Below are 72,089 nucleotides of genomic sequence, written 5' to 3' on the forward strand. Positions count from 1 at the left end.
TTTTTTTAAATTAAATGGCCTTCCCAGGGTAGTTTTAATTATGGGTTTTCTAGTTATCCCTTACAGACAATTCAGTTTTTCTCTTTGTCAGTTTTAAAACTAGTTGTGGAGAGATGTAATTAAGGACTATATTATCCAACATTTATAGGACCATTTAGATCTTCTATTTATTCTTTTACCAATTTTTGTAAATTTTATTTATCTAGGAATATGTAGTTTGAATATACGTTTTGATATTTATTGGTTAAAAGTTTTTCACTAAGTATCTTTATAATTTTTCAATGTCTGCAGTAGTCGCACGGTATCTGCTTTTCTTGTTACTCATGTTGTTTTGATATGCATTTTCTCCTTTATACTACTAGTGTCACAGTAGATTGACAGTTTCATTGGTCTTTCAAACAGTCAACTTCAGCGGTTAGGTTCTCCAGAAGCAAATACAAAGGGAGAGTTTGAGATGCAAAAGACTTGTTAGGAATTAAGTGTTAATTCAGCTTCCCTGAACTTAACTTTGGTTAAGTGATTTAACCAAAGTTTCATAGCTAATAACTAGATAAGCTACTAAACCAACTGGTCTCAATAACTGGCATATTAAATAGAGCATAGAAAATAACATTCCTTAAACTCTACCTGTGTAGTAAAAGGCAAAGGTCTATTCCTAACCTTATGCTTTCTTTTCTTGCAGTCCCATGGCCATCTCTGCCAGAGTTCTCCACTGTTGTAGAGAACGCCACACTTCTTTCTTGCTCTGATCACAGTGGTTGAACATAGCAAATGCCGAGATGTATCAAATTGTGAGGACAAAATGTTATTCTTTTAAAAATCTTTATTGTGACTCAGTAGTGTTTTGAATGTTGGTTCAGCTAACCTGACTGGGTTGCATTCTTTAGTGCTTCATCCTAGCAGTCGCCAAGGCTGCTGTAGTGACTGGAGTTTTTGGTCCTCCAATAAATTCCCTGAAAGGACAGGTTGAATAAGTCCTCTGTGCCAGCATTAAGGCATGTCTGATGAACATTTTTCTCCTATGGAAACAGAAAAAAAAAAAAAAAAAAAACAGTAAATTTCAGGTGGAATTTTCCTGCCCAGATCTCCCTTCTCTTCCTTGAACAGCACAGACCATACAAATGCTGGATCCTTCGGATATCATCGGCACTGAGCTGGAAGGTTCCAGGGTCGTGATACCAGTAAGTGGGGTACATTATGGAGCTCTGATTCCCAGAGTGCTGCAGGCCCAAAGAATGCCCAATCTCATGAGTTGCAACCAGGAACAGATTATATCCTGAAAAATTGTAGAAAAAAATATAAAATTAACTATGCATAGGGAATGCAGAAAGTGTGTGAAAAAGAACAAAGAAAAAGGAGAGAACAGAACAAGAGGAAAGGGCTAATGTTAGAGAGTAAAGGAAAAGGTAGGCAAGGAGGGAAAGAAGGTAAGTAGAAAACAGAAGGGCAAGATATTTGGACAGATAAACTTGAAGCAAAAAAGACACATGGAAAGAATTGAGGGACTGATAAATAGAAGCAAAGAAATAAGGAGAAAAAATACCCACAATCTGACAATGTGTTTATTATGGGATCTTCTCTGTTCAGAAATGATCCCACAACTCCTCACTTATAAAGAAAAACTGATTCCTCAGCCAAATCTTCCACATCACCCTAACCACTCTGGATCCCTAAATGGAGACCATCAACACTGAAACCCAGGTTCCCAGAGAGTTCTAGCACTCCCACCAAACAAGGCATTTACCAGTGTTTGAAGTTGACCAACGTTCATTCTTGTCAAAATGGACAACTCCAGGATTTCCAGAATTTGGTAAAAAGGCGTGACCTAGGATACCACCTGGCCCATCAAAGGGCCAGCCATCTTCATGGGCTGTGGATAACAGAAGCTATGATCACGATGAGGGTGGAGGGAGAAACAAGGTCCAGAATAGTCTTAAGTAAACCTCAGAGACTTAGGATACTGTGCAACAGTCTACCACTGGGGATGTGAAAGGGCTAAGGCATTATCTATGCAGAGAAATAAGGTGGGGCCAAAAATCTTCCTGCTCTCTTATCTAGGATAAAAAGAAAGACAGATGGCAGACACTGAGTAAAGCTTATAAGTTAGACAATAATAACAATGATAACCTCTTTTCAAAATGGTAGGGGAACAGGGAAAGAGAATTTAAATTCTGAAAGTTTTTATAAGTAGGTTGGATCAACTTTGAAAAGCATTTCAATATATTTGGGAGCTATGCATCATCATTTTTGGAAGGAAAATGTGCAATACCCCCATCATATTCACACTGCAGCCAACACCACTTCTTTTTTTATTGCTTTATTTTATTAAAAGTGTCTTCCCTGTGTTACAGGATTTGCTTTGCATTAGGGTTTTTTCAGACTTTTTTTTCTCAGAAACTTTAATAGAGGAGCTGGGTTTTTGTTTAAGGATGGAAACCCTTTGTCCTTTACACAGGGCATATACATATCCTTCTTCCCACGTCAATTTCTTACCCCACTGCCAGAAAGAAATCTTGATGTCTGCATCTTCATTCTGCGCTTGCTGGAATATCAAAGGGGTCACATTGCTCCAAATGGAAACTGCATTATATATAATATCTTTCACTGTGGATGGCTTCATATCATGTGGGTAATTGATAATCCTGAGGAAAGTAATCTCTAAATGAAAAAGTTCAGAGGTATGGGAATTATCCTAGCTCTAAACATGAATAATTCTACTTTAGGGAGAATCGTTTAATAGTTTTAGGATTCATTTTGGTCATTTATAAAGTTGAGCTAATTTCAGACTAACTAAATCAGAAACTTAAGGAATTAAACATGCAAATATAGATTTCTAAGAATTTTAACAATATCTCACATTATTCTTAGGTCAGCTAAAGTCTAAGAGCAATAGCCCTATCTGGTGGTTGCGAAGAATAAGTAAATAAAACCATGTGAACTAAATTAAATTAGATATACAGTATTCTACATAGATTAAAATGTATAGCATTCTACATTATTTAGTACTGTTTGCTTTAGATATCTCAAATATATTTAGAATCCCCAAAAGAAAGAGTAACCTAGGCAGAAATTAAGTTTTCAAAATTGTGCCTTAGAACCATCCACACACTCACACATTAAAATTAAAAAGAAAAGATTCAACAAAGGGAAAGGATAGTGGTTATGCTCTCTACTTTCTAAAGAGATGGTTAGAGGAAGTTAGAAAAGGATCTGGTAGTATTGTCTTCTCTGAGGCAGATTTTGGGCTTTAAGTGAGCTGCCAGCGAAAGCAGAAGACAATAGAGGTGCCTCCAGGAGAGACCTGGTAGAAAGCCCTTTGAGGTCATCACCCAACACATTATCCTCTAGACCTTAATAACAAGCACCTGTAAGTTAGAGTGTACTTATTCCACTTGCATCTTCCTAGTGAGATGGAGGTGTTGGACCCATCAGGCACCCCACAGCGGGGCTGGTGCAGCAGGGCATGCATTTGCATATCCAGTCGGGCTGTCCCATTCCGATGGAATTGTTGCAGGAGCTGTATTTGTGTCTCCTGGGTAAGGAGTGGCGGCTCCTTCTTGGTCAGGAAAAATTGATGGAAATAGTCCTGAATCAGATCAAGAAGGATGAGTACTAAGAGTCAATACAGAAGACCTATATATTAATTACCCTGGGCATATCCTTCTTCGAGGGTCTCAGATGGGTGGTACTTAGTCTGGCCTTCCTAAGTCTCCTGTTCTCAGTGAGATGATGGCAGCCATCCTGATTCTTTATGCCACAGTGAAATGATATTAAGGACAGGTGACAGAATAAAAATAACCTAGATAAGCTGTAACATTTTTTAAAAAAGAAAAAGCTTCCAAGTTGTAGGATGGAGAAACCCAAGTATAAACCACATGAAGGTATTACCTGGGAATTGCCCAGGGAAGATGGCCTCTGGTCTTTCTGACTGAGGGAGGTTTTCTTAATCAGGACAGAATCAATCACTCCAGGACATAAAATTGACTGGTTCTGCATTCCCCATTTCATTAGCATTTACTTCCATTTAATTTAGCTACTTTTGAAGAGCCCACTGTTTACCTATTCCTTGTCTCCACTGATTTTTCTGCCAGTCTGGTGTATTAAATGTAAACTTCTAAAAACAAAAAAAAGCACATTTTATTGTAATTAGGCTTTCTCTGTCTATATTTGAACCCTAGCTGTACTCAAAATACTTTAAGGGCAATGCTCCTATCTGGTACAGCTTGATCTATCCACAGTTCTTATGAGTACTTGATGTAAACCTATTGACTGTTTTTTTTTCTAAATTATATGACTGCATTTTTATGTCTTTGTTTTATTATGAGCTGAGCTGGGCACTAAGAAGCAAATGACTTATTGTATTGTTCTGGGCTAAACATTAGCGGGAAATTTGACTAGGTTCCTATACAATTACAAAATACATGACTGCAACCGGTCATAACATTTTTTAGATATTTTGGATGCTTAAAAGGTTTGGAACAAATTCATAATTTTTTAGAAATTGAAAGTGTCTGGTAGACCCACTGAGAGATTACTCAGTCAATGTGAAGGTCACATGAATTCATTTGAATTATTTCCCCTGATCTCTCACTACTTAGCAGGCTCAGAGGCCTATAAACTGGAGTGTTCACTATGCCATATAGAAGACTAAGAGAGTGAGAGATGAGCAATGGGGCTGTATTAGGCACAGAAGGCACAGTGACTAGGGCCCAAAAACACTTTTAGGGGCTACAAAAAATTGTTTTTTTTCTTAAAATTAGAAGAGAAAAATGAACACACAGATTGAATAAAATGTTTTCATATATAATATTAATGTATGTATTTATCATTATACCACGCAGTCACACATACACACACACATGAAATAAGAGCCCACAATGGTTACCACATAAAAATGTGGTCCTGAGTCGTTCACCTACCTTAACAAAGTCCCATCCTTTATGGACTGTAGCAGGGGGCACTGGAAGGGCGAAACACCAGGGCAAGAAGATAGTAACTCTTAAGATGACGAGCTGCATGCCAAACACTCATTTGTCCCACTGCTTGAATTCAGGTTCCCAACTTGGGCCACCGGACCTTTATAGCTGTGCCAGCAACATCCAATGACTCACTGTGCCAGTTTGCCCTTTCTTTGAATCTGTAAGTGGCGTCATCATCCATACCTGTTGAGGGCAGAGTGACCAGCATGCAAGGGTGACAAAAGCAGCCATGGGATTTATTTTTATGCTCAATTCACACCTGATGGTCCTCAGCATCCCAGGCCACAGGTTTGGTTAAGGAAATACAGGTCAGTCTCAGAATATAGGGGGCATCATTTTTAAAAATGGAGAAAAAAAGCAAACAAACAAACAAGAAACAGGAGGTGTGTCTAAACTCATTACCACTTTAGCTATAGAATAATTACTTTACCAGTCAGAGACATTCAATCTTGCTCCAGAAGCTAAAAAGAGAAAAAAGAATAAAATCAAGGGAAATAAATAATGTCCCCTGTAATAAAGATCCAGATCAGAGTATGAAAATCTCCAAGACCTATATAAAAGAGATCTAGAAAAACACAGAAAGAGGTAGTTAATAGCTGTATGTTGAAGAAAACAAAGCACTGATAATAAGTTGACACACACACACATCTATAGATGTACAAGTATACATATATGTACAGATACATATACATATATATCTCATAGCAAACCATTTCAGCTCATTGCCTTAGAAATCACACAGCTTGGCTGGGTTCTGTGGCTCGCACCTGTAATCCCAGAACTTTGGGATGCTGAGGCTGGTGGATCACCTGGGGTCAGGAGTTTGAGACCAGCCTGACCAATGTGGTGAAACTCCATCTCTACTAAAAATACAAAAAATTAGCCAGGCATGGTGGCATGTGCCTATAATCCCAGCTACTTCGGAGGCTTAGGCAAGAGAATTGCTTGAACTCGGAAATGGAGGTTGCAGCGAGCCAAGATTGCACCATTGTACTCCAGCCTGGGCAACAAGAGCAAAACTCCAAGAAAGAAAGAAAGAAAGAGAGAAAGAGAGGAAGGAAGGAAGGAAGGAAGGAAGGAAGGAAGGAAGGAAGGAAAGAAGAAAGGAAGGAAGGAAGGAAGGAAGGAAGGAGAGAGAGAAGGAAAGAAGGAAGGAAGGAGAGAAAGAGAGGGAGAGAGAGAGAAGAAAGAAAGGAAGGAAGGAAGGAAGGAAGGAAGGAAGGAAGAAAGGAAGGAAGGAAGGAAGGAAGGAAGGAAGGAAGGAAGGAAAGAAAGAGAAAGAAAGAAAGAAAGGAAATAAAGACAGAAAGAAAGTCGCACAACTCTAGAAATTGATCTTAACTCTGCTACTTAAAAGCTGTTCAACTAGACCAGGTGCAGTGGCTCACGCCTGTAATCCCAGCACTTTGGGAGGCTGAGGCTGGCGAATGACCTGAGGTCAGGAGTTCAAGACCAGCCCAACCAACATAGTAAAACCCGTCTGTACCCCAGCATGGTGGCATCGTAACCCCAGCCACTTGGGAGGCTGAGGCAGGAGAATCACTTTAACCTCAGAAGGTTGAGGTTGCAGTGAGCCAAGATCGCACCACTGCACTGCAGCCTGGGCAACAGAGTGAGACTCAGTCTCAAAAAAAAATCAACTGGGCATGGTGGTGCTCACTTGTTCCAGCTACTCAGGAGGCTGAGGTGGGAGGATTATTTGAGCCTGGGAGGTTGAGGCTGCAGTGATCCATGATCATGCCACTGCATTCTAGCCTTGACAACAGTGAGATCCTATCGCCAAGAAAAAAAAAAAAAAGAATTAAAATGGAAGATAATGAAAGAATTTGTTAAAAATATACAATTATTGAGGGCTTATTACAAGGCAATTCTGTGTTTTAAACCTTTGGTATAGATTAAAATACAGTATAAAAATTTTATAGGTTAAAAAAATGAGACTCAAAGAGATGAAAGAACATGCCAAAGTCACACTATTAATGAATAGAGAAAATTCACTTCAAATCTATTAACAAAATATTTCATCAACAGGAGTAAACAACATGATATATATGTGGAGGCAGGTCAACAGGTAGGTGAGAGATAGACAGACAGATAGACGGCTACTACCCAACAGCAGCAGGCAGCAAACTACTGACACATGCAACAAAATAGACAACATTAAAAACATGTTGAATTAAAGACATGGGAAACCAAATGGTAATCCTATTTGAGGCTCAAGAACAAGGAAACCTAATTTGTAGAAAGCAATGGGTATAGTGGTTGCCTCGGTCATGGAGGGGATTGTTTGTAAAGGAGCACAATAGAAATTTATCCAGGAATGAAATGTCTATTTTTTGACTGATATCTGGGTAATACAAATATATTCACTTTTTGAAACTCACTAAGCTGTACACTTAAGATTCATACATCATACCATTAAACCTCTACGAAAATAAATACAATTTCCGTGAATAAAGAAAATAAAAATATAGATTAATAAGGTACTAAAAGCGGCACCCATTTCACCATGAGTAATATAGAACTGTAATATAAATGGTAATGTATGTGATCAAATGAGCATATAAATAATCATTTTGTTGATGTTATTGTAATGTGAGTGCTGTATCCCAGTTAATGTTCTAAAAGAAGAAACTTATATGCTAAAGACACGGGTAACTAATGGAATGTCAATCAGAAGAATTAATAAAATAAGACATATGTGATATACTTTGAAAAGATAATATGGTTAATCTGAAAAAGGCAAGATGGATTTAAGATTGCCTATGGAAACAACGATGTTTGTTGTTAGACAAATATGGTATAGAGACAGTTATTCCTGATAAGCTCTATCGACTTCGTAAAATATGAGTTTGTTCACTAAAGTCTCACGGTGATATAGGCCTTGTTATATTCTCATTGCAAAGATTAATAAACTAGGGTTTAGGGAATATAAAACTCTTTCCATGGAAATGATACAAATATTAATATTTATATCTGTATCTGACTAACTTTTAAGTCAAATTATGTATTAAATGAGGCATGCTGCTTCTCTTTACTGGCAGATCTCCATCAATAACATCATCAACATATCTTTGATGTTTCTATAGCCTGAATATATTCAAAAACCTAAGCTCATGGAGTTACAGTGAAAGAAACAAGGTGAAAATTACTAAAACTTATTCAAAATCTATAGCAGTTTTGAAAGAAGAGAAAATAAAATTAAAAAAAAAATCCTCTAAGTCTCTCATATTTTCTCCGATGTTCTGAACATAGACTTCTCTAGGATGGTTAAAAATCAGGTTAAATCTCCCTATCCCATTGAAGGAAGGTGACCAGAGAACCCCCATAGAGCATGGTTCCTCAGTCACTCTGACGTGTTCTTGAAATTCTGTTGCAATCATTAAGAAGTCAGGAAACAACAGGTGTTGGAGAGGATGTGGAGAAATAGGAACACTTTTACACTGTTGGTGGGATTGTAAACTAGTTCAACCATTATGGAAAACAGTATGGCAATTCCTCAAGGATCTAGAACTAGATGTACCATATGACCCAGCCATCCCACTACTGGGTATATACCCAAAGGATTATAAATTACTCTACTACAAAGACACATGCACACGTATGTTTATTGCAGCACTATTCACAATAGCAAAGACTTGGAATCAACCCAAATGTCCATCTGTGACAGACTGGATTAAGAAAATGTGGCACATATACACCATGGAATACTATGCAGCCATCAAAAAGGATGAGTTTGCGTCCTTTGTAGGGACATGGATGCAGCTGGAAACCATCATTCTTAGCAAACTATCACAAGAAGAGAAAACCAAACACCGCATGTTCTCACTCATAGGTGGGAACTGAACAATGAGATCACTTGGACTCGGGAAGGGGAACATCACACACTGGGGCCTATCATGGGGAGGGGGGAGGAGGGAGGGATTGCATTGGGGAGTTATACATGATATAAACATCATGCACATGTACCCTAGAACTTAAAGTATAATAAAAATAAAAATAAAAAAAAAAGAAATTCTGTTGCAGAAATGTTAATAAACGAAACCTTCCTGAAATTTCAAAATATTCTGTTTTACACGATAACTGTATACAGTCCTTATTAGTCAATTGACAAATTTACTAAAAAATTGAAAAAAATGAAATATAAAGAAGCCCTCATATTTTACAGCCCATAAATGACACTGTAGGCTCATTAATGACAGCAACTTCACTTCACATTGCATTAATATCTGTAGTACAGACTTTGGAACTTGGAAGGAACCCATTATTCATTAAATGAATAAAAGTGTTCAGTAAAAAACAATCTCATAGCTGGTAAGGAAATCAGAAGTGAGTGAATACTTAACAAACTAGCGATACATAGGTGCATATAATTCAGATCGCTCAACACAGGACGAGTGATCATTATAACAACTTATTGAGCATATACACTGTGTCAACAATGCACTTTCTTCATCAGCCCAACTACTTGTGAAGTAGGTGTTTTATGGTATTCATCCTGTAGTTAAGGAAATGAGGTTCTGAGGTCATTTAATTGTCATTGGGGTCACAATGCTCGAAGTTATATACAGAAGTTATAAACAAAGAGTATTTTATTCTGAAGGCAGAATCTTTGATCACTGGCCTGGATTGCCACTTTTGATGAGACTGCCCTGTCTCTCGTCTTGAAACACATCTCTCTATTGCTGCTCCTGGAACTCCCAGTATGTCCCATGCGATCTGATAGGGCCGGCACAGATGAGCAGCCACCTGTAAGCCTGACCCAGCACTCAAATACGTGAGTGCTGAGTGCTAGGAGACGGCTTGACTAAGAAAGCAAATGAATGACTTATTAATGATTCAGCTGCAGATAAGGTAAATAATGTATTGAAAGTACAACAGTGTTTCTCAAAATGTAATATGCATGGAATCGCCTGTGGATATTAATAAGAATGCAGATTCTAATTCAGCAGGTCTTGGATAAGCCTAATGTTCTAAATTTCTAACAAGATCCTAAGTGATGGCAATGCTGCTGATCCAAAATCATACTTTTTAAATAGTTATGAGGCAGAACATATTGGCAATGTAAGGAACAAAAGACCTGTGAATTTAACCAGAAAGTTTTAATAATGGATACCAGATTTTATATATATTTTTAAATCAGAACTATGGAAACAGACCCCTCTCTCTCCTCTCACCTGCATCTATGTTTTCATCTTTCTCATCTTGCCTGTAGTATTTGATCTCCTGGATATAAACATCTGGCCTGTGCCTAAGAGCTCTCCCAGAAGATTTTGAATGGTTTCCCATCTCCTTCCGGATGAAAGGAGAAAAAATAATTTTGAAGATATCAGAATGCATGGCCACCTTTTCTGTCACTCAGGTAAAGAGTGGGTGCAGGGAGAATTTGTGTGGCATTGGAAAATTGGTGTCTCTGTATATGTATTTATATATGTACATATACATACATATATATGTAAAGTTAACTTTAAAACATCCTCAGGCATGTCAGTCAGGAGGTATTTCAGAAGAAAGAATTATTGTTATAGGAGATGACAACTTCATGCACCCTGAATACCTTGCAGTGGGGCAAGATATGGAGGTGTAAGACGATATTGATGATCCTGAGCCTGTACAGGCCTAGACAATGTAGTGTTTATGTATTCGTTTCTAACAAAAAGTTCAAAAAAATAAAAAAAGAAAACAATTTAAAAATACAAAAAGGTTATAGAATAAGGATATAAAGAAAATAGTTTTTACAGTTATACAATGTGGTTGTGTTTAAGCTAAGTGCTATTACAAAAGATTCAAAAGTTTAAAAAATTAAAGTTTGTAAATAAAAAAGTTATAAGAAGATAAGGTTAATTTATTATTAAATAAGAAAGTTTTAAGCTAAATTTAGGGTAGCCTAAGTGTACAGTAGTGTACATTCACTCACCAATCACAACCTGACTCACCCAGAGCAACCTCGAGGCCCACACGCTCCTTTTATAGAAAGTGCCCTACCAAAGCATAGCATTTTTAATCTTTTATGTTGTATTTTTACCGTACATTATTTATGTTTGGATATACAAATATTTACTATTGGGTTACAATAGTCTATACTATTTAGTACAATAGCTTGCTGCATGGTTTTTTTATTTTTTTATTTTTTTAATTTTTTTATTTTTTATTATACTTTAAGTTCTAGGGTACATGAGCATAATGTTTATATCATGTATAACTCCCCAGTGTAATCCCTCCCTCCTCTCCCCTCCCCATGATAGGCCCCAGTGTGTGATGTTCCCCTTCCCGAGTCCAAGTGATCTCATTGTTCAGTTCCCACCTATGAGTGAGAACATGCGGTGTTTGGTTTTCTCTTCTTGTGATAGTTTGCTAAGAATGATGGTTTCCAGCTGCATCCATGTCCCTACAAAGGATGCAAAGTCATCCTTTTTGATGGCTGCATAGTATTCCATGGTGTATATGTGCCACATTTTCTTAATCCAGTCTGTCACAGATGGACATTTGGGTTGATTCCAAGTCTTTGCTATTGTGAATAGTGCCGCAATAAACATACGTGTGCATGTGTCTTTGTAGTAGAGTAATTTATAATCCTTTGGGTATTACCCAGTAGTGGGATGGCTGGGTCATATGGTACATCTAGTTCTAGATCCTTGAGGAATCGCCATACTGTTTTCCATAATGGTTGAACTAGTTTACAATCCCACCAACAGTGTAAAAGTGTTCCTATTTATCCACATCCTCTCCAACATCTGTTGTTTCCTGACTTCTTAATGATTGCCATTCTAACTGGTGTGAGATGGTATCTCATTGTGGTTTTGATTTGCATTTCTCTGATGGCGAGTGATGATGAGCATTTTTTCATGTGTCTGTTGGCTGTATGGATGTCTTCTTTTGAGAAATGTCTGTTCATATCCTTTCCCCACTTTTTGATGGGGTTGTTTGTTTTTTTCTTGTGTATTTGTTTGAGTTCTTTGTAGATTCTGGATATTAGCCCTTTGTCAGATGAGAAGGTTGCAAAAATTTTCTCCCATTCTGTAGGTTGCCTGTTCACTCTGATGGTAGTTTCTTTAGCTGTGCAAAAGCTCTTTAGTTTAATGAGATCCCATTTGTCAATTTTGGCTTTTGCTGCCGTTGCTTTTGGTGTTTTAGACATGAAGTCCTTGCCCATGCCTATGTCCTGAATGATATTACCTAGATTTTCTTCTAGGGTTTTTATGGTATTAGGTCTAACATTAAGTCTCTAATCCATCTTGAATTAATTTTCATATAAGGGGTAAGGAAAGGATCCAGTTTCAGCTTTCTACTTATGGCTAGCCAATTTTCCCAGCACCATTTATTAAATAGGGAATCCTTTCCCCATTTCTTGTTTCTCTCAGGTTTGTCAAAGATCAGATGGCTGTAGATGTGTGGTATTATTTCTGAGGACTCTGTTCTGTTCCATTGGTCTATTTCTCTGTTGTGGTACCAGTACCATGCTGTTTTGGTTACTGTAGACTTGTAGTATAGTTTGAAGTCAGGTAGCGTGACGCCTCCAGCTTTGTCCTTTTGACTTAGGATTGTCTTGGCAATGCGGGCTCTTTTTTGGTTCCATATGAACTTTAAAGCAGTTTTTTCCAATTCTGTGAAGAAAGTCATTGGTAGCTTGATGGGAATGGCATTGAATCTATAAATAACCTTGGGCAGTATGGCCATTTTCATGATATTGATTCTTCTTATCCATGAGCATGGTATGTTCTTCCATTTGTTTGTGTCCTCTTTGATTTCACTGAGCAGTGGTTTGTAGTTCTCCTTGAAGAGGTCCTTTACATCCCTTGTAAGCTGGATTCCTAGGTATTTTATTCTCTTTGAAGCAATTGTGAATGGAAGTTCATTCCTCATTTGGCTCTCTGCTTGTCTGTTACTGGTGTATAAGAATGCTTGTCATTTTTGCACATTAATTTTGTATCCTGAGACTTTGCTGAAGTTGCTTATCAGCTTAAGGAGATTTTGGGCTGAGACAATGGGGTTTTCTAAATATACAATCATGTCATCTGCAAACAGGGACAATTTGACTTCTTCTTTTCCTAACTGGATACCCTTGATTTCTTTCTCTTGCCTCATTGCCCTAGCCAGAACTTCCAACACTATGTTGAATAGGAGTGATGAGAGAGGGCATCCCTGTCTTGTGCCAGTTTTCAAAGGGAATTTTTCCAGTTTTTGCCCATTCAGTATGATATTAGCTGTGGGTTTGTCATAAATAACTCTTATTATTTTGAAGTACGTTCCATCAATACCGAATTTATTGAGCGTTTTTAGCATGAAGGGCTGTTGAATTTTGTCAAAAGCCTTTTCTGCATCTATTGAGATAATCATGTGGTTCTTGTCTTTGGTTCTGTTTATATGCTGGATTACATTTATTGATTTGTGAATGTTGAACCAGCCTTGCATCCCAGGGATGAAGCCCACTTGATCATGGTGGATAAGCTTTTTGATGTGCTGCTGAATCCGGTTTGCCAGTATTTTATTGAGAATTTTTGCATCAATGTTCATCAGGGATATTGATCTAAAATTCTCTTTTTTTGTTGTGTCTCTGCCAGGCTTTGGTATCAGGATGATGTTGGCCTCATAAAATGAGTTAGGGAGGATTCCCTCTTTTTCTATTGATTGGAATAGTTTCAGAAGGACTGGTACCAGCTCCTCCTTGTACCTCTGGTAGAATTCAGCTGTGAATCCATCTGGTCCTGGACTTTTTTTCGTGGGGAGGCTATTAATTGTTGCCTCGATTTCAGAGCCTGCTATTGGTCTATTCAGGGATTCAACTTCTTCCTGGTTTAGTCTTGGGAGAGTGTAAGTGTCCAGGAAATTATCCATTTCTTCTAGATTTTCTAGTTGATTTGCGTAGAGGCATTTATAGTATTCTCTGATGGTTGTTTGTATTTCTGTGGGTTTGGTGGTGATATCCCCTTTATCATTTTTTATTGCGTCTATTTGATTCCTCTCTCTTTTCTTCTTTATTAGTCTTGCTAGCGGTCTGTCAATTTTGTTGATCTTTTCAAAAAACCAACTCCTGGATTCATTGATTTTTTGGAGGGTTTTTTGTGTCTCTATCTCCTTCAGTTCTGCTCTGATCTTAGTTATTTCTTGCCTTCTGCTAGCTTTTGAATGTGTTTGCTCTTGCCTCTCTAGTTCTTTTAATTGTGATGCTAGAGTGTCAATTTTAGATCTCTCCTGCTTTCTCTTGTGGGCATTTAGTGCTATAAATTTCCCTCTACACACTGCTTTAAATGTGTCCCAGAGATTCTGGTATGTTGTATCTTTGTTCTCATTGGTTTCAAAGAACATCTTTATTTCTGCTTTCATTTCGTTATGTACCCAGTAGTCATTCAGGAGCAGGTTGTTCAGTTTCCATGTAGTTGAGCAGTTTTGATTGAGTTTCTTAGTCCTGAGTTCTAGTTTGATTGCACTGTGGTCTGAGAGACAGTTTGTTATAATTTCTGTTCTTTTACATTTGCTCAGGAGTGCCTTACTTCCAATTATGTGGTCAATTTTGGAATAAGTGTGATGTGGTGCTGAGAAGAATGTATATTCTGTTCATTTGGGGTGGAGAGTTCTATAGATGTCTATTAGGTCCGCTTGGTGCGGAGATGAGTTCAATTCCTGGATATCCTTGTTAACTTTCTGTCTCGTTGATCTGTCTAATGTTGACAGTGGAGTGTTGAAGTCTCCCATTATTATTGTATGGGAGTCTAAGTCTCTTTGTAGGTCTCTAAGGACTTGCTTTATGAATCTGGGTGCTCCTGTATTGGGTGCATCTATATTTAGGAGAGTTAGCTCTTCCTGTTGAATTGATCCCTTTACCATTATGTAATGGCCTTCTTTGTCTCTTTTGATCTTTGATGGTTTAAAGTCTGTTTTATCAGAGACTAGGATTGCAACCCCTGCTTTTTTTGTTCTCCATTTGCTTGGTAGATCTTCCTCCATCCCTTTATTTTGAGCCTATGTATGTCCCGGCATGTGAGATGGGTCTCCTGAATACAGCAGACTGATGGGTCTTGACTCTTTATCCAGTTTGCCGGTCTGTGTCTTTTAATTGGAGCATTTAGTCCATTTACATTTAAGGTTAATATTGTTATGTGTGAACTTGATCCTGTCATTATGATATTAACTGGTTATTTTGCTCGTTAGTTGATGCAGTTTCTTCCTATCCTTGATGGTCTTTACATTTTGGCATGTTTTTGCAATGGCTGGTACCAGTTGTTCCTTTCCATGTTTAGGGCTTCCTTCAGGGTCTCTTGTAAGGCAGGCCTGGTGGTGACAAAATCTCTAAGCATTTGCTTATCTGTAAAGGATTTTATTTCTCCTTCACTGATGAAACTTAGTTTGGCTGGATATGAAATTCTCGGTTGAAAATTCTTTCCTTTAAGAACGTTGAATATTCGCCCCCACTCTCTTCTGGCTTGTAGAGTTTCTGCCGAGAGATCTGCTGTTAGTCTGATGGGCTTCCCTTTGTGGGTAATCCGACCTTTCTCTCTGGCTGCCCTTAAGATTTTTTCCTTCATTTCAACTTTGGTGAATCTGGCAATTATGTGTCTTGGAGTTGCTCTTCTCGAGGAGTATCTTTGTGGCATTCTCTGTATTTCCTGAATTTGAATGTTGGCCTGCCCTACTAGGTTGGGGAAGTTCTCCTGGATGATATCCTGAAGAGTGTTTTCCAAGTTGGTTCCATTTTCCCCCTCACTTTCAGGCACCCCAATCAGACGTAGATTTGGTCTTTTTACATAATCCCATACTTCTTGCAGACTTTGTTCATTTCTTTTTCTTCTTTTTTCTTTTGGTTTCTCTTCTCACTTCATTTCATTCATTTGATCCTCAATCGCTGATACTCTTTCTTCCAGTTGATCGAGTTGGTTACTGAAGCTTGTGCATTTGTCACGTATTTCTCGTGTCATGGTTTTCATCTCTGTCATTTCGTTTATGATCTTCTCTGCATTAATTAGTCTAGCTGTCAATTCTTCTACTCTTTTTTCAAGATTTTTAGCTTCTTTGCACTGGGTACGTAATTCCTCCTTTAGCTCTGAGAAGTTTGATGGACTGAAGCCTTCTTCTCTCATCTCGTCAAAGTCATTCTCTGACCAGCTTTGATCCGTTGCTGGCGATGAGCTGCGCTCCTTTGCAGGGGGAGATGCGCTCTTATGTTTTGAATTTCCAGCTTTTCTGCCCTGCTTCTTCCCCATCTTTGTGGTTTTATCTCTCTCTGGTCTTTGATGATGGTGACGTACTGATGGGGTTTTGGTATAGGTGTCCTTCCTGTTTGATAGTTTTCCATCTGACAGTCAGAAGGACTGTCTGTTGGTCTGTTGGAGATTGCTTGAGGTCCACTCCAGACCCTGTTTGCCTGGGTATCAGCAGCAGAGGTTGCCGAAGATAGAATATTGCTGAACAGCGAGTGTACCTGTCTGATTCTTCTTTGGAAGTTTCCTCTCGGGGTGACTCCACCCTGTGAGGTGTGGGGTGTCAGACTGCCCCTAGTGGGGGATGTCTCCCAGCTAGGCTACTCAGGGGTCAGGGACCCACCTGAGCAGGCAGTCTGTCCGTTCTCAGATCTCAACCTCCACGTTGGGAGATCCACCGCTCTCCCCAAAGCTGTCAGACAGAGTCATTCGCGTCTGCACCAGCCCCCGCTGCTTCCCCTATTGGATTTCAGCTGTGTGCTGTCCTCAGAGGTGGAGTCTACAGAGACAGGCAGGCTTCCTTGAGCTGCTGTGAGCTCCACCCAGTTCGAGATTCCCCGCGGCTTTGTTTACCTACTTAAGCCTCAGCAATGGCGGGCGCCCCCCCCCCAGCCTCGCTGCTGCCTTGCGGATAGATCGCCGCAGACTGCCGTGTTAGCAGTGAGGGAGGCTCCGTGGGCGTGGGACCCTCCCGGCCAGGTGTGGGATATATTCTCCTGGTGTGCCTCCCCTGGCTAGGGAAACGGATTCCCTTCCCCCTTGCGCTTCCAGGTGAGGCGATGCCTCGCCCTGCTTCAGCTGACGCTGGTCAGGCTGCAGCAGCAGACCAGCACCAATTGTCCGGCACTCCCTATTGAGATGACCCCAGTACCTCAGTTGAAAATGCAGAAATCACCGGTCTTCTGTGTCGCTCGTGCTGGGAGTTGGAGACTGGAGCTGTTCCTATTCAGCCATCTTGCTCCGCCCCCTGCTGCATGGTTTTTTTACCTAGGAACCATAGGCTATAGCATGTACTTTAGTTATGCCATCTCGGTTTGTATAAATACACTCTACGATGTTCTCATGACAATGCCTTTCTCAGAATGAGTATCTCTATTATTAAGTGTTGTATGACGTACACACAGGTATGCAAACAAACACATCTATATATTTTATTAAAATTATATATGCTTATATTTTTAAAAATCAAACAGTACAAAGATTTGAGGAAAGAAACAACAGTTCCTTGACTCTCCTTTGCTATCTGCAGTACACTCCCTAAAGGAAACAATTTTGAGTTGTTTAAATTTCTTCTTTTATAAGTTTTTCCAGTAATAACATTCAACTACTTAACTAATGTGTTTATATTGTTATTTATTGATTTGCAGTTTTAGATAATATCTATTGTTGTAATAAATAAGAATTCACCTTAACTGAAAACTCCTTAAGTCCTGTCCTTCTAAATATGTTTGTTATTATTTTATTTTCCTCATTGTGTATGCTAAGCTTCTAAACAATATTATGATCATTGTACTTCTCATTAAAACAGGTACAAATAATATTTCTTCACTTTTCACTTAGGAAAATGAGGATATTAACGTCCACAAATACTTCTTTTAATGAACTATCTTTTTACTTAAAAATTGTTTATATTATTTTGTCACCACAAAGTAATCTTTCATATTTTTCTTCAAAAGTTGAAAATCAACAAATCATATGTATAATTCTATGACTATGGGATTATAAATAGTGCAGAATTATTGCAAATCCATTTTATTTGCACAGCTTTCACTATTTCATTGAGTTTTTCATTAGTTTACTTTTCCTTTTGCATTATCTTGTGTTAGTAAACTTAAATTTTAATTTTTAAATATGTTTTATGTTTTCTTTTGTTTTCCATCCCTATATTTTGTTCTTTGCTTGCAGAAATTTTGTCGAGTGTTCAATATATACATTGAATAAAAGACCTTCATGTGATGCTACCCCAGAAGAAAAAATACATGGGTCATGGAAGATGTGGTGTTTTCTGCCCTCACAACTGTGGACTCTGTCATGTTAAATTCATTGGTTTCGAAAGGAGGTACACTATTTTCATAAATAAACTACAGTTATCATTTGGAAACTTTGGTGTCTTTATACTCAGAAACCAAATGGCCAGAAGAAGATTAATCATATTTTCAAGGGTAACTGACCCTGATCCTCAGGAAAAAGAAAAACTGTCATAAAACATGCAAAAAAGCCAGGTCATGGAGCTGGAATAATCCTCTCTGGGGATTATCCTAATGGACAATACTCAGTCCGGAGCTTTTGCCTGGATTGGCCAGTTTTTTCAGTCCTATATTGTACTTTACTTTTCTTTCTGTCAAATCCTGCTTTTTCCCCTTCCCTTTCACAAATATTGAACTCTTAATACATTAAGTCTGTAGTATGACAGAGTGTATGAGAATTAACATAACATTGGGGCAAAACTGTAAATGTAAATTGCTCTCTGTTCCATATAAACATGAATTATTTCGTATGAGAATTAACATAACATTGGGGCAAAACTGTAAATGTGAATTGCTCTCTGTTCCATATAAACATGAATTATTTCTGATTTTTTGAATTATTGTTTTCTACGTGGGACAGAATAAAAGTATTTATCAAATGAATGCCTGTCATGTACCTAAGGCTAATGAATCTAAGAAGTCATATCTGTCCAGTGGTTGTAACTACTACTTGGTTGAACTTCCAGCAGTCTACAGTCACTTTCCAAGGTATAACTGTAGTCTGCAGAGACCACACAGGTGAGTTAAAAGGAGATAAGTTAGGGACATTTCATCAATGACCTTGGGGTATGGTATTTGTTTTGGAATTAACTTATTAGCCCCAGACATTTCCAGACAGTTTCATAGACCTCTGTTTGGTCTCTCTCACTGTAAAAACTCATACTCATTAAACTAAGGATTGAGCCACTACCAAATACATCAGTCCCAATTATACATTAGAGATATCAGTGTCAATTCAGATCCTGCATCCAACAGTCCTAAAAATGACATGATGTTCATTTTTCACCAGTATAGTTACTCAAGCAAGTGACAGTCAATCCCTTTGCATGACCAGGGAAATCAGTATAATGTGTATAATGGTGATAACATAACTAACCTGGGGACTTATTCAATCGTTGGTTTGCAATCTGAAGGAATTCAGATCTGGAATCTTGGCAAGGGCTTGCAAATTCTCCATGAGGCAACTGCTCTCAGCTTCATGGTTATCCATCTTTGATTTCTTGTGAGGATGCAAACCAAGTATTATTGTTGTTGCTGCTCATTATTTTGCTCCTATGGATGCCCCTTTCTACATGCTTCTGAGAGCAATATCCACAAAATGTTTGTTTCATGTCTTAAGGTTTTAGCTGGATATTAAATTCTATATTTTGTGACAGTACTCACAAGTCACATGCTTTTAGCTATATAATTTCATTTTCTAACTTCTTGGACTAAGCAAGCTCAATGTGTCATGCTTACTTTGTCATATCTTGTGGTAGATTCTATCCTATTTTCGTAACTTCTTTAGGGTATAGTCCTTTTCTGCTCTCATCAGACACAACACCTCACCATCTGTTTATGTTGCAAATTATTCCTAATTTATGACCTGGTGGTGGGAAATAGGTGAAGGTAGGACCCTAACAATGTAATCCTTTTGTTCTTTCTCAAACTGCTACTAGTCTGACAGAGTAATGAAATTACACTGATCTGAAGTGTCAGCTCAGTGATGATATGTGAGATGATGTGGCCATATCTTCCAGAACACAGTATACAACCTAAATCAATATTCATAGTGTTCTTTTTTTAATATGAAGAAAACATATTTTTATTATGAAGAAAAAAATAGTGTTGTCATTACCAAACATTGCTTCCATTTACCCACTCCGAAAACCTGTGTTTTAGTCCTGCTGTTCTGGGCTCTGTTGGCTTAGAGATTCTGATTCCATAGGTAAAAATATTATACCAAAAGACATATAATTCTGTTAAACTATTAGAGATGGCACTATGTCATTCTATGACACCAGTAAGCAAAGAAAATAATTACTTTAATAATTAGAATGAGTTAGAAGTGCTGACACTCAATGTGGCCAAGTAAGAATATGCTTACTGTTAGGTGATCCCTGGACATCCTTTGATATTTCTTGCCCTGTTTTGATGGTAAATAGATGTATTTTTCCATTTTTGCTCTACTCTAAAGAGATACCTGGGACTGAGTAATTTATAAAGGAAAGAGGTTTAATTGACTCACAGTTCTGCATGGCTTGGGAGGCCCCAGGGAACTTACAATAAGGTCAGAAGGCAACAGAGAAGCAAAGGCACATCCTACATGCTGGCAGGCAAGAGTAAGTGAAGACAGTGATGGGGGAAGAGCTCCTTATAAAACCATGAGATCAGATCTCATGAGAACTCACTATCATAAAAACAGCATGGGGGAAACCATCCTTATGATCCAATCACCTCCCAACAGGTCTTTCCCTGGACACTTGGACACCTGGACACCTCCATTTAAAATGAGATTTGGGTGGGGACACAAAGCCTACAAGTATCAATGGACAAATGCAAAAGCCACAGCTTGAGACATTTATGGTGGCCAAGGATTAAGTTCTAGCTAAGGGTATAGGAATCTAAGCTGGATACTAGAGAAGAGGGATAGTATATTACAGTTGGAGCCTCAGGACAGCTGCAGTGTAGGGGACTTTGAATCATCCCATTAACAGTTCACCTGTCGCTTCTGAATGGACAAAAAGTCCTATACTAATTCTGAAAAAGCTGCTTCCAGAATTTATTTCTGAAGTTTTTAGGTGAAAGTGAGCAATGGTTGAACTGCAGCTGATGCTCAGTGAATCACCTGGATGTTCTTATTCTGCCAGACCTGAAGCATTCATTCCTCTAATGAGAGTGTTATAGCTAACAGGTCTCATTTGAGTCCTTCTTGAGAATTTCTTTCTTCTAAATGGAGCACTTTATCCAAAGTCATGACCCCTCCCATTTAAAGACCACATCCAATGGCCCATCAATAGACTGTTAAAAAGGTTCAGGCCTTTCCTCCAATTCAGGACAATTCCGAAGTGGGATCATTTTAGCCTTAGAGATCTCTTCAAGATTAAATGCAGCTTTTCTAACAATTGAATGGAACTTAATTTCTCTTTCCACTAGTTCTATTTCCCTTTTTTCCCTGATAGCTGTTTAACATAGAAACACTCCCAATAAACTTCTGCACACAAATGTTTAGCTCAATGTTTATTTCAAAGGGATTTCAACCTGCAACAACATCATTATCAAAGATAAATATGAGTAACAGAAGAGCAAGAAATCTTTATGTAACAGTAAAAATACATTTATTTAATATAGGAGGTACTCAGACTAATAGATAAAAATTTTTAAAAATGAACAAAGGGTATACATAGACTGGCCTCTAAAAGTAAATTCAAGTGCTCTTAAACATGAGAAGAATAAAAACTTCCATTTAATAAGATAAAAATTGCATGTATAAGCAAGTAGCAAAAGTGACTGGGAAAACTCAATTGTAATGGCACAAACATAATGACCTAGGAAAATAAATTGTGAACACTTCTCCAGAAGAACCTATAACTGCAGATGAGAGAGCAATCAATTCTGTTGAATAAAGCAGAATAGGTCTCATAGGATATTAATCTTCAATGGCTAATTTATATGCAGTATAGCAATTCAGCTGATTCTGTTTGAGTCCACTCTTATTTAAGGACTCATCTGTGTAAAAAAAGACCTGTGGGCTTTTTAATCCCTCTGGGTCTTGCTTCTTGAGTTGTCATCCTCAGAGGCCTTTGTTCCACTAAAAAGGCACCAGGGTAGAAGGACTAGAGTAAGACCATCAAGATCAATACATGTGCCTAATAGCTGGGATTGGAGTGGCTTTATCCTACGTTCAGCTCCTTCTTACCTTGAAGTATAGACCAAGCATGATCTTCGTAAGTGCCTGAAAACTCTAATGTTCCAATTGCAAGTCTCATTAATCAAGAGCATTAAGATGAGTATTTTATCCTTAATAAGCTGCTATGATTTTACCATTTAATACTTGCTTCCATGTCAACATATACTCAAGGTTTGTCACAATCTGCATAACACCATCCTGACAACATTATTATACAAAGATCATTATACTATTAATATAAAGAACATGATAACCTTATTTAACAACTTTCATGTAAATACTAAACTTTATTTTAACTTCATTTTAAAAAGACATTCTGTATCTGTTACTTCAACTTTTTTGCATTTTTATAAACAAGGCAATTTAGTTGAGTAGGCATTTCTGAGCTGAAGACAGAATACTGGACAATCCTATCTGTGCGATGTTCTATTTTCCTCTAGATTCTCTAAAAGCAACATCTTGTAAAGCAAAATAAAATAATTTTCTTCCAGAAGGGTGCAGCATTTTCTAAAGAAAGATTTTTATACCCACTTTTCCTCACTGATTGCGAAGTAATTTTTATCTTATTAAGAGGGTTGGTATGAGCTCAAAGTTATTAGCTGGGTTGAACATGGAGGGATTTAAAGCTCAGATTTTAAAAAGTGTACATTGATTAAAGGATGCAGAGCTGTTAAAGCAGTTACTATATGTCAAAAACAATACCAACACCTTGGTAACCCAAAGTTTTGGGAGGATGTTCCCTAGAGAACATTTGGGAGGAAATCAAAAGAGGAACGGTGTCTCCATATATGCACAGGACGGAACAGCATGGAGGGGAGATGAAGTCAGTGACAGAGAAGTTTGAGGCAGTGAAGCTGGAACTGGCTATATTTCATACAAAAGCCATACAGAAGGATCTCAAGCAGCAAAAGGTGCACATTCTTCTCAAATGATTCACTTACCTAAACAATTTTAACATTAAATACACTTTGAACCTCTGTCCTGGAGGGAAAGAACTTCCTATAACTCGATTCAACCATATGGAATAAATAAGCAAATAACAATCTTACAAGCCCTGTTACAATAAATCTTCAGTTTTCCATTGAAGATTTAATCTCACTCTTTTCAGATTAATATCAGAAGCAAGACTTGGGAGTTAGAGGACACTAGGCCTAACAGATACAAAGAGCCCTCAGTTGGTAGTTGGGCCACTTGACACAACTGGATTAGTGTTTAAGACAGACAGCCATCATACTGGTATTAGCCAAAGTAATAAAAATTTATACATTGCCCTTCTCTGATTTTGTGTAAGGATCTTCTAAACTCTAGGCAAATATTATCTTAACACTTGCCTTATTTTTTCTTGTGTTTTATTTGCTTTTTTGCATGTAATTTCTTATTCAATCCAGAACTTCCTAGGTATTTTTTTAAATGTTATTTTATTTTAAGTTCTGGGGTACATGTGCAGGATATGCAGGTTTGTTACATAGGTAAACATGTGCCACGGTGGTTTGCTGCACCCATCAACCCATCACCTAGGTATTAAGCCCAGCATGCGTTAGCTATTTTTCCTAATACTCTTCCTCCCCCCACCTCAACCCCTGACAGGCCCCAGTGTATGTTGTTCCTCTCTCTGTGTCCATGTGTTCTCGTTCTCTTGATTCAGCTCTGACTTATAAGTGAGAACATGAGGTGTTTGGTTTTCTGTTCCTGCATTAGTTTGCTGAGGATAATAGCTTCCAGCTCCATCCATGTCCCTGCAAAGGAAATGATCTCATTCCGTTTATGACTGTATAATATTCCATGGTGTACATGTACCACATACAAATCCTTCCTAGGATTTCTTTACAAAGGTGTATATGGAGTTAGAAGACGATGCAAAGGCACTCAGAAATCTATGGTAGTGAGGAAAGAGACAAAAAGAGAAAGAACAGCATGGGGTGATAGATTTTGACAACAAAATTTTATATTGTTTCTCTACACAATCAGTAATCACTAACAAAAATAGAAAATAATAGAGGATGAATGATTCTCTAAAGAATAGCAATAAAATCGTAATGATCTAAAAATAAATTTTGCAAAATCCTCTATAAAAAATGACAACATATTTTTGAGAGATATAAAAGAAGATTTGAGGAAAGGACAAGAAAATCTATGTTTACATTGAAGCCACTATATACATGTATGTTTCTTTTTCTGAATTTTATGTAAATGCTTTGAACTTTTAAAAAAATTATAAATTTTTAACAAAATTTTAAACAACTTTTTTACAGCTGAATTTTTATGACAGAAATTTTAAACAAATTCGTAAACAGGACATATATTGCAACATTTATATTAAAAAGCAAAAGTCTCAAGTCTTTGAGTTGGATAATATTTGCCTGTATAATTATCTCAGTTGATCGGTAGTCCTTGATTAGGACTTGTATCTATTATAATCTGTATCTATTTTAAGATTAGATTTTGATATCAATTTGCATCATTTTTCCCTCAGTTTTTTGTTTTTAGTTGAGTCTACCTATCCATTTCTCCCTTTAGGTTTCTGTCTAAAACTTGTCTATATACCTGGTGTCATAAGACCTCAATGAGTTCAATAGGATAGAGCCAGGCATTTGAGCCAATCTACTTATACCTCTACAGAAAACCTCTTATGAGCTTCTCATCTTTGCCCTCAAATACTGGGATGTTGATTCTCAATACCTCTGAAATGGTAATCTCTGTTTTCTACTTGGTTGGGATCCCAGGTATGGAACATGCCAGCATTTGGATCTCTCTCCCCATATATCTCATGTACACTGTTGCTATCCTGGGGAATTGTACCATTCTATTTTTCATTAAAACAGAGCCTTCTTTGCATGAGCCCATGTACTATTTTCTCTCCATGTTGGCTCTCTCTGACCTAGGGCTATCCCTCTCCTCTCTTCCTACCATGTTAAGGATTTTCCTGTTCAATGCTCCAGGAATTTCCCCCGATGCCTGTATTGCTCAAGAGTTTCTCATCCATAGATTCTCAGCTATGGAGTCATCTATACTTCTTATAATGTCCTTTGATCGCTTTATTGCCATCTGCAACCCCCTGAGATACCCTTCCATCCTCACCAGTGCCAGAGTCATTCAAATTGGGCTTGCTTTTTCTCTCAAAAATGTTTTGTTGATCCTCCCATTTCCTTTCACTCTGAAACGTCTAAAATACTGTAAGAAGAACCTCCTGTCCCAATCCTACTGCCTCCATCAAGATGTCATGAAACTGGTCTGCTCTGACAACAAGGTCAACATCATCTATGGCTTATTTGTGGCTCTCACAGGCATCATAGACTTGACATTTATTTTCATGTCCTACATGTTGATACTGAAAGCAGTGTTGAGCATAGCATCACAAAAGGAAAGGCTCAAGGTCCTCAATACATGTGTTTCCCACATCTGTGCTGTGCTCATCTTCTATGAGCCCATTATCTCCCTAGCTGTCATCTACCGGTTTGCCAAACATAGTTTCCCAATCACTAGGGTCCTCATAGTTGATGTTTTTCTGCTTGTGCCTCCACTGATGAACCCCATTGTAAACTGTGTGAAGAGCCAGCAGATAAGAAATCTCGTCTTAGAAAAACTGTGCCAGAAGCAAAGCTGAAGTAATGTCGAGAAAACAAGCAGACTAGATCAATAAGAAAACATACTATGTTAATCATGTTACAATATAGTTTCTCAATCTGTTTATTAGGATTAAAGAATCAAACTTGAAAATCTGTTGGTTCAGTATTTAGGCTTGGGGCTCTGATGTAAATAAAATATATTCCCAGATTTCACTCTTTTCTCAGCTTCCCGTACCACTCCTATGAACACAATGTCTTCTTGTCATTTTCATAATGATTAAAAGACTATACTATATGTTAATTTGAAAACTAATGGTATACACTTCCATGACAACTGGACAGTGATCAGAGGTGACCAAAGACTACCTCTTTATTTAAAGTACTTATTTTCAACACATACTTTTGACATTTTTGAGATATGTGCTTGTTCTCAGGAACTGAAATTGAGATAGGCAATAACTAACACTCTTGCACATGAAACTATTCAAACAAACTAACATGCATACAAGAAAAATTTATAAAAATAAAATGAACATTGGCTTTATTTACTCATTTTATTTACTGTAATATTTCCTTCCTGAGCATCAAATGTCGTCTTCTAAGGTGACAGATTCCTGTCTTTGACATTTCAATGGGAATTCTACATAATTACAAGGACTCACTCCTCTACTTCTCAACTTGGCCTTGATTTTCATATTCATCTCTGTATTGTTCAGTTTTAGCAAGAGTCATGCTAGGTCAGTTTAATCAAAGCCCCTTCCCTTCCATATCTGATTACTCTAGATGTTTAATTGATTTCCTCATATTCTACCATTCCCCACTTGATGTATGACAATTCTGGCTTGCTGTTAGCAAGAATCCTGTTAGGTCAACTATATGCTTTGGACATTTGTCCCCTGCAAATCTCATGTTAAAATTTAATCCCCAGTGTTGGAGATGGGCCCTAGTGTGGAGTTGTTTGTGTCATGTGGGTGAATCCCTCGTGAAGGGCATGGTACCGTTCTTGCAGGACTGAATGAGTTCTCACTCTACGTTCCTGTGAGATCTGGCTGTTAACAAAAGAGCTTGGCTACTTCTTCCTCTTTCGTTTTATCTTGCTTCCTTCCTCTTGCCATGTGATACATTCTCCCTTTACCCTTCTACCAATGAGTAGAGACTTTCTGAGGATCTCGCCAGAACCAGATATTGGTGTCATGCTTCTTGTACAGTCTGCAGAACAGTGAGCCAAATAAACCCACTTTGCTATAAAGTACACAGACTGAGATATTTTCCTTTACAGCAACACAAAACACTAAGAATGTCAGGTGAGCCAGAGTCTTCCGTACTCTTGATGTTTCCTTTTAATAATTTTCCACTTAGTAACCTATGCCCCAATCTTACTCCATATCCATAAATTCTTGCTTTTCACTGTTTATTTAGAGTTGAGCCCAATCTCTCTCCTCTACAACAAACCTCTATACATATCGTGTTACTCTCTCTGTTAATAAAGTTTTTCTTACTGTTCTTTAAGCATCAAAAGTAACTGAGGTGCCATGACTCAGGATCACATTAATCACTGGACCCCCAGACTTTTCACTCAGGACCGTATGTACACACTTTTGACAGCCCATTGAACAATCGTAAGGACAGATTTGATTCTTAAGATTTTGTGTGTACTCAAGAAGCTGTGCTACAATCCCAGGTAAGCAGAAACTGAGTTAGAGGCCCAGGTGCAGGCTTCTCTGTTTGACAGGTAACTGGTAGGCTGGAAGTCTTTCTTCCTGGCTCTGTCTTGAGTGGGGATTATTCCTCAACTTTTGGGGTATATGTTCTTCCTGGATCCTTATTTTGATTAAAATTTATTTCCTGATTTGTGGGCTGGAATTTTTTTCATGACGGTGTGTGAGAATATTTTATTACTTCCATTTGATTCTTATTTTCCTAATGGGAATTTCTCAGTCAATTGAAATTCCCTTCATGAATATTTGCTGACTGTATGTACCACCAAGTCTATTCACTCCCTTCACCCCAGGACCCATGCTGTTGCATCATGGCATTGTGCACAGGTGCCAGTGGTGGTGGTATAAGCGATGGCCCTAGATGTGTTGATTCTCAGGCCCCTCAGGGGCTTATGGTGCTGGTGCCACCCTGCTCTCAAAATGGTGGAATAGAAGTTACATATATTTGAATTCGTGAATAAACATGTTTTTGCCACATTGAAAAATTGTTCTATGAGTAAGTATATGCCTCTAGAAATTGTGAAATTATGTATTAATAAATTTGCAATCCTATTACCAAATCTGGGCTTATGACAATTCATATTTGTCTATTTCTTGTTATAGTTTTCTCTGTAAAGAAAGAAACTGATGGTTGAATGTTATAATCAATGTATGTGGACAAAACTACTAAAAATAATAAGAAAAAAACATTTAAGGCAAGTCCAGTGTGTTTTCAAGAAGAAAAAGTACGAAGTATGAAAGATATGATGTTGTTTAGGGGAAAAAAAGGTAATTTTATCCTAAAGTAATTTCATTCTAAAGTATGACCAGGTATTCCTGAATGAGAAAATGAAAACTCACATGGATTTTTTTAAAAGTAAAGATTGTTTGTAAACAGGAATTTTATGTGTGGTCAAGTTGACTAAATATGTAAGTGGATTTATTTATTTTTATTAATTATCTTTAATGTCTTTAATTATCTTTAATACAGATGCAAAACAAAAATGACAAAGTTTCATGGATTATTTGCCTGCTCTTAATAAGAAATTGTAAAAGTGTTTTTCTGTATCATTTTAGTAATCTACTAGAAAACCAAAGTTCCATGTCTTATCAGAATAGTTTGCTGCATTTTATCCTAATATTTATGCTATGATAAAGACTATTTAAGAGATTATTTTAAGAAAATAATTAATTATTTAAGAGAATCAAGACTTCTCATTTTTAAAAGAGCTTTTTTTTTTTTAATTTTTGAAAATGTTGCCTTTCCAAAATCAAATCCTAAATGAAATCTTCCTGTTCTTGAATTGATCTTGAGATTTCCCAGAGGGCCTCTGAAAACTCTCAAAAGATTTGTTCTTTCACCATGGAAAGAGAAAAGTTAAAAAATAATTTGGTTTATTTTACTTGCTAAATTTCATGGAAACATTGTCAAATAAAAAAGATAATTAATCTTTCCTAGGTTATATTTGTATTGTCAAAATGTTACTATTTCTGAAATCATGTAAATAGAAATTTGTGAATTATTTTTCTATTTATGATATGCCCTAATTTAATGCTATCAGTAGTAATTCCAGTTATTATTTTTGTTGGGTGTCACAGAAACAACCAAATATCTTGTCAAATTAACTCTTTATAATTGAATGGGGTCATGAAACTGCTAACATAAAACCAAGCAAAACAAAATATATTACATGGGATTGAATGAATTCATAAAGAATAATTATGAGTTTTGTTTTGAAACACTGTTGATTCTTCAATGTCTTATTTTCTGAATAAAAGAAGTCCCTTTCCCTTTTCTCTCAAGCAATATGTAAGTTACAGAAATTTAGTAGATTATATGCTGTAAACAAATATGAAACATTCTTCTTTTCTCCTTACCTGATTCCTTCAGAATTTTGAAACGTTTATTGAATATTCTTATATCTGTATAAAATAGTTATCAGATAAGTTCAAAAAGAATCTGTAACAGGACACAATTGAAAACACTGATTTTATTACCGAAGTTTTGGTCATAATATTATGTTTGAGAATGATGTGCTTAGAATCAAATTTAAGGAAGCAAGGTTGACTTTATGAAGCCAAAGCTTAATAAAGCCTTCTGGGAAAAAAACAGCCTGACACCTGGCTTACATAGTTCCCAGCTTTAAATGCAGGTAAACAAGCTCACTTTCTGATGGGTGCAGGAACCTCAGAATATCTTTGAGACCTCAAGAAGAGAATAAATTCACACAAATCTCTAGGTACTGCAAATGAACTTTGGTGGTAAGTTCTTGGCTTGGCTGCTTGACCTTGAAAGAGTATTTAAAATCAAATTTGAGATTCTTATGAAAAGTTGCAGCAAAGGAAACCTGTAAGGCCTTTACAGTTAATTGCCATTCTTGCTGCACTTACATAAATAATTAAGCCAAAGCTAATGAGACCAGACATTTTTGGTATTTAAGAATTGTAAAGAGAGCTGAATATAAAGAGTAATTTTGTTTCACTGGAAAAGTACAGTACACCCTTATTGAGTACCACTTTTACTTTCTTTTAAAATCTGACTACAACTCTTCCAATCAATATTTCCAATTTTTCTTCTACCCTTCTGACTTGGCATTACTGAGAATGAAACTATCCTTTCACCAAACCTTTTAAGCTGAAGTTGGAAAACTTGTTATAAACTTCAAAGTATATCTTCTTGCCTGCTAGTGTGTGAACCACTCAGAAATTTACCGAATCACCTGACTCTATCACTAGAGGCCTTCAAACTGAAAACAAAACCTTTAGTCATATTGCCACTGCCATCCTCACTCCATCATCTAAAGTTACTTTGAGCTCAACAGATAGAATCCCACTAGCTGCCCTCTGAACTCAGACGCTAGGTTTTCAACTATGATCTTTTTAAAAAACTTTCACAACAATTCCCTTCATTAAAGGCCTGAGAGCTTGCACCATCCAGCAAATATCCTTGACTACAAAGTCTCAACAGTTAAGACAGCTTGTCCCTAGTGAACAAAATGGACTAACATTGTAACAGATAAGACAGCTTTTCCTTGATGAAAAAAAGATGACTGAATAAGAAAACGAACTAACATTGTTCTCACTAAAGAAGAATCTCTCTCATTTCCTTGAACAAGAGGGTTGATGACAGAAATTCTCACTTTGACCAAGCTCTACTCAGCCATCTCTGAACTCTCTTCTTAGCTAGCCTCAACTTTTAGGGTTTCTGTGTTTATCTCTGTATTGTTCAATTTAGCAAGAATCTTGCTAAATCAGTTTAAACTGAACCGTTCACCCTCCATATCTAATCACCTGAGATACTGAATCAGGTACCTCATCCTCTACCATTCCCCTGATGATGTGTGGATGTGTGATCACCCTGGTGGACAGTGGAGTAAGGATGGCAGTGGCAAGCTCTTAGGGCAGTGTGGCCAGAGTACACCCGTACCCCTGACGTTTCCCATTAGTAATATTCCACCCACCAACTCCTCCTGCCCATCACTGCTCTGTTTTTGGCTATAAATTCCTACCTTTCCTTCTGTATTTGTTGAGACTAATCTCTTTTCCCTATTGTAAGAGCACATTGTAGTAGTCACCCCCATAGCTATTGTCATAGTCTCTATGAATAAAGTCTTCCTTAAGGTTTCCTAAAAAGTGTCATGAATTATTTTTAACACTAATGCATAAGTCATTATACGGTACATATTGTTTTCTCTCTCCCATTCAAGAATGTAAACCCTCTAATTTTTACAAAAAGGCAAAATCATGGTGTTCACACAGGTACAAAATAAATATCCATTAAAGGTGTTCTCATTTAATTTATTTTTAAGTAAGGAATGTGGCAAATGCTACAACTACTTAGAAGGAGAATTCACAGAACAGACATAGTCATAGGAGGAATGTTGATGTGAGTTTGCACATAAGTATAGGAATGGATGCTCCCACAGTAGAAGGAAGTCCACTGAACCTCTATGAGACAGAATTTATTTGCATGTCTCCATACATGAATTACTTTGATTTCTGTTAACCAATAAAATTTACAGAGTTGTAAAATATCTCAAAGGCAATGAAAGAACAAATACCCCATCTATTTGGAATTAGATAACCCAGAAGGTTGTGCTCTAAACAATGCATACTTTTCCATCAAAGCACAACTTTTTTCCTGTAGTCTCTAGTTATTATTTAAAAAATCATCTCAAAGAAAGATTAATCTTGAGCACAAAACAATACTTTCATTAACCTTGGCCTCATTATCTATGTAAGGAAAGGAAAAATGCTAATTTTTCCTTCTTATAAATTTTAATAAGGAATCTAAAATTGGACATTTAATAGCTACTTTTATATCCTGCACCTAGTCTAGAAATCCTAGTTCAAGAACTCTTTTCATCAAATTACTCCTTTAGGTATCTATAATTTAGTGTAATATTTTCTTTTCTCAAAGTCCACAAAATACCCCAAGGATCTTGACCTACTAGGATGTGATCTTTCTTAGCACTTCTAAGGGCTAGACTACACAGGCCAGATAAGAGGCCAGTTTACTTGGGAGAGCTTTGTCAGCATTGGATCCATAAAGTCAACTATAGTTCCTTAAAAGAGGCTGGTCATACCTGATTAAGCATTCTCCAGGATGTGATACTCCAGGTAAGTCCTTTGTTGCATAATCAACTTTAATTTTCAATTCAGCAGTATATTTGCAGTATGTGGACAGGTTTGTTATGCAGATACATGTGTACCACAGTGGTTTGCTACACAGATCATTCCACCACCTAAGTATTAAGCCCAACATCCATTAGCTATTCTTCATAATTCTTTCCCTCCTCTCACCCCACCACTCTCCAACAAGTCCCAGTAGGTGTTGTTCCCCTGCATGTGTCCATGTGTTCTCATAATTCAGCCTCCACTTATAAGTGAGAACATAAAGTATTTGGTTTTCTGTTCCTGTGATAATTTGCTAACGATAATGGTCTCTAGCTCCATCCTTGTCCCTGAAAAGGACATGATCTCATTCATTTTATAGCTGCATAGTACTCCATGGTGTATATGTACCACAGTTTCTTTATCCAGTCTATCATTGTTGGGCATTCAGGTTGATTCCATGTTTTTACTATTATGAATAGTACTGCAATGAACATATGTGTGCATGTATATTTGTGATAGAATAATTTATATTCCTTTAGGTATATACCGAGTAACAGGATTACTGGGTCAAATGATATTTTTGCCTCTAGGTCTTTGAGGAATCACCACACTGTCTTCCATAATACTGGTACAAGAACAGACACATAAACCAATGGAATGGAATAGAGAGTCCAGAAATAAGACCATACACCTACCACCATCTGATCTTCAACAAATCTGACAAAAATAAGCATTGGGGAAAGGATTCCTTATTTAATAAATGGTGCTGGGAAAACTGGTTAGCCATATGCAGAAAATTGAAACTGGAAGTCCCCCTTACATCATATATAAAAATTAACTCAAGATGGATTAAAGACTTACTGTAAAACTCAAAACTATAAAAATCTTAGAAGGAATCCTAGGCAATACCATTAAGGGCATAGGCATGGGCAAAGATTTCATGACAAAGACACCAAAAGCAATTGCAACAAAACCAAAAATTGACAAATGGGATCTAATTAAACTAAAGAGCTTTTGCACAGCAAAAGAAACTACCAACAGAGTAAACAAATGGGAGAAATTTTTTGCAATCTATCCATCTGGCAAAAATCTAATATCCAACATCTATAGGAACTTAAACAAACTTACAAGAAAAAACACAACCCCATTAAAAAGTGGGCAAAGGACATAGATACTTTTCAAAAGAAGACACACATGCAGCCAACAAACATGAAAAAAAGTCAACCTAGCTGTTCATTAGAGAAATGCAAATCAAAACCACAATGAGATGCCATCTCACACCAGTCAGAATTGCTATAATTAAAATATTAAAAACCAACAGATGCTGGTGAGGTTGTGGAGAAAAAGGAATGCTTTTACACTATTGGTGAGAGTGTAAATTAGTTCAACTATTGTGGAAGACAATGTAATCAATTTTCCAAATTGTATCATACTTCAAAAGAAGGCGGGTTCTTACTGAACCTCTGTAAATAACACGTCATAAAAAGCAAGGACACGCAATGAGAACTTCTGAACTCTGAGAATTTAATGAAAATCGACTACACTTTCAAACTATTTAATTTCAATTTTTGACAAACAGAATTTACTAGATTATTATGGATTTCTGGTAGCTTAGAAGAGAGAAGCCTATTATATATAAAGACAATAGAGCATAACACATATATATTGTTCCTTATGAGTTGATTTAGCCCTATAAAATTAATTCTTGTGCTGCTGAATTGTGGGTTAGTGGTCTAGTGGAGCTATCCTTCTCTTGACTAAAAAGAGTCCTGGAAATCATAACTCAGGCCAGAGAATGGTTTATAAGTAACTTAAGATGCTATTTTAAAAATTTTGAAGTACCTAATAGAGTCCTTTTTCATGGGCCCTGAAAAACATAAAACTCTGGTCTGTTACTAATTACAGAACTTCCAGAAATGCATCAGAGTAAAAAAAAAAAAAAATTACCCACAGTTTTAAGATAATTAAGCTAACTTTAGAAAGTCCATCTTTAAAAGGCCATGAATAATTTATTACTAATACATTTTAAATGTACAATTTTTGATTATTGTTGATAATGAAAACAATAAAATTGACAAAAAAATAGTTGCTTCTGTGATGTGTAAAACAAGATTATAAAAATATTACAAAAAAAGAAGTTTTAAACAAAAAATCTCTAAGAATCATCATAAAAAACTTTGTTCAAGGACAGCGAATGTTGTATCTGATATTTAAAAGGGAATAAGCATATTTTTACAGTGAAAACAATTTTTACAGTGAAACAAACATTTTTACAGTGAAAACAATATATCATGAGAAATAATATAAATAATATGTCAACAAAATATCAATAAAATACATGGCATATTAAGTAAAGAGAAACAATGAATTTGGAATAAGGCTTAGGCATTGGTAATTTTCTAAAACTCTATCCCTCCAGTTGAAAACTATTGGCATTGAAGATGCTAGATTCAAATTAAATTTTTAAAGCCTTCTCAATTTATAAAGTGAAAAACCTATAATTTCAAGAAAGTTAAATCAGGTGGAAGAAGTTGACACATAAAGGCCTAGTTATCCTACACTGTGAAACTGCTCTAAGATTTTTTATATGGTGTGCTGAAATCACGGAAGAGATAATCATAATTCTTTCAGAGAGAGCCAAGGAAGCTTAAAAGGTATTGTTCACAAATTGTTAACTATTGCTATTTAAGGGGCACTGTATGACTCTCCTTGGTTCCAGGGTCAGTTGAGAGCTCACCTGCCCCAACTCTTTTTTGTTTTCATTATACTTTAAGTTCTGGTATATGTATGCAGAAAGTGCAGGTTTGTTACATAGGTATACACGTGCCTCGGTGGTTTGCTGCACCCATCAACCCGTCATCTACATTATATATTTCTCCTAATGCTGTCCTTCTCCTGGTCCACCACTCTCTGACAGGCCCTGGTGTGTAATGTTCCCCTCCCTGTGTCCATGTGTTCTCATTGTTCAACTCCCACTTATGAGTGAGAACATGTGGTGATTGGTTTTCTGTTCCTGTGTTAGTTTACTGAGAATGATGGTTTCCAGCTTCATCCATGTTCCTGCAAAGGACATGAACTCATCCTATTTTATGGCTGCAGAGTATTCCATGGCATATACGTGCCACATTTTCTTTATCCAGTCTATCATTGATGGGCATTTGAGTTGGTTCCAAGTCTTTGCTATTGTGAATACAGCTGCAATAAACATACATATGCTTGTGTCTTTATAGTAGAATGATTTATAATCCTTTGGATATATATCCAGTAATGGGATTGCTGGGTCAAATGGTATTTCTGGTTCTAGATCTTTGAGGAATCGACACACCATCTTCCACAATGATTGAATTGATTATACCCCCACCAACAGTGTAAAAGCATTCCAATTTCTACACATCCTCTCCAGCATCTGTGATTTCCTGACTTTTTTATGATTGCCATTCTAACTGGCATGAGATGGTATCTCATTGTAGTTTTGATTTGAGTTTCTCTAACGACCAGTGATGATGAGCTTTTTTACATATGTTTTCTGGTCACATAAATGTCTTCTTTGGCGAAGTGTCTGTTCATATCTTTTGCCAGCTTTATAATTTTTTTTTCCTTATACATTTGTTTAAGTTCTTTGTAGGTTCTGAGTATTAGCCCTTTGTCAGATGGATGGATTGCAAAAATTTTCTCCCATTCTGTAGGTTGCCTGTTCACTCTGACGATAGTTTGTTTTGCTGTGCAGAAGCTCTTTAATTTAATTAGATCCCATTTGTCAATTTTTGGCTTTTTGTTGCCATTGCTTTTGGCGTTTTAGTCAAGAATTCTTTTCCCCTGCCTATGTCCTGAATTGTATTGCCTAGGTTTTCTTCTAGGGATTTTATGATTTTAGGTCTTACGTTTAAGTCTTTAATCCATCTTGAGTTAATTTTTGTATAAGGTGTAAAAAAGGAGTCCAGTTTCAGTTTTCTGCATATGGCTAGCCAGTTTTCCACATATGGCTAGCCAGTTTTCCCAACACCATTTAATAAATAGAGAATCCTTTCCCCATTGCTTGCTTTTGTCAGGTTTGTCAAAGATCAGATGGTTGTAGATGTGTAGCATTACTTCTGGGGTCTCTGTTCTGTTCCGTTCGTCTATGTATCTGTTTTGGTACCAGTACCATGCTGTTTTGGTTACTGTAGCTTTGTAGTATAGTTTGAACTCAGATAGTGTGATGCCTCCAGCTTTGTTCTTTTTGCTTAGGATTGTCTTGGCTATATGAGCTCTTTTTTTGCCTCCATATGAAATTTAAAGTAGTTTTTTTCTAACTGTGAAGAAAGTCAATGGTAGCTTGATGGGGTTAGCATTGAATCTATAAATTACTTTGAGCAATATGGCCATTTCAATGATATCGATTCTTCCTATCCATAAGCATGGAGTGTTTTTCCATTTGTTTGTGTCCCTTCTTATTTCCTTGACCAGTGGTTTGTAGCTCTCCTTCAAGAGGTCCTTCACGTCCCTTGTAAGTTGTGTCCTTATGTATTTTGTTCTCTTTGTAGCAATTGTGAATGGGATTTCAGTCATAATTTGGCTCTCTGTTTCTATATTATTGGTGGGTAGGAATTTAAGTACATTCTTCTGAGTTGGAATCCCCAGAGTTTTCTTGGCGAATGGGAAGGCATCTGTTAGGCAGGATGAGACTTGGCAGATGAGGATAAGTTACTAAATTTACACAGCAGCAAAACTCTGGTAACTGTGTTCTGTCTCTATTTCCCCTGTACTTTGACATGTGGGCTCAAATATTTATCAACTTTCTGGTAAGCTTACTAATGTCACAGTTGCTACTTGCCTTTGCACCAGCTCAACCCAGCAAATTCACATGCTTTTTGTATGACTCTGTTCTCCAACTGATTAAAATGGATGCCAGTACTCCAATTCGTCAAAAAGTCCAACAATGTATGTAAATCCAGGGTAGAAGTCCAGAGTTCTGCCGACTTATGGAGATCAGCCAAGTGCTAAACTGAAATTACTATTTCAACATAGAAAAAAATTAAAATCCTGTACCTGGATCTGGTTTTTAGGTAACATGTTCCTAATTATAGAATTACTGCCTTGCATGTTGAAATAAGTTGTTTGGAGGTAGAGATATGTGAAACACTGAGTTTGCAGTGGGCATCTGTGAGAAAGCAACAGTGACCACTAGGAGTTTCTGTCTCTATCATCTGTCCTAACCCAGCATGCTTCTAATCAGGTTTAAATATTAGCTTTATATTTATTTTTCTATTGATAAATAAGAAAGCAACCTTATGACTCTCATAAAAATCTATAATTTCTTAAGTTCTAAGTAATGTTGTGAGAGCGGGTTTTATATACATTTCATTTAATCATTTAATTTAAATACAGAGGTCTCCAAATTGAGACTATGACTTTTAATTCATTCAGTGTATTTCAGTCTAAGTAAAATGATATCTGCTTATATGTGATTCTGAGACTTTAGAGGGAAGAGACAAAACAGCAATGTTATCAAGGAGCACACTACACACTGAGTTGCTGCTGTTTCCACTACTGAGTTAGAACTTGACCAAGGATTTGAGGATTAATTTGTGCTTACCTGCAGATAGGATAGGAACGAATATACAAAAGAGACAACAAAAAACAAAAAACACAGCGCTCCAAGCAGCAGAAAAAAAACAGGTGTTGCTCCAGTTTTATAATTTTGAAAATGTCAATTCTGTTCTATGTATTTTTATATTAAAGGAAAATGATTTATAGTAGTATTTACAGACAGGTATCCTTGAAACAAATTATTGGTTTTCATTGATTACTGCACACTTAATTTCAGATTAATTTGGGTCAGATCTCAAAAGATGCAATTCCAAATACCATAATTCAGAATGCTGAAATCCCAAAAGTTAAAAATTCTTAATGTTCATATCCCTCAAATCTAAAACCTCAAAAATTACAGTCTCCCAAAATTTAAAATCCCAAGTGTTGAAATTATGAAAGCCAAATTCTGAGGAATAGATTAGCACATTTTCGCCTGTCTGCAGGATGGTTGCATCATGTTAGATGAAACTATTACTTTGTTATTGTCTTTGTTTGGAAATTAAGTATAGTTTAAGGAGATGCTTATGGTTACTAAGTTGACAAGGGATGAACTTGTGAACTTAATTTTAGGTGTCGACTTGACTTGGATTAAGGAATAGCTAGAAACCTGGTAAAATATTATTTTGGATGTGTCTCTGAGGGTATTTCCAGAGGAGATTGGTGTGTGCGTGTAAGAGGATTGGGTGGGAAATATCTACCTTCAATGTTGCTGGGCACCATCCAATCATCCAGGGGCCCAGAGGGAACAAATACAGAAGCCAAATTAGTCTTTTACTGAAAGCTAGGACAGACTTTTCTATTGCTCCCTTGGACATCAGAAATTTAACTCCATGAAAATGCATTATCACAAAATTGACTTTGTGTGTAAACATATGCGTATATGTAGAAATACTGAAACTTCCTCGGAAAATGAAGAAATATCCTTTAGATACATCTGCAGTTGTGAAGACAAAATTTCTTGAGTTCTCAGCTCTTTATGTGACTACATATGTCGTGATGACTCATCACAGTATTTGACTAATCTCATCAAAAGACTTAAGTTGCTCAAATAGGTATTTCAGATGATCGATTTATAAAGCTGAGTGCATACAATTACTGACTATATAGTTTTATGCATTTATACATTTCCCTTTTTGACTTATCTTTTTATGTATACTGTTCATTGGCTCAGTAACTATTATACCCCTGTGATTGTTGTCAGTATATACCTGAGCATTTATGCTTGCAAAGATATGTATGTTATTATTATATATTTTATTGTGTAAAGTGGCTTATGAAAGGTTCTGCTATGCTTTTCACATTTCTCAAATAAATCTCCTTTTTAAACTGTAAATAAATATATTTAAATTTTTTTTCAGAATTATATTTTCTGGATTTTCACTCTTTAGGATTGTAATTTTTGGAGTTTTAGACTTTGGAGATTTTGATATTTTGAGATTTCAGCAATCAGGGTTGTTTCTTTCCGAATTAGGATCAGATCCCATTTCAGATCATCCTCTGAAGCCATAGTATGGAAAAAGGAAGTTTTAGATATATATGTTTAGTAGAGAAGAGACCCATGTAGTAGCAACTTAAGAAAACTTAAGTGGGTGGAGAGTGGGAATGATATTACAGAGGCTGAATGTTTGTAGCCTGACTGGGCAGAGAGCAGGGCTTTGCATGTCAGTAAAGATATTTGACAGTCAAGGAGGAGTGGGGCATTATGACCTTTTTTAAGACAGAATAATCAAACGAACATTACAAAAAACAAATCAGACACATAGCACATAGGCATTTTTGAGCTCCTTTGATACTAATAAATATAGTATCAAAACTAGTAAGTACTATCCAAAAACATGAATGTAGTCACCATTCAATCAATTGCTTTTAGGATTTTTATTTTCTTCCTATATACTAATTGCACCTAGAATTTTCTGTTAAACACTATTTTTAACCCATTATGCTATGTCTATTTGCTTCAAAATTTTGTTTTGTTGAGAATATATTTATTACTAAATTACTAATAGCCAACTTGGGGACAGAAGTTAAACTCAGCAAGGCATTTTCCTGGGAGCTGAAATGAAATTCAGTAAAAAAAGTTCAAAAGTGCAAGAGAAGTGGTCACAAGAGTAACAGCTCAAAAACACAGCAGGCATATGTTGCGATTTATGAATTGTGAGTCTAAAGGTGCGAAAAAAGATACAGGAGAAAAATGAATACACATACACACTCACACAGGCAAAAATATGTTCAAGAAAAAGAGGAATGGAGAAAAGTATTGTGAGAGTATAAGCGTATTTAGAAAACACAGTCAACAATAAACCAGTAAGGACTGATTATATGCAAAATAAACCTCTAAGAGTCTTGCAACATATGTGAGGGCAATAGAGGACAGGAAAAGAAAATAAAGTAACACAATAAATGATTGAACTAGATACCACTTAAAGAGATAATATGAATTCCCTGTACACTTTATTTCACATCATCTTCTGAAGCAATGGTATGGAAGCAAGATGCTTTCTGGTGTGTTCAGGGGAAAATAGACTCATGCAACAGAGGACTTAAGTACGGGGAGTGATGACATTCTAGAAGCTAAAGTGCATATAGTCTAGCAGAAGAGAGGGCAGGGATTGTCTTTCAATCAGTGGAGTTGATGTGGAAGATTTTTCTGACTTTTCTTAAGAGAAGACAGAATGGTCAAACTCATATTTGAGGAAGACACATCTTACACCCAGCACAAAGGCATTTTGTAACAGCTGTGGACATAATGGCCTCCTTTGATATGTGTGGTAAGTACCTTCCAAATTTCAATTTATTAGAAATGCAGTGAAATCTTGTAAGATTTTTATCTTCTCTTTTTGTTAATTGGATCTAGAAATTCTTCTGTACTCTCTGCTAGCTATCCTATTATTTCTTGTTCATCTCCCGCAAAACTTTATTTTGTTGCAGGTATGTTTATTACTAACCCTCTGATAAGCAACTTAGAGACAAAAATCAAACTAAGCAAGGGATTCAGCCTAAGGAAATGTAATTTAATTGAAGGAAAACAATTCAAAAGCTCAAGAGGAGTAACTATAGGAATAGCATTTCAGAAACAGCAGGCACATATTGTCTTTATGGATGGTAAGTTAGAGAAAAGAGAAAAGACACAGGAGAAAGAAAATTACAAATTAACAAACTAGATAGATGCAGATAGATGATAGATGGATACCGATGATAGATGATAGAGAAGATAGATGATAGATAGATAGATAGATAGATAGATAGATAGATAGATAGATAGATAGATAGAAAGATAGACATGAAAAGAGAGAAACAGAGTATGGCATTAAAAGATTTTAAGAATATTAGGAAAGAATCAACAATAGAAAAATCTGAACTTGTTTTATGGAAAATAAATCAATAAGACTCTTGCATCATATGAGATTGTAACCAGCAAAAGGGTGCAGCTACTCACTGCTTCTAGAAAGAAGCAAAAGTAAAAAGAGTTAGATATGATAGAAAAAGAGTGAGCTTTACTGTTCGTGCAAGCAGGAGGTAAAAATGGCAGGAATTATTTCCAAAAATGGTCACTTTTCCAAATTTTGGAGAGGGCAGAAGGGCTTTAAGAAGAGGGGGTTGGAATGCACAAGAGGAAAGGGGGATAGGAGGTACCAGGTGCTGTGACTTGCTCCAATGTCTTATCTTGAATTATCGTTCCATCTAGTGAAGGAGGTGGCGCCATCATGGGCCCAACCAGATTACAAATTAATTGCTGTCAATCTTGCAGTTAAACTCTTGTCAGGAGTGAATTCTGGCCTTGGAGTCATTTTCTGCTGGGAAGACAAATCGGGAGTTGCCTGGTTATGTCAGAATTAAGCCTCTGAAGCTTCTAAGGAAATATATGCTGGGAGGCTGAAGCAAGTGGATCACCTGAGGTCAGGAGTTCGAGACCTGCCTGGCCAACATGGCAAAACCGCATCTCTACTAAAAATACAAAAAAAATAGCTGTGTGTGGTGGCTCACACCTGTAGTCCCAGTTACTTGGGAGGTTGAGGCAGGATAATTGCTTGAACCTAGGAGATGGAGGCTGCAGTGAGGCGAGATTCACTGCACTCCAACCTGGGTGACAGAGTGAGACTCTATCTCAAAATATATATATATATATATATGTGTGTGTGTGTGTATATATATATGTGTATATATGTGTGTGTATATATATGTGTATATATATATATAATAAATAAGCATAGTGTAAGTTTAACAAGCATCCAGAAAAACAAATGTGCATAAGGTGTGGGAGGATAAGTTGGAGTTTTATAGCTTATTCTTAGGCTGTATTTCAAGATAAGAGAAAAATATCTGCAGTTTTTCTCAACGGGGTAAAGGAGGAAAGGAATAAAAAATAAGTTTTAAAACAAGTTTGAAGCTATGCTGCCTAATTACAAGAGGACAAAGAAAGAGGTAAAAACAACAATGCATTATGATGAGCAATTGACCTGGATGCCCTTTGTAGAATAATGCCAATTTCCTGCAAGTTGGTGTGAAAGCAAAAGATACAGATTAACTTTACTTTTATTTGCAATATATTCTTTAACTCTTTGGAATGTTTATGTTTTTACAATGATGTAAACACGTTTTCTTTAAAAAAAAAAAATGCTTTTATGCCAGTGTAAAACAGCAGGCAAGCATTGTTTATATTTAAATGTGTGTATCTTAATTTAAAAACTCCCTTTTACTCCTCACTAGCTACATTCAGTCCATAACTCCTTAAACATTGCTTGACCATCCTGATAGTGTGGTATATACTTAATTATCAGTAACATAACAGACTTGAGTTGCTATCTTGCCTCTACCCTACAACACTTCTGTGATCGTGAACAGGCGACTTGATCTTGAGAAAAATTTTCTTCATCAGTAAAATGAAGATAATGATATAACTTGATAATATTATTCAAAAACTTTCAAGATTCCAAATCGTCATCTAGTAATGGAACTCAGTAAGTAAAACTATTTAATTTTCTAAGAAATATTGGTCATTATTGTGTACAAAATGTAAGACAAAGAATCTCAGATATTTGACTTGGAAATTCTTAAAGGCTTATTACCAAAATAGGTCCCTTAAATGGGGCAGATCTGGGAAGGCAGAAAAACTGGTCTAAGTTGGACAAGTTGGTTTTAGGGATATTTAGTTAGCGATATCTAATGGGTCTGGGGAGATGGATTCAGGATTCAGGAATAAAATCTAGGATGACACACTGTGTCCTAGGGTGCTTGTCCTGCAACACTTCCTTGAATGCAGAATCAACTCATAGCATCTCTGCTTAGTCTTGACCTTGTGCAGAGGGGTAATACACAAGCCAACTATCCATCAGAAATATCCAATCTTTTGCAGAGAATTTGCCATGTCTCTCTAATACTTGACAATTAAGGACCTCTCTCCAAACCAATCACCCCTTATTACAGGTGTTACTAGATGTTGTTTTAGTTTCCTTGGTAACAACTATCTCTGTAGATTTACTGTATCTGCAAATGTTTATTACAATTTTCAGAAAAGATCCACCCTGTCTGCAATCCCCAGAGAACTCTGTGATCCCAGAGCCACTGGTTAGGTAAAAAGGAATAAGAGGAGTCTTTTGTGACAGATAAATTCAGCAATACCTTGGGTTTGTACATCAGGATTCTTTAGTTTTTATCAAAAATGCCCACCAAAATATCCACTCTCTGGTAAGTGCCCAGATATTCTCATTTATTTGGCTTTCACTTGTCTTCTTTTTTTGGCAACTGATCACATAGAACTGAAGATCACAACATACTTCTGAAAGAAAGAATTAGTATGGCATTCCAGTTAATTCACTAGGATTTACTAATATTTTACAGGAAAAATAAAATCAGATGCATAACTAAATGCAAAGTTTAAATCTGAATTCTCTATAGAAATAACACGTCCAGAAATAATTTTCTCAGTGCATTGCACAGACAGACTCTAAAGTATTTTCCATCTCTCTTCATTATGATCGTGACATAAATGCTCTGTTCTCTCAAAAGAAAGCTGAAAGAAGCCACAAATTTAATACTGCTCTTTTCCTACTAAATTTTCAGATATTCCTATTTTACCAACACAAACATCTGTATGTTTCATTGCAGAGCCCTGTGAACGAATCATGTCCGTTATCAACACATCATATGTTGACATCACCACCTTCTTCTTGGTTGGGTTGCCAGGGCTAGAACACGCACACATCTGGATCTCTATTCCCATCTGCAGCATGTATCTTATTGCTGTTCTAGGAAATTTCACCATCCTTTTTATCATCAAGACAGAGCCCTCCTTGCATGAGCCCATGTACTATTTTCTTTCCATGTTGGCTATGTCTGACTTGGGTTTGTCTTTATCAACCCTGCCCACTATGTTAAGCATCTTCCTGTTCAATGCTCCTGAAATTTCATCCAATGCCTGCTTTGCCCAGGAATTCTTCATTCATGGATTCTCAGTACTGGAGTCCTCAGTCCTCCTGATCATGTCATTTGATAGATTTCTAGCCATCCACAACCCTCTGAGATACACCTCAATCCTGACGACTCTCAGAGTTGCCCAAATAGGAATAGTATTCTCCTTCAAGAGCATGTTCCTGGTTCTTCCTTCCCCTTTCACTTTAAGAAGCTTGAGATATTGTAAGAAAAACCAATTATCCCACTCCTACTGTCTCCAACAGGATGTCATGAAGTTGGCCTGCTCTGACAACCGAATTGATGTCATCTACAGCTTTTTTGGAGCACTCTGCCTTATGGTGGATTTTATTTTCGTTGCCGTGTCTTACATCCTGATCCTCAAGACTGTACTGGGAATTGCATCCAAAAAGGAGCACCTTAAGGCTCTCAATACTTGTGTTTCACACATCTGTGCAGTGATCATCTTCTACCTGCCCATCATCAACCTGGCCGTTGTCCACCACTTTGCCCAGCACGTCTCTCCCATCATTAATGTTCTTATGGCAAATGTTCTCTTACTTGTACCTCCACTGATGAACCCAATTGTTTATTGTTTAAAAACTAAACAGATTAGAGTGAGAGTTGTAGCAAAATTGTGTCAACGGAAGATTTAACAGGCATATGTGACAGAAAACCTGGAAATGTATGATAAGATATTTAAGGTCAATTTGAGAAAACCTAATATTTGACACAAAGAATTATCAACACATATTCTTGTTGTTATCATAGATTTATTTTATTCACTTTGGATACTGAGAAAGGGATTAAAACTATAAACAGGAAGAACATTGCCTGAGGTCCCCATTTCAGTTAACCAGAATAAAAATAAGTGTCTTATGATAGTACCTCTGATACAAACAACAAATTACAACCAAGACAGAAAAATGATATTTTTTACAGTCTGACAGAAGTTGGATTCCTTGTTGTCTACATTCAGTCTCTCTATATCAGGTTCTTTTACTGCTAGACCTAAATTTTATATTATATCTATCTCTTTATCCATTTTAATCATGTTAGTATGTCACCATCTTTTTTAAATTCCGGCTTTTATATTTGATATGGGTTGGATTCTTACATGGGTATATTGGACCCAGGTAGTGAGCATAACACCCAACAGATAGTTTTTCAGTCCAGTCCTGGCCCTGTCACTTCCCCACCCTGGTAGTCTGCAGTCACCAAGCATTTCTTCAGTAAAATATTGGTAAGTTCCCTGCCTTATAATAGATTCGCTATGCAAAGCAAGAGTAATTGAAAAGGCAAAGTGAAGGTATGAGTGCCTTTTGTAAATTTGAACTCTTCTTTAGAAATACAATTAAATCAATATATATATACACATATTTTCTTTTCTTTCTTTCTTTCTTTTTTTTTTTTTTGAGATGAAATCTGACTCTGTAGCCCAGGCTGGAGTATAGTAGAACTATCTCTGCTCACTGCAACCTCTGCCTCCCAGATACAAGCGATTCTCTTGCCTCTCAGCCTCCAGAGTATCTAGGATTAAGGCACGTATCACCACCCCCAGCTAATTTTTGTATTTTTTGTAAAGACAGCGTTTCACCATGTTGGCCAGACTGGTCTCAAACTCCTGACCTCAAGTGATCCACCCGCTTTGGCCTCCCAAAATGCTGGGATTACAGACATGAGCCAACACACCAAGCCAAATAACATATTCTAAGACCCTACATGGGCTGGACCTTTTCTACTTCTTCTACATCATCAGATTTGTTATTAATCTCCAGCCACATTGACCTACTGAATCGTTTTTGAATTTACAGAGCTCTTTGTTTTCTGTGAGTTTTCACATCAGAACTATTTTGTTAAAATGCTCTTGCCACCAATTTTGTATAACTCATTCCTATTTTTTTCCTTTAAATTTTGGCTTAATTTCAACATATATTACGTAGCCTGAGTTTGTATGATGACCCTCTCTTTTATCTTTTTTATTCCTGGTTTATTCTTTATTCTTTGTTATACTTAATATTTGCAATTATAGATACCTTTTATGCTTATTTCATTTCTTTCTACTTCTTAAATAAAGTGTATTATGAGCGATTGAAGAAACCTATCTAATTTCTTTATTTTTTCCTACATAATGTCTAGCACATTTCTGAGGAAGAGTAGATTTCAATAAATAAAGGCTAATGAATGATTTTAAAAATAAGACCATGTTTGTAGAAAAAGTAGTTCGCTGAAGAGTTCAGTAATATTTATTCACAGTAGGATATAACTTTCTTAAATTTTGTATTTCAAATGTAGGCATATCATTGATGCTAAAGATTTTTAAAACAGGAAAAGAGATACGGTATAAAGAGAAATGTATTGCTTTAGATTTGTGGATGACAAATAGTCCAACTTTCCTTCCCATTATGACCTCAAAATCTTGCATATTGTAAAAAAGTACTTTAGCCTTTTTATTTTACCCACTCCTTTAATCAAGTCCTTTCCGTCAATCACGTTAGTTCAAGTCTCCTACACTTCATCCTCAGGTAAATCAAGAAACACCTCCCAGGAGTGTCAAATGCTTAAAACATAATAATCAGCCCACAGCTGACAGTACTTCCCAATTAATGGAAAATTTTAACAGATACAAGCATTACTTTTAAACCTCTAATATATGCACGATGTGCTTCCAGGTATTTTTAGGCATTTAAAAAAGTCGTTTTTCACAATGACCCAGCTTTTTATAAAGGGTTTTTTTTTTTTAATTATACTTTAAGTTCTAGGGTACATGTGCATAACGTGCAGGTTTCTTACATATGTATACTGATGCCATGTTGGTGTGCTGCACCCATCAACTCGTCAGCACCCATCAATTCATCATTTATATCATGTATAACTCCCCAATGCAATCCCTCCCTCCTCCCCCCTCCCCCTGATAGGCCCCAGTGTGTGATGTTCCCCTTCCCGAGTCCAAGTGATCTCATTGTTCAGTTCCCACCTATGAGTGAGAACATGCGGTGTTTGGTTTTCTCTTCTTGTGATAGTTTGCTAAGAATGATGGTTTCCAGCTGCATCCATGTCCCCACAAAGGACGCAAACTCATCCTTTTTGATGGCTGCATAGTATTCCATGGTGTATATGTGCCACATTTTCTTAATCCAGTCTGTCACAGATGGACATTTGGGTTGATTCCAAGTCTTTGCTATTGTGAATAGTGCCGCAATAAACATACGTGTGCATGTGTCTTTGTAGTAGAGTGATTTATAATCCTTTGGGTATATATCCAGTAGTGGGATGGCTGGGTCACATGGTACATCTAGTTCTAGATCCTTGAGGAATCGCCATACTGTTTTCCATAATGGTTGAACTAGTTTACAATCCCACCAACAGTGCAAAAGTGTTCCTATTTATCCACATCCTCTCCAACATCTATTGTTTCCTGACTTCTTAATGACTGCCATTCTAACTGGTGTGAGATGGTATCTCATTGTGGCTTTGATTTGCATTTCTCTGATGGCGAGTGATGATGAGCATTTTTTCATGTGTCTGTTGGCTGTATGGATGTCTTCTTTTGAGAAATGTCTGTTCATATCCTTTCCCCACTTTTTGATGGGGTTGTTTGTTTTTTTCTTGTATATTTGTATGAGTTCTTTGTAGATTCTGGATATTAGCCCTTTGTCTGGATCCTTTCCTTACCCCTTATATGAAAATTAATTCAAGATGGATTAGAGACTTAAATGTTAGACCTAATACCATAAAAACCCTAGAAGAAAATCTAGGTAGTACCATTCAGGACATAGGCATGGGCAAGGACTTCATGTCTAAAACACCAAAAGCAACGGCAGCAAAAGCCAAAATTGACAAATGGGATCTAATTAAACTAAAGAGCTTTTGCACAGCAAAAGAAACTACCATCAGAGTGAACAGGCAACCTACAAAATGGGAGAAAATTTTTACTGGGGCATATTCTAAATACTGGATTGACAGAGGCAAACAAAGAAAAGCCCCTACCCTCTTTGAGCTCATATTCTAGGGATGTTAATTGAGAGTGGGAAGATCCCTGCTCTGGAAGTCAGGAGGCCTAAATTGGCATATGACCTCTGCCCAGTGACAAGACTCTCCTGAGCCTTCATTTGTTCCTCTGTAGAAGATGGGCCTTTCCAGCATCACTGCCCTGTGTTCAGTGGGCTTTCCTGGACATGACCTTGTGGTTGGGGATGTGGCCGTGGTTGACAGTGCTTTAGCCTCTTTTGCCACTTAAGTCCACAGCAGTTGGATTCCTGGACTTCTGGGGAATTCTGGTTACTGACTGACAGGAGGATCAAGGCTTTGATGTCTTACTCTAGCAGTCAGAAATAGCTTCACAGGTCATCATTCACATACTCTCCACCTCTCTCTGGAATTCTGTAAGCTGAACAGTATTTATGAGCTACTTGGACAAGGCTAAGCTCCTATGTCAGGAAGACCAGAGGAGAAGGTGAGTGAAGGGTTGGTCTGTGTCTAGAATTAGGGCTTGTATGGGCCTGGAGAAGTTAATCAAAAACAAAAAAGAGAAAGAAAGTAAAAAACTAAAACTACAGCAAAGAAAGCACAGTAAGATAAGGGAGAAGAAAACAAGGTGAAATGAAAGTTGGAATATTAGTGAGAGGTCTGGTAGAAAAAAGGCATGTGAGGAATTTATTTATTTATTTATTTTTTATTTTCAGAAAAGATCTACTTGTACGAGGCAGGCAAAGTTAAATATGGTCAAAAGGAATAATGAGGAAACTCTCACTTCTTAGTCTGAAGGAGCAGAGAGCAAGGACTATAACTCAAGGAGCATGCTGCTATAAGAGAAAAGTCCCCAACAACAGCTGTGGTCTTCAGTGGCACAACACAACCACTGCCAACCCATAGTGCTGGCAGAGGAAGCCTGAAATCTCCGTCCTCCCACACTTTTTTTTGTTTTTGTTTTTTTTTTTGTATTTTTAGTAGAGATGGGATTTCACTGTGTTAGCCAGGATGGTCTCAATCTCCTGACCTCATGATCCACCCACCTCGGCCTCCCAAAGTACTGGGATTACAGCTGTGAGCCACTGCGCCTGGCTCCTGGGTGCATCCCATTGGGTGAGACTAGTAAAAACTCCAGTGGCTAAGAAGACCTGGTTGATACAGAAGTCAGAAAAGAGCAAAAGTGTGGAACAACTCATTTAGAATCTCCAACTCACCCAGTTTGGCTCATCACTTCACAATTCCATGTCTTTGTTTCTTGTTGAAACTATGAGACTAATTTCCTCAAAAAGATATTAAGAGGAAGCCAAGGACCAGAAAGAAATAGCCACTAGAAGGAGCTGCACAGTTCTAGGTATATTTGATTCTAATATTTTTTCTTTAATTTCTACCAGGTGCAATCACTAGTACTGCCTCAATTTACTTCAGGATTTTGGGGGGCACCCACCTTCCCCCTTGTCTCCTCACACAATGACCCTGGGATCCCTGGGAAATGGCAGCAGCAATGTTTCTGCTACCTTCTTGCTGAGTGGCATTCCTGGGTTGGAGGACATGCACATCTGGATCTCCATCCCGCTGTGCTTCATGTACCTGGTTTCCATCCTGGGCAACTGCACAATTCTTTTCATCATTAAAACAGAGTGCTCACTCCATGAACTATGTATCTCTTCCTGTCCATGCTGGCTCTGATTGACCTGAGTCTGTCCCTTTGCACTCTCCCTACAGTCCTCGGCATCTTTTGGGTTGGGGCACGAGAAATTAGCCACGATGCCTGCTTTGCTCAGCTCTTTTTCATTCACTGTTTATCCTTCCTTGAGTCCTCTGTGCTACTGTCTATGGCCTTTGACCGCTTTGTGGCTATCTGCTGCCCCTTGCACTATGCTTCCATTCTCACCAACACAGTCATTGACAGGATTGGCCTGATCTCTCTGGGTCGTAGTGTAGCACTTATTTTTCCATTGCCTTTTATGCTCAAAAGATTCACCTATTGTGGCTCCCCAGTTCTCTCACATTCTTATTGTCTCCACCAAGAAGTGATGAAATTGGCCTGTGCCAACATGAAGGCCAACAGCATCTATGGCATGTTTGTCATCGTCTCTACAGTGGGTATAGACTCACTGCTCATCCTCTTCTCTTATGCTCTGATCCTGCACACCGTGCTGTCCATCGCCTCCAGGGCTGAGAGACTCAAGGCTCTTAACACCTGTGTTTCGCACATCTGTGCTGTGCTGCTCTTCTACACTCCCATGATTGGCCTCTCTGTCATCCATCGCTTTGGAAAGCAGGCACCCACCCTGATCCAGGTGGTCATGGGTTTCATGTATCTTCTCTTTCCTCCTGTGATGAATCCCATTGTCTACAGTGTGAAGACTAAACAGATCCGGGATCGAGTGACCCATGCCTTTTGTTACTAACTGTGTCTAGTGTTAGAGCCACTATCTCCTGAAACATGCCCTTGTTTACCTATCCTTTATAATTTCTAACATGCATGAAATAAAAGAGACATTTACTTACTCAACAAATACGTATAGGGATGAGTCACGGTCCTTACAGAACTCTCACTCTGTTGTGGCAAGGGCGAGGGGGGATAAAATGTAATATGATATGGTAAATTTTATTTTCTAAAAATAGCCACAAGAATAATTCTAATCCCACATTCTCTTCCAGGAATTTGCTACTCCTCATAAAGTGATAGCGTCTATTTCTTCTCCCCTTGTAACTGGATAGAATTTGTAAATGCCTCATGAATTGAATATTGTGGAAATAGCCCATGTATCTCCTCTCTCTCTCTCTCCCACCTCAATTCCTCTACTATTTATGTCTGTTTCACTCAACGCTTATTTTTGAAACCCAGCACCTATACTAAGAGGAAGCCCAGACGATGTGGAGAAGGCCCACGTAAGGTGTTCCATCCAATAGGCTCAACCAAGGTCTCACTCAGCTAAGGCTGAGAACTTGGCGGAGTCAGTGTTAACCACCAGTGGGTGGAGAATCCTCAGATTATTCCATTCCGCAACCTTCCAGCCTCTCCAACTGGCATTTGGTAAAGCAATCAATTGTTCTCTGACTCAGCCAAAATTGCAGATTTGTAAACAAAATAAATATTTTTAAGAAGCTAAATTTTGGGAAGATTCATTACACAATCACATGTTAATTGTATTCTTCAAAGTTAAAAGAAGTCAGTTTGGGAGTCATCTTCCCCTAGCTGGGGGAAGGGAGCATCAAAAAAGTTGTCCCTGAGTTGACACAGTAATAGCCTTAAGGGAAATGTAGACATTAGGCAGTCAAAAATTGTAAGAGGAAGGAGACAAAAATATGCTCCAGTCCAAAGGAACAGCATGTGCAAACCTGAAGCAGAAGCGAGAGAGACGAAAATGTATTCTGAGAATTATCTGAAGTGGTGTTTTTGTTGCCATTTTTTTCTCTAGAATGTCGGGAAGGTTTAAGAAAAATGAGGTGAAGTGGAAACAGATTGGGGTACTGACTGTATCAGAAAGATTACAAGCCAAGGAACCAAGGATAGTTTGTTATGCCCTTTTATATGTTGTATTGTTATGGTACCCCCAAGACATTCTAGATACAAGTTATATTTTGAGTAATACATGTAAATATAGTATTTGCAGTTTTGGCTTAGAGGTAACTGTGAGGAAAGCAAGCTTGAATATGATATTGCCAAGGGGAGCTTTGAACATCTAGAGAGAAGCATGAGAATGTCATGTTCCTGCATGGTTTTAGTGCAAGATCAAGAAAAGGTGTGGCTGAATACAATGTCTTCTACTATGAAGTGTATGTGGAGCCAGTTCTCACCTGAGGCTGTTTTCTTCCAAGGAAATCTAGTACCCCAGACATTTAACATTGGATATGGCTGTCCCTGCTCCCAACACCAGTGTCCCATCCTGTTTGGCATGAGAACACTGTTTCTGCAATGATATCATCAACTCTAAAATAATCAAAAGGATCAGAACCCAGTTTAAAAGAGCTTGTTTAGTCACAAAGCCGAGAATGACCATTTGAGTAACACAGACCCCAAAGGAATGGGGTCATTGCTCCAAAGCTGAAAAGTTAAGGATTTGCTTATGTACGTGGAAAGCAAACAAATTTAAGAGGACTACAACATTTTCCATACTAACACTGACTTTTGAGTTATAGCAATTTGAATAGTTACAGCTTTTTTTCTTTTCCAATTTGAAAGAGTATATTTAACATTCCAGGCTAGACAGTGTGATAGCCCTGAGGTTTTCATGTAAGAGAAGTTAACATGTAAGTTAATCTATATTGAAGATCAACAGTGGAGTGGGAAAAGGTCTTCTCTAGCATCCTATAGTTTTTTACATTTTAAAAAACAATGTAATTAAATAAAAGGAAAACTCTAGCATCCTATGGTTTTTTTACAATATTTTAAAAAACAATGTAATTAAAGAAAAGTATTCTTTTTTATTATCATTATACTTTAAGTTCTAGGGTACATGTGCATAATGTGCAGGTTTGTTAGATATGTATACTTGTGCCATGTTGGTGTGCTGCACCCATCAACTCGTCAGCACCCATCAATTCGTCATTTATATCAGGTATAACTCCCAATGCAATCCCTACCCCATTCCCCTCCCCATGATAGGCCCCGGTGTGTGATATTCCCCTTCTCCAGTCCAGGTGATCTCATTGTTCGGTTCCGACCTATGAGTGAGGACATGTGGTGTTTGGTTTTCTCTTCTTGTGATAGTTTGCTAAGAATGATGGTTTCCAGCTGCATCCATGGCCCTATAAAGGATGCAAACTCATCCTTTTTGATGGCTGCATAGTATTCCATGGTGTATATATGCCACATTTGCTTAATCCAGTCTGTCACTGATGGACATTTCGGTTGATTCCAAGTCTTTGCTATTGTGAATAGTGTCACAATAAACATACGTGTGCATGTGTCTTTGTAGTAGAGTGATTTATAATCCTTTGGGTATATACCCAGTAATGGGATGGCTGGGTCATATAGTACATCTAGTTCTAGATCCTTGAGGAATTGCCATACTGTTTTCCATAATGGTTGAACTAGTTTACAATCCCACCAACAGTGTAAAAGTGTTCCTATTTCTCCACATCCTCTCCAGCACCTGTTGTTTCCTGACTTTTTAATGATTGCCATTCTAACTGGTGTGAGATGGTATCTCCTTGTGGTTTTGATTTGCATTTCTCTGATGGCAAGTGATGATGAGCATTTTTTCATGTGTCTGTTGGCTGTATGGATGTCTTCTTTTGAGAAATGTCTGTTCATATCCTTTGCCCACGTTTTGATGGGGTTGTTTGTTTTTTTCTTGTATATTTGTTTGAGTTCTTTGTAGGTTCTGGATATCAGCCCTTTGTCAGATGAGTAGATTGCAAAAATTTTCTCCCATTCTGTAGGTTGCCTGTTCACTCTGATGGTAGCTTCTTTTGCTGTGCAGAAGCTCTTTAATGAGATCCCATTTTTCAATTTTGGCTTTTGTTGCCGTTGCTTTTGGTGTTTTAGACATGAAGTCCTTGCCCATGCCTATGTCCTGAATGGTATTCCCTAGATTTTCTTCTAGGGTTTTTATGGTATTAGGTCTAACATTTAAGTCTCTAATCCATCTTGAATTAATTTTCACATAAGGAGTAAGGAAAGGATCCAATTTCAGCTTTCTACTTATGGCTAGCCAATTTTCCCAGCACCATTTGTTAAATAGGGAATCCTTTCCCCATTTCTTGTTTCTGTCAGGTTTGTCAAAGATCAGATGGCTGTAGATGTGTGGTATTATTTCTGAGGACTCCGTTCTGTTCCATTGGTCTATATCTCTGTTTTGGTACCAGTACCACGCTGTTTTGGTTACTGTAGCCTTGTAGTGTAGTTTGAAGTCAGGTAGCGTGATGCCTCCAGCTTTGTTCTTTTGACTTAGGATTGTCTTGGAAATGCAGGCTCTTTTTTGGTTCCATATGAACTATAAAGCAGTTTTTTCCACTTCTGCAAAGAAACTCATTGGTAGCTTGATGGAGATGGCATTGAATCTCTAAATAACCTTGGGCAGTATGGCCATTTTCACGATATTGATTCTTCCTATCCATGAGCATGGTATGTTCTTCCATTTGTTTGTGTCCTCTTTGATTTCACTGAGCAGTGGTTTGTAGTTCTCCTTGAAGAGGTCCTTTATATCCCCTGTAAGTTGGATTCCTAGGTATTTTATTCTCTTTGAAGCAATTGTGAATGGAAGTTCATTCCTGATTTGGCTCTCTGTTTGTCTGTTACTGGTGTATAAGAATGCTTGTGATTTTTGCACATTAATTTTGTATCCTGAGACTTTGCTGAAGTTGCTTATCAGTTTAAGGAGATTTTGGCCTGAGACAATGGGGTTTTCTAAATATACAATCATGTCATCTGCAAACAGGGACAATTTGACTTCTTCTTTTCCTAACTGGATACCCTTGATTTCTTTCTCTTGCCTGATTGCCCTAGCCAGAACTTCCAACACTATGTTGAATAGGAGTGGTGAGAGAGGTCATCCCTGTCTTGTGCCAGTTTTCAAAGGGAATTTTTCCAGTTTTTGCCCATTCAGTATGATATTGGCTGTGGGTTTGTCATAAATAGCTGTTATTATTTTGAGGTAGGTTCCATCAATACTGAATTTATTGAGCGTTTTTTGCATGAAGGGTTGTTGAATTTTGTCAAAAGCCTTTTCTGCATCTATTGAGATAATCATGTGGTTCTTGTCTTTGGTTCTGTTTATATGCTGGATTACATTTATTGATTTGCGAATGTTGAACCAGCCTTGCATCCCAGGGATGAAACCCACTTGGTCATGGTGGATAAGCTTTTTGATGTGCTGCCAAATCTGGTTTGCCAGTATTTTATTGAGGATTTTTGCATCGATGTTCCTCAGGGATATTGGTCTAAAATTCTCTTTTTTTGTTGTGTCTCTGCCAGGCTTTGGTATCAGGATGATGTTGGCCTCATAAAATGAGTTAGGGAGGATTCCCTCTTTTTCAATTGATTGGAATAGTTTCAGAAGGAATGGTACTGGCTCCTCCTTGTACCTCTGGTAGAATTCAACTGTGAATCCATCTGGTCCTGGACTTTTTTTGGTTGGTAGGCTATTAATTATTGCCTCAATTTCAGAGCCTGCTATTGGTCTATTTAGGGATTCAACTTCTTCCTGGGTTAGTCTTGGAACAGTGTAAGTGTCCAGGAAATTATCCATTTCTTCTAGATTTTCTAGTTTATTTGCATAGAGGTGTTTATAGTATTATCTGATGGTAGTTTGTATTTCTGTGGGATTGGTGGTGATATCCCCTTTATCATTTTCTATTGTGTCTATTTGATTCTTCTCTCTTTTCTTCTTTATTAGTCTTGCTAGCAGTCTGTCAATTTTGATGATCTTTTCAAAAAACCAGCTCCTGGATTCATTGATTTTTTGGAGGGTTTTTTGTGTCTCTATCTCCTTCAGTTCTGCTCTGATCTTAGTTATTTCTTGCCTTCTGCTAGCTTTTGAATGTGTTTGCTCTTGGTTCTCCAGTTCTTTTAATTGTGATGTTAGAGTGTCCATTTTAGATCTTTCCAGCTTTCTCTTATGGGCATTTAGTGCTATAAATTTCCCTCTACACACTGCTTTAAGTATGTCCCAGAGATTCTGGTATGTTGTATCTTTGTTCTCATTGCTTTCAAAAAACATCTTTATTTCTGCCTTCATTTCTTTATGTACCCAGTAGTCATTCAAGAGCAGGTTGTTCAGTTTCCATGTAGTTGAGCGGTTTGGATTGAGTTTCTTAGTCCTGAGTTCTAGTTTGATTGCACTGTGGTCTGAGAGACAGTTTGTTATAATTTCTGTTCTTTTACATTTGCTGAGGAGTGCTTTACTTCCAATTATGTGGTCAGTTTTGGAATAAGTGTGATGTGGTGCTGAGAAGAATGTATATTCTGTTGATTTGGAGTGGAGAGTTCTATAGATGCCTATTAGGTCCGCTTGGTGCAGAGATGAGTTCAATTCCTGGATATCCTTGTTAACTTTGTGTCTCGTTGATCTGTCTAATGTTGACAGTAGAGTGTTGAAGTCTCCCATGGTTATTGTATGGGAGTCTACGTCTCTTTGTAAGTCTAAAAGGACTTGCTTTATGAATCTGGGTGCTCCTGTATTGGGTGCATATATATTTAGGAGAGTTAGCTCTTCCTGTTGAATTGATCCCTTTACCATTATGTAATGGCCTTCTTTTTCTCTTTTGATCTTTGATGGTTTAAAGTGTGTTTTATCAGAGACTAGTTTTGCAAGCCCTGCTTTTTTTTGTTCTCCATTTGCTTGGTAGATTTTCCTCCATCCCTTTATTTTGAGCCTATGTATGTCTCTGCATGTGAGATGGGTCTCCTGAATACAGCAGACTGATGGGTCTTGACTCCTTATCCAGTTTGCTGGTCTGTGTCTTTTAATTGGAGCATTTAGTCCATTTACATTTAAGGTTAATATTGTTATGTGTAAACTTGATCCTGCCTTTATGATATTAACTGGTTATTTTGCTCGTTAGTTGATGCAGTTTCTTTCTAGCCTCGATGGTCTTTACATTTTGGCATGTTTTTGCAATGGCTGGTACCGGTTGTTCCTTTCCATGTTTAGGGCTTCCTTCAGGGTCTCTTGTAAGGTTGGCCTGGTGGTGACAAAATCTCTAAGCATTTGCTTCTCTGTAAAGGATTTTATTTCTCCTTCACTGATGAAACTTAGTTTGGCTGGATATGAAATTCTGGGTTGAAAATTCTTTTCTTTGAGAATGTTGAATATTGGCCCCCACTCTCTTCTGGCTTGTAGAGTTTCTGCCGAGAAATCTGCTGTTAGTCTGATGGGCTTCCCTTTGTGGGTAACCCGACCTTTCTCTCTGGCTACCCTAAAGATTCTTTCCTTCATTTCAACTTTGGTGAATCTGGCAATTATGTGTCTTGGAATTGCTCTTCTCGAGGAGTATCTTTGTGGCGTTCTCTGTATTTCCTGAATTTGAATGTTAGCCTGCCCTACTAGGTTGGTGAAGTTCTCCTGGATGATATCCTGAAGAGTGTTTTCCAACTTGGTTCCATTTTCCCCCTCACTTTCAGGCACCCCAATCAGACGTAGATTTGGTCTTTTTATATAATCCCATACTTATTGCAGGCTTTGTTCATTTCTTTTTCTTCTTTTTTCTTTTGGTTTCTTGTCTCGCTTCGTTTCATTCATTTGATCCTCAATCGCTGATACTCTTTCTTCCAGTTGATCAAGTCGGTTAGTGAAGCTTGTGGATTTGTCACGTATTTCTCGTGTCATGGTTTTCATCTCTGTCATTTTGTTTATGACCTTCTCTGCATTAATTATTCTAGCTGTCAATTCTTCTACTCTTTTTTCAAGATTTTTAGTTTCTTTGCGCTGGGTACGTCACTCCTCCTTTAGCTCTGAGAAGTTTGATGAACTGAAACCTTCTTCTCTCATCTCGTCAAAGTCATTCTCTGTCCAACTTCGATCTGTTGCTGGCGATGAGCTGCACTCCTCTGCAGGGGAGATGCGCTCTGATTTTTTGAATTTCCAGCTTTTCTGCCCTGCTTTTTCCCCATCTTTGTGGTTTTATCTGCTTCTGGTCTTTGATGATGGTCACGTACTGATGGGGTTTTGGTATAGGTGTCCTTCCTGTTTGATAGTTTTCCTTCTAACAGTCAGGACCCTCAGCTGCAGGTGTGTTGGAGACTGCTTGAGGTCCACTCCAGACCCTATTTGCCTCGGTATCAGCAGCAGAGGTTGCAGAAGATAGAATTTTGCTCAACAGCGAGTGTACCTGTCTGATTCTTACTTTGGAAGCTTCCTCTCAGGCGTGTACTTCACCCTGTGAGGTGTGGGGTGTCAGACTGCCCCTGGTGGGGGATGTCTCCCAGTTAGGCTACTCAGGGGTCAGGGACCCACTTGAGCAGGCAGTCTGTCCCTTCTCAGATCTCGACCTCCCTGTTGGGAGATCCACTGCTCTCTTCAAAGCTGTCAGACAGAGTCATTTGCATCTGCAAAGGTTTCTGCTGCTTTTTTTGTTGTTGTTGTTTAGCTTTGCCCTGTCCTCAGAGGTGGAGTCTACAGAGACAGGCAGGTTTCCTTGAGCTGCTGTGAGCTCCACCCAGTTCGAGCTTCCCAGGGGCTTTGTTTACCTACTTAAGCCTCAGCAATGGTGGGCGCCCCTCCCCCAGCCTCCCTGCTGCCTTGTGGTCAGATCACAGACTGCTGTGCTAGCAATGAAGGAGGCTCCATGGCCATGGGACCCTCCCAGCCAGATGTGGGATACAATCTCCTGGTGTGCCCGTTTGCTCAATGCGCAGTATTGGGTGGGAGTCACCCAATTTTCCAGGTGTTGTGTGTCTCAGTTCCCCTGGCTAGGAAAAGGGATTCCCTTCCCCCTTGCACTTCCCAGGTGAGGCGATGCCTCGCCCTGCTTCAGCTCTCGCTGGTCGGGCTGCAGCAGCTGACCAGCACCGATTGTCTGGCACTCCCTAGTGAGATGACCCCAATACCTCAGTTGAAAATGCAGAAATCACCGGTCTTCTGTGTGGCTCGCGCTGGGAGTTGGAGACTGGAGCTGTTCCTATTCGGCCATCTTGCTCTGCCCCCCAAGAAAAGTCTCTTTTACAATAAGAGAAACAAATGTTACAGCTGCCTAGGTTATAGCTGCCTGTTATGTAACTCAGATCCCAGAATCACGTTCTTCTAAGGCTCAATATTCCAACATCATTCATTGTGAATTTCTCATTTTTACAATGTGTAAGTGTGAATTGTGGGTTTTAACATGCAGAAGGCCTATGATTAGCTGTACACAGCAAATTGAATACAATATGTCTGTGTGTGTCGTGAGTGGTGTATGTCTTTTATGTTTGTGTATATGGAAAATTTCAGAAGAAAAAATTAAACCACTGAAAATTTTGAGGCATGTTTACAGCTTCACAGTTGGATTCTCTCTGTGATGTGTACTTGTAATTTCAGTCCCCATAAAGGAGTTGTGTTCTCTTATGTCTGATGATAAATTAAAAATTATTCTTCTATAGCAGCAAGTAGGGGGTCAGGTATAGAAAGTTCTACTTCCTCTCTGTGTGACTTAGACAAATTATTCTATTTATCTGAGATCAATTTTCTTTTAAAAAGAACTAAAAATGTCTACCCCACAAGGCTGTCTATGCAATTTAGATATATCATATATGTAAAACTTTGTAAGATAATTCTTAGCATGTTCTTTTATTCACAAAAAACTTTAGTTACATTAATTCCTAACATAAAACATAAACATAATAACACAGACAAAAAAACATAATGAAGAATGTGTGGTAAATAACTGAGGGATCCCAGAAACCAACCTGAGGGGAAGGAGGGCCATAGGTGGCTTTCTAGAGGGGTTGCCTTAGTTAAGGCTTAAAGTGCTTATAAGCAGGAGTTAGGTGGGTAAAAAAAAGTTGTTGAGTATTCTCCTCTCTCTAAGCATACATTATAGGAATATAGTGAGCAAAAGGATAACAAAACCTGTTCTCTTGACTTACATTTTGGTGGTAGAGACAGACAACAGCCCAGTAAATGATTAACTATATCATACACTGCTAAGTACTCTGAAAGAAACATAGTGGGATAATGGGTTGAGAGCGATTGAATGGGTGAGCAGAGAAGGCCTCTATAAAGAGGGGTTTTTCTGAACAAAATTTGAACAATATGATGGAATTAGATATATGAAAAATAAAAATTGTGGGAAGAACATTGCAGAATTTCAGAACAAGTATAGCAGTCCTGAGGTAGAAATGAACCTGAGTGTTCTAGGAATAGCAAGAGGACCAACGTGACTGGAGCAAAGTAAGCTGGAAGCTACATTAATTGGTGAACTGAAGATGGTTGAGAGAGAGGGGTGCTAGACAAGGCTGATATTTATGCATTTATTCATTATTCAACACTCGCTGATAAATTTCTGTAAAAATTAATAGGAATAAATTGATGAACAGGACACATTTCCCACCCTCAAGGATTTGCATAGTGGGGGTGTCTGGCACATTTTGCAACTTCAGATGATCTACTAACTGATTCTTGAAAGTCAGTCAGAAGGTATCCAGGTGAAATTAAGGAAAAATAGCATCCTAAGCAAAACAAACATTCTTAGAAAAAGCTGAGAGATAACAAAGTCCATTATTTGCTGAAATCATTATATGTCATTTCTTGATGACAAAGACCATTATAAATAATTCTTGTCAAGAATATTCCAGTGGTAAACTGAGAGAAGGAGGGTGTCTTAAAGTGCAGTCAGTAATACACAGAGACCAGAATTTGCAGTGACTGTAGCTTTCATATTTATTCAACCAATATCTATTGAGTACCTCCGGCATTTAGCAGAGAAGACAGCTAAGTTTCAGCAGACACTACAGTTTTTACTTTAGACCTGGCATGATTATAGCAGGAGGAAAGGAACTGCCTGAAGGCGTGATTATATGTTCCAATTGGATATGATTGACATATTATAATTTTAGGACTCTGTCCTCAGGGAAAGCTCAGGATTTTGAGCTCAGGAAATGAGGTTTTTTTAATTCTGTGACGGTCACTCATGCATTTACAAATTGATCAATAGATATTTATTGGGCCCTTCTTTGTCTGAATATGCGCTAAGTACTACAGGCACAGAAAAACTAAGATGTGCAGACATATGTATCCTATGGAGTTTACAATTTGGCAGAGATGTAGGCAATCTTTAAACAAAGGCTCTTATTTATTTTAAATTATGGTATAGATATCAGTGTATAAGAAAGGGAATAAAATTAAGGTATAAATTTGTTGTACTTGGAGCCAAAAGGTGTCAGCAAAGTTGAATACAGTACATCTAGCTATGTCCTGCTAAATAAATAAATGGAAAAAGAGAAGTTGAGGAAATGTATTTATGGTAGGCAGAGTACACCCTCTCCTAATGATTTCAACATTATAACCTATGAAACTTGTAAATATATTACTTTACATGGAAAATGATATTATGTAGACTGATTAACATTCAAAACCTTAGCATAGGTAGAATATCCAAGATTATCCAGGGGAACCCAATCTAATTATATGAATCCTTAAAAGTAGAGATTCGTTACTGACCATGGTCAGAGAGAGATGAGACTACAGAATATAGTCACAGGAAGATGCAATGTTCCTGGCTTTGAAGATGGAGGGGATCTATGAGGCAAGAATTGTGGGTTACCTCTAGAAGTCAGAAAATGCACGAAAACAGATTTTCCTCTGTGTCTCCAGAAAGGAATGTAGGCTTGCTAACACCTTGATTTTAGCTCAATGAAACCCATCTCAGAACTCCAGCTTACAGAATTATAAAACAATATATTTGTATTGTTTTAAGCCACTAAGTTTTTAATAATTTGTTTTGCAGAAATAGAAAATGAATGCAGTATTTCTGACCAAAAAAATACACCAAAAGCAGAGGTTTGGATATAAGTAACATAATGTCTTTGTGTTACTCTGTTGAAGTGTAAGACAGAGAATGTTGACAAAGAATGCAGTAGAGAAAAGCAGGTACTGAATGATGGAAAAGGCCTTGTGCATATATAGGATCTTGCCGTTATCTTGTAAGTTGCTGCACAGCTACTGAAGTATTTTAACGGTGGTTAAATTTATATTTTAGAAAGATCTTTCAAATAGCTATGACTGGAGAATCCAGGGGAAGTTTTAAATGTGAACTAAAATACCAGCAGTGGAAAATCATGGGTAAAGAGGCATATTAGAGAGGCTTTAGCAAGGGAGGACCTTCACAGTTTGATAACCAAACTTTGTTTAAAATATGTATTTATTTCCATGGATCATTGTCTAAGGGGGCCAAGGCTACTTTCCTAGTCATGAAAGATAAGCAGCATCCCAGTTTCCTTTTTCAAATACTCTGTAGTTGCCTGTTTTTGAATATTCAGTCACCAAAGCCAAATCCTCAAGACAAAATTCAAACCCATCATTCAAGCCCCCAGTTCCTTTGAAAAGCTTTTCTCTTCTGTTTACAGCACTCTTACCTCAGAACCCCAGAGAGATTGCCATGTCAATCTTAATTGTTTGCCCCCTTCAAATTGTATTTTCAATTGAATACTCAATCTTTTGATTTTTCCATCAAATATTTCCTCTGTACATGAGAAAAAAATGTTTAAAATATAAATTTTAGTGAAAAACATTGTGGTACCAAATGCCGTGTCCTGAGGGAATCTATTTTAAAAAACATGTTAGATGAGTAGATTGCAAAAATTTTCTCCCATTCTGTAGGTGCCTGTTCACTCTGATGGTAGTTTCTTTTGCTGTGCAGAAGCTCTTTAGTTTAATTAAATCCCATTTGTCAATTTTGGCTTTTGTTGCCATTGCTTTTGGTGTTTTAGACATGAAGTCCTTGCCCATGCCTATGTCCTGAATGGTATCCTAGGTTTTCTTCTAGGGTTTTTATGATATTAGGTCTAACATTTAAGTCTCTAATACATCTTGAATTAATTTTCACATAAGAAGTAAGGAAAGGATCCAGTTTCAGCTTTCTACTTATGGCTAGCCAGTTTTTCCAGCACCATTTATTAAATACTCAAACAAATTTACAAGAAAAAAACAAACAACCCCATCAAAAAGTGGGCAAAGGATATGAACAGACATTTCTCAAAAGAAGACATTCATACAGCCAACAGACACATGAAAAAATGCTCGTCGTCACTGGCCATCAGAGAAATGCAAATCAAAACCACAATGAGATACCATCTCACACCAGTTAGAATGGCAATCATTAAAAAGTCAGGAAACAACAGGTGCTGGAGAGGATGTGGAGAAATAGGAACACTTTTACACTGTTGGTAGGACTGTAAACTAGTTCAACCATTGTGAAACAGTATGGTGATTCCTCAAGGATCTAGAACTAGAAATACCATATGACCCAGCCATCCCATTACTGGGTATATACCCAAAGGATTATAAATCATGCTGCTTTAAAGACACATACACACGTATGTTTATTGCGGCACTATTCACAATAGCAAAGACTTGGAATCAACCCAAATGTCCATCAGTGACAGACTGGATTAAGAAAATGTGGCACATATACACCATGGAATACTATGCAACCATAAAAAAGGATGAGTTTGTGTCCTCTGTAAGGACATGGATGCAGCTGGAAACCATCATTCTCAGCAAACTATCACAAGAACAGAAAACCGAACATCGCATGTTCTCACTCATAGGTGGGAATTGAACAATGAGATCTCTTGGACTCGGGAAGGGGAACATCACACACTGGGGCCTATTACGGGGAGGGGGAGGGAGGAGGGATGGTGTTGGGAGTTATACTTGATGTAAATGACAAGTTGATGGGTGCTGATGAGTTGATGGGTGCAGCACACCAACATGGCACAAGCATACATATGTAACAAACCTGCACGTTGTGCACATGTACCCTAGAACTTAAAGTATAATAAAAAAAGAAAAACATGTTAGAGGGGCTGATTTTTTTTAAGGTTCAGGGAAAGACTAAATCACAGAAAAAATCTAAACAGCAAAATCATAGGGGGTTTTAAACTATCTTTTAGTCACTTAGTTAAATTTGTGAATTTTCCATAAATTACATGTTGGTTTTATAACAGAAAAATAACCACAGCAGATAAATGATCTTGTTCTCTCACTGCGTATTCTGAGTCATCACTTCATGGCAGGATTATTGTGCTTTCTCCTGTTAATCTTCCTTCCTCATTTCTCCCAAAATCAATCCATCTTGCTCACGCTTATACAGGCACACTCTTCTTAAAATGAAATTTATCATGTAGCAACTAAATTGGCATTCCACCACCTCCTGAATTTAAACTTCTCAAAGCTTTTCTTAGGTGCTCCAAAAATCTGGTTCACTTATTTTATCCAAAACTATCACTTGCTCTCTGTTAAATTACACTTTCTATTGTAATCAGTTCAGCATCCTTCATAGTTGCTATGTGCTCTGCTATTTTACCTTTCCTTGATAGTATGAGATTAGACTTTGTATATCATTTGTATTTTTAATAGATACTAATTGAATGATAATCTCAGTCTGCCCCAATTTTATTCATTCTTTATGGGCTGACTCAAATCCAGCTGCTCCATCACATAAGTGTTTTGCTTCAACTTCTCTTAAAATGTTAATTAAACCTCTATATCTTATATATCTCTTGATTATTTTTTCTATCCTATGCAGTTATATTCTCAACTTTATTTTAAATTCTGCACTACATAGCTTTTCACTTCCATCATCCAGTCCTTCATTAGTGACTTCTGTGGCATTAAACACATAGCAAATGACAGTAAATGCCTACTGGTTGATAATTTGTTACCTAATTGTACAAGTTCTTATCTCCCACATACATTAAGCAACTTCCCCAAGATCTTCTCCCGGATTTGTCAAGTCTTTACACAGTACACAATGGGATTCATAAGGGACGGCACCAACAAGAACATATCTGCAATAAGGATCACAACAAGAAGGCTTTTGTGTTTGGCAAAGCGATGCATGGCAGCCAGGGTGATGATGGGCACATAGAAGGTGAGCACAGCACAGATGTGGAAGACACAGGTATTTAGGGCTTTAAGCCTCTCTGCCAAAGATGCAATGCTGAGCATAGTCTTCAAGATCAGCACATAAGACAAAACAATCAATGCCAAGTCCAGCATAGTACAGAGAGCAACGAAAAAGCCATAGATGACATTGGTCTTGTTGTCAGAGCAGGCCAGCTTCATGGTATCCTGATGAAGACAGTATGAGTGAGACAGAAGATTCTTTTGACAATATTTTATTCTCCTTAGAGTGAAGGGAAATGGAAGCACTAAGAGAATGCTCCTAATGGCTAAAGTAAGTCCCATTTTAGCAACCCTGTTGCTAGTGGGGATAGAACTGTATCTTAAGGGATTGTAAATGGCAAGGAAGCGGTCCAAAGGCATAATTAGAAGTACTGAGGATTCCATGAGAGTGAATCCATGAATGAAGAATTCTTGAGCAAAGCAGGCATCAGGTGAAATTCCCATGACATTGAACAAGAAGATCCTCAACATGGTAGGAAGAGAGGAGAGGGACAGGCCCATGTCAGAGACAGCCAGCATGGTAAGGAAATAATACATGGGCTCATGAAGCAAGGGCTCTGTCTTTATGATAAAGAGAACGGTGCAGTTGCCCAAGATGGCAACCAGGTACATGAGGCAAATGGGAATGGAGAACCAAATGTGGGCATGTTCCAGTCCTGGGATCCCAATCAGAAGGAAAAGATTGACTTTGAAGTCATTGAGAACAGACATAATAAGGGAGATATGAGCTTGTTAGCCATCTGAAACCATATAAATGAAAAACAGTCATGCTTTTGGTTAAAACTCAGTTTTGTGGGGACAAGGGGTTCATTCATATACTATATTCAAAAGCATATTTGGCACTCTTCAAAATTTACCAGAAGTCCTTAAACAAGTTCATATTCTCCAGCATGGCAAATTCACTTCTAACAACTTGTCCTAAGTTGGTGAATTTTTAGATTTTTTTTTTTTTTTTTTTTTTTTGAGATGGAGTTTTGCTATTCTTGCCCAGGCTGGAGTGCAATGGTGCTATCTCAGTTTGCCACAACCTCCGCCTCCCGGGTTCAAGCAATTCGCCTGTCTCAGCCTCCTGAGTAGCTGGGATTACAGGTGTGCACTGCCACGCCTGGCTAATTTTTGTATTCTTAGTGGAGATGGGTTTTCACCATGTTGGCCAGGCTGGTCTTGAACTCCTGACTTCAGGTGATCCACCCTCCTTGGCTCCCAAAGTGCTGAGATTATAGGTTTGAGCCACTGCACCTGGCCCTACTTTTTAAGATTTTTAACCAAACATAAAACACATCAAAGTGGAGCTGCTTTGAATCAGTAAAAAAGATGCTTAGAATCTTTTCCACTCCTTTTTCCATATAGCCTTCAGCAGTACCCCTGTTGGCTTTAAAATAAAATCTCTGAGCTTTATTTATAAAGTTTGAAATAAATAGTCTAAGAAAATAATCAGGGATCACTGCAAATATTTGGAAAACATCAAATGCTATAAAGTACGTTTATAGACAATTTACCTCTTATACTTATGAGGTAGGTACTTACGCACATTTTATACATGTTATATCAAGTGTTATATAAAAATAAACAATGATTTCTGTTCAAACACATTTGCCCCTTCATTTGATAATAAGTTTTTTAACTTATTTGGGCCTTATTTTAAATCTGTAAAATGAATACAATCTTGATAGGTTTTGATATTTATACATATTTCTGAAGTTCCAAACAGAGATCTAGGTTCATAAACCACAAACAAGTATCTGCAAATATTAGCACTGATTACACAGTAGCTTCCAATAGAACATGTTGGCAAAATGGAGCAGTGAATAAATACTTTGGAGTTATGTATTCTTATTTCTTCATGTACATATTCATGTATTAAATGTGACACTTCCTACCTTAAACACTTATGGTTCACGCTTCAGGTTATCATTTTATTTCAAGAAACAATTTGAAGATGTACAGTAGTAGTGTGTGCACATTAATCTTATCCATCTTGATTGGATTATTGTATCTCATATCTCTGCATTTAATTAGTCATAGAAATTAGTCAAATAAATGCACATTTAGTCAAATAAATGCTAAATGAAAAAAATCCCCCAATTTCTGCTTGAAATGAAGCATTAAAATTTTGCCTACATAATAAACTGAACCTGATTTTATTTTAGAGTATCTTTTAAAAAGCATACAAGTTTACTCTCAGAAGTAAAATATGCAGTCTTGCAACTTATCATCAAGTGTTTGACCTTCAAGATAAACAGGTCAAAATTGGTAAAACTATCAGAGAAACACAAATCTCTAAGAAAATCATCATAAATTCCCCCTATATTTAATAAGCTTTCTAAGTAAATGCATAGATAAAAATTATGAAATTAATAATTTTATTCAAAAATAGCAAAAATACAAAAGATGAAGGTAGAGTCAATGGAAGGCTAGAAAGAAGAAGACATGCTATCCTCACTCCAGAATTTTTTAAACTTCAATTTGCAGGAGAAAAAAAGTCATCAACCTTCAGTGGAAAACATGGGGGACACTGGAAATTGATTGAGCTCCTTTATATGGGAAGTTTAACTGTGAATTCATATTGTATTTTGTGATTTTTTAGAGGATATTAGAAAAAGTATGTAGTAAATAACAAGCAACCTTGGGCCAATATATTTTACTTTTCCTAGGTACTATCTACTAAGAGTCATTTTGACAACTTGTGAATAGATCTGCATCTTCTATATGGAAAAAGGCCTTGAACAGTTTGAGCATGACATATTAATCTCCCACCATGGTAGTGGACCTAATGCAAAACCCAGGGTAAGTATATTGTGGAGATAGTAGCAAATTGTGAGATGTCATTAAAAGCATTATCCTGTTATTTGTTGGACTGTGTTTTCTTAGCAAATTCAATTCTGACACCTCCTGAGTAGTTATAAGATAAGTTCTCACCTCTAAAAGCACTTAACTCTTTTTCCTTTTTATTATCATCTTTTTCTGAGGGATATTGACTTTAGTCTTTCAGGGAATGCATCTCTAGAGCATTTTTTATCATGGAAGATTATGCTGTGTTTTATAACATATTACTTTCATGTAACCCTACCCTACCCAACTCCATTACTACCATGCACATTGACTACTCAATGTTAAAAGGTATAAAAAGATTTTATTTATCCCCATGTATCTGTCATCAACATGAGATGTGGAATATAAACGGCTCTCAGCAAATATGTAAAGAATGAATGTTAATGGAAGAAACACAAAATATGTAGAATCATTTCTTAGCACTCTCTCCCTTTTTCCTCTGGCAACAACTAAGGAATATTGATATCCACTCCTTTCACTCATATTTTGAGTGGTAAACTCATCCTTAAACAGAGCATACATTTGGATGTGGATGAGCTACAGAAGAGATAGCTCAACAAGGCTGTTTATTCAGAAGTACTGACATGATAGGTGGTATCTGAAACCAAAGAGTAAATGAAATCATACAGTAAAAATGTACATAATACAAAATTTAAAACTCATAGAACTCTGAGGAACAGTAAGATTGTTGAGAGGATCTTGCAAAGGAATATTCAGAGAGGTGGAATATATAGAGGTGGAATATACAGAGAGGTGGAATATACAGAGAGGTGGAATATACAGAGAGGTGGAATATAGTAGATGCCAAAAGAAGAGAAAGTTTCAAGGCAGTCCTCAGGTAAAATATTTCCCAGACCACTTAGAATTGCTATTCTTTAAGGTAAAAATCAGTTCTCAAGCTAATGCACAAACATCTTGGTATAAATCTCAGTGTGGCAATTTACCCCGTGTGAATCTGGGAAAGCTGCTTAAGTAGATGTTTGCTCTTCTGTGAAATGTTGAAACAATGGTACCTACCTCAGAGTTATGTTAGACTGTCTGATAGTCTCTAACACAATGAAGATAATCAGTAAATACCAGAGAGGAATAACTACTTCGACAAAATTTCCCTAGCCATTTTCTTTCCAGATATCAAGTCCTAGATTGCAAACGAGTAATCTGTATTTTTTTAATTGACAATAAGCCTTGCTTTTATTTGTCATATTATTAAGTAAATAAGTCCCTACTGATAATAGGGTGTTAGAAAAACACCTCGATATTTAACCTTCCTATTTAACCCTCAGACCGTAATATATTCACTCTTCATGTATGCACACACACTGAATCTACTTACTCTTCCTCCCCATAGACATGTATTAAGATATAAGCAGTTTAACAAACCTTAGATTTAGGTTTCCAAAAGGATTTATAGCTCCTTAAACTCACCAGAACCAATGCTCAATAAGTTCCTGAAGGATAAAAGCAAGAATTCTCCACTTTCACCTCCACTTTATCTAGAGGTACCTACTTCTCTTTGTTTGGACAAACGGAGGCAAGATGGCGCAGTTCCGGGTTCTTCACTGTCAACTTTCCCACGCCTGGGAAAGACACGGGTCGACTGCGCAGGCGCAACCCGACCTCCGATGGAGAAAAACCGGAACCCGCCTAGCCACGCCTACTGCCCCGCCCCTGACCCGCCTATGTCCCGCCCACTGCCCTCCCACTCCTGGGCCCAGGACATAAAAGCCGCTCCCGGCGGGCGCGCGGAGCGAACTTCCTCGGCCCCTCCTCGTCTACGCCGGACTGGGGAACATCGTCTGAGAGCGCCGGAGCGAACTTCCTCGGCCCCTCCTCGTCTACGCAGGACCGGGGAAACCTCCTCCGAGAGCGCCGGAGCGAACTTCCTTGGTCCCTCCTCGTGCACGGGACCCGGGAGCCTCGTCCGAGAGCGCCGGAGCGAACTTCCTCGGCCCCTCCTCCTGCGCGGGACCCAGGAACCTCGTCGGAGAACGCGGGAGCGAGCTTCCTCGGACCCTCCTCCTGCATGGGACCCAGGAACCTAGCCCGAGAGCGCCTGAGCGAGCTTCCTTGGCCCCTGCTCCTGTGCGGACCTAGGAACCTCGCCCGAGAACGCGGGAGCGACTTCATCGGCCTCCACAGCCGGAGGCCGGTGAACCTCGCCCCTCCCTCACATTTGGTTTGTAAATAAAGGTTTTTTTTGCCTTGCCTACTTGCCTTTTCTCTGGCATTTGCTCTGGGGGTCGCATTAAAGCCAATCACTCTTTTCCTCAGGTGACTAGACCCTTGAGAGTAATCAAACTTACACAGAAAGTGTTAGGCTTGGTGCTGGTACATTAACTTTGTATTCATTGTACCTTAACAGGAACTAGAGGCAAATTGTAAGGCAAACTACAGGGAGACTACTCATCTGAAAGGTAAACAGTTGAAGTTGAAGAAACTTGATACACGGATTTTGTAGAGGTTGGAAAATATACTTAAAATAACATGTTATCTATAATCAAAACACTTTAGGAAGAAATGGTAATATATAAATATCAAATATCTATAAAAGCACTTTACAAACTGTAAAATGGTTTACCAATCGTTCCACCTATTTGTATGATCCATTTTTGACAAAAGATTAACATTGAAATAGATACAGCCTGTCATACTCTGCTAGATTTCTAAATCAGTGTCTCAAAATTACATGCTCCCACATTATATATTGCATTCATTAGAATCGTCTGAGGGGTATCCTGAGTTTTATTCACATATTTCTATTTTATATGTCAGTTCCATCGTGGTTTAAATTAAACAATAATTATTTAATTTAAGGCTATGAAACAATAATGTGAAGACAATTTAAGTAAAAAATGTATAAAATAAGGATATAGACATATATAACTGTTTAAGTATTTCTTAAAGCATATTTCTAAGTTAAAAAAATTTTGGTTAAAATAATGGAAAGTCTTACAACAATAATAAAATAATTTTAATTAATACAATTTAATAGAATAATAATATAAAAGATATAATATGGCTCAAATACAAAAGACATATATCTGTTGGGAAGAAATGAACACAAATTTAAAACAATGAGCAGAGATAAGCCTACTCATTGCTAGTTCCCATGTCTGGAGAAGATAATCAACTCCCAAGAGATAAATGAGATTAAATAGTCTCCATGCTAGGTTGAGTTATCTGAAGCAAATTGACTTGTTAAATGTCATTGGGCTATTCTAGCAGATGTATTTGATACCCAGCTTATTATCTTGGGACTTAACATTTTATTATAAGTTGCTAATTGGAAGAAAATATGTGTAAAAGGCACAAGAATTCTTGAAATTCGGCCGGGCGCAGTGGCTCAAGCCTGTAATCCCAGCACTTTGGGAGGCTGAGACGGGCGGATCACGAGGTCAGGAGATCGAGACCATCCTGGCTAACGTGGTGAAGCCCCGTCTCTACTGAAAAAATACAAAAAAAAAAAAAACTAGCCGGGCGATGTGGCAAGCGCCTGTAGTCCCAGTTACTCGGGAGGCTGAGGCAGGGGAATGGCGTAAACCCAGGAGGCGGAACTTGCAGTGAGCTGAGATCCGGCCACTGCACTCCAGCCTGGGTGACAGAGCGAGACTCCATCTCAAAAAAAAAAAAAAATTCTTGAAATTCAATAATAAGAAAACAACACAACTAAAAAGTGTGTCAAACAATAGCAAAAACATGAAACCAACCCAGGTGCCAACAGAAGGTTGGATAAAGAAAATGTGATACATGTACACCACAGAATACTACACAGCCATAAAAAAGAACAAAATCATGTCCTCTGGAGCAACATGGATGCATCTGGAAGCCATTATCCTAAGCAAATTAACACAGCAACAAAAAACCAAATACTGTGTTCTCACTTATAAGTGGGAGCTAAATACTAGGTACATATGGACATAAAGATGACAATGATAGACACTGGGGAATGTAAGGAGGGAGGGAACAGTGGGACAAGGATTGAAAAACTACCTATTGTGTGCTATGGTCATCTGGGTGACAGATTCATCGGTACTCCAAACCTCAGCATCACACAATATACCTTTGTAACAAACCTGTACATCTACCCTTTGATTGCAAAATAAAAGTTGAAAAGAAAAAAGTGTGTCAAAGATATTAACAGAAACCTCAATGGAGAGATAGATAAATGGCAAAGTAAACATACAAAAGAATGTTGCAGATCATATATCAGGGAAATGCAAATAAAAATAATAATAAAATACCACTACACACCTATCAGAATGACCAAACTTGAGAATGTTGACAACACCAAATTCTGGTGAGGATGTGGAGCAACAAGAACTCTAATTCATCAATCACAGGAATGGAAAATGTCACTGTCATTTTTAGAAGACAATTTCGCAGTTTCTTTATACAAATTCTTACATACAATTCAGAAAATTTGCTCCTTAATATTCACCCAAAGGAGCTGAAAATGTATTTCTAGAGAAAACTCTAGACATAGACTTTTATAGCAGCTTTATTCACACTGGCTAAAACTTGGAAGCATCCAAAATATCCTTCAGCAGATGAATGAATAAATAAACTGTGCTACATCTAGGCAACGAGATAGCATTAATTGCTGAAAAGAAATTAGCTATCAACCCATGAATAGACATCCAGGAAATTTAAGTGAATATTACTAATTGAAAGAAGTTAATCTGAAAAGTCTACATATCATATGATTTCAAGTACATGTAATTCTGGAATAATGAAGACATCAAAAACTTCCGTGGTTTTCAGAAGTTTAGAATGAGAGTGGAGTACA

The 72,089-nt window shown here is 37.6% G+C and overlaps 5 protein-coding genes across 5 annotated transcripts; 3 read left to right on the forward strand and 2 right to left on the reverse strand.

Annotated features, from left to right (window-relative positions):
* Nucleotides 1-809: 809 nt before the first annotated feature.
* MMP26 (matrix metallopeptidase 26) lies at nucleotides 810-5,039 on the reverse strand. Its single transcript, XM_033205869.1, has 6 exons — nucleotides 4,920-5,039; nucleotides 3,366-3,586; nucleotides 2,494-2,642; nucleotides 1,745-1,870; nucleotides 1,115-1,276; nucleotides 810-1,019 (listed from the first exon to the last, which is right to left on the reverse strand). The coding sequence occupies exons 1-6, from the start codon at nucleotides 5,016-5,018 to the stop codon at nucleotides 991-993; spliced, it is 786 nt and encodes a 261-aa protein (XP_033061760.1). The 5' UTR covers nucleotides 5,019-5,039; the 3' UTR covers nucleotides 810-990.
* Nucleotides 5,040-24,746: 19,707 nt separating this feature from the next.
* On the forward strand, nucleotides 24,747-25,691 carry LOC117080660 (olfactory receptor 51A7-like). Its single transcript, XM_033205870.1, has one exon. The coding sequence runs from the start codon at nucleotides 24,750-24,752 to the stop codon at nucleotides 25,689-25,691; it is 942 nt and encodes a 313-aa protein (XP_033061761.1). The 5' UTR covers nucleotides 24,747-24,749.
* A 17,949-nt stretch (nucleotides 25,692-43,640) lies between these two features.
* Nucleotides 43,641-44,630, forward strand: LOC117080661 (olfactory receptor 51A4). The gene has a single exon (XM_033205872.1). It carries the CDS (start codon nucleotides 43,661-43,663, stop codon nucleotides 44,600-44,602), a length of 942 nt encoding a protein of 313 aa, XP_033061763.1. The 5' UTR covers nucleotides 43,641-43,660; the 3' UTR covers nucleotides 44,603-44,630.
* A 4,755-nt stretch (nucleotides 44,631-49,385) lies between these two features.
* LOC117080662 (olfactory receptor 51G2-like) lies at nucleotides 49,386-50,357 on the forward strand. The gene is given in 2 exon segments (XM_033205873.1): nucleotides 49,386-49,569; nucleotides 49,572-50,357. Coding segments are annotated over 2 exon segments (942 nt in total). The 3' UTR covers nucleotides 50,330-50,357.
* A 13,937-nt stretch (nucleotides 50,358-64,294) lies between these two features.
* LOC117080663 (olfactory receptor 51A7) lies at nucleotides 64,295-65,182 on the reverse strand. Its single transcript, XM_033205874.1, has one exon. It carries the CDS (start codon nucleotides 65,180-65,182, stop codon nucleotides 64,295-64,297), a length of 888 nt encoding a protein of 295 aa, XP_033061765.1.
* Nucleotides 65,183-72,089: the final 6,907 nt, after the last annotated feature.

The sequence above is a fragment of the Trachypithecus francoisi genome, unplaced genomic scaffold, assembly GCF_009764315.1.
Source record: "Trachypithecus francoisi isolate TF-2019V2 unplaced genomic scaffold, Tfra_2.0 Lachesis_group8, whole genome shotgun sequence".
NCBI lineage: Eukaryota > Metazoa > Chordata > Mammalia > Primates > Cercopithecidae > Trachypithecus > Trachypithecus francoisi.

Coding starts and splice junctions, on each gene's coding strand:
- MMP26 (XM_033205869.1), bottom strand. CDS start 5,018: ATGCAGCTCGTCATCTTAAGAGTTACTATCTTCTTGCCCTGGTGTTTC. Junction 3,587..4,919: donor AAGGATGGGACTTTGTTAAG/GTAGGTGAACGA, acceptor GATCTGATTCAG/GACTATTTCCATCAATTTTT. Junction 1,871..2,493: donor GATTTCTTTCTGGCAGTGGG/GTAAGAAATTGA, acceptor TGTTATCCACAG/CCCATGAAGATGGCTGGCCC.
- LOC117080660 (XM_033205870.1), top strand. CDS start 24,750: ATGTTGATTCTCAATACCTCTGAAATGGTAATCTCTGTTTTCTACTTG.
- LOC117080661 (XM_033205872.1), top strand. CDS start 43,661: ATGTCCGTTATCAACACATCATATGTTGACATCACCACCTTCTTCTTG.
- LOC117080663 (XM_033205874.1), bottom strand. CDS start 65,182: ATGTCTGTTCTCAATGACTTCAAAGTCAATCTTTTCCTTCTGATTGGG.